This window comes from Gossypium hirsutum, chromosome A11 (assembly GCF_007990345.1).
Source record: "Gossypium hirsutum isolate 1008001.06 chromosome A11, Gossypium_hirsutum_v2.1, whole genome shotgun sequence".
In the NCBI taxonomy this organism is placed as follows: Eukaryota; Viridiplantae; Streptophyta; class Magnoliopsida; order Malvales; family Malvaceae; genus Gossypium; species Gossypium hirsutum.
This window is the reverse complement of record NC_053434.1, coordinates 106423244-106495332: the sequence shown is the minus strand read 5'-3', so window position 1 is coordinate 106495332 and position 72089 is coordinate 106423244. Positions and strand designations below refer to the sequence as shown.

At 34.8% G+C, this 72089-nt stretch overlaps 6 protein-coding genes and 1 non-coding gene across 13 annotated transcripts in view; 1 reads left to right on the top strand and 6 right to left on the bottom strand.

Annotated features, from left to right (window-relative positions):
• The window catches only part of LOC107892607 (protein tesmin/TSO1-like CXC 3), a 3879-nt gene extending 2887 nt beyond the window's left edge, over nt 1–992 (bottom strand). For 2 of the 3 annotated variants that reach the window (XM_041081627.1, XM_041081628.1), the window contains exons 1-2: nt 197–715; nt 1–106 (exon numbers count right to left, since the gene is read on the bottom strand). The exon at nt 1–106 is cut by the window's left edge and continues 70 nt beyond it. In XM_041081627.1, the coding sequence (XP_040937561.1) occupies nt 1–106; nt 197–616 (526 nt within the window). In that variant the 5' untranslated portion in view covers nt 617–715. Of the gene's footprint in view, nt 107–196; nt 759–866 lie in introns of those variants that run through there. The other variant, XM_041081626.1, reaches the window with a different exon arrangement.
• Nucleotides 993–2625: 1633 nt separating this feature from the next.
• Nucleotides 2626–13735, bottom strand: LOC107892598 (receptor-like protein kinase FERONIA). Of its 2 annotated transcripts, XM_041081625.1 has the most exons (3): nt 13398–13735; nt 11657–13105; nt 2626–2677 (listed from the first exon to the last, which is right to left on the bottom strand). In XM_041081625.1, the coding sequence occupies exon 2, from the start codon at nt 12864–12866 to the stop codon at nt 11682–11684; it is 1185 nt and encodes a 394-aa protein (XP_040937559.1). In that variant the 5' UTR covers nt 12867–13105; nt 13398–13735; the 3' UTR covers nt 2626–2677; nt 11657–11681. The 2 variants fall into 2 exon arrangements, with proteins under 2 accessions (XP_040937559.1, XP_016673155.1); XM_016817666.2 differs by lacking the exon at nt 2626–2677 and having other exon boundaries at nt 11598–13105.
• Nucleotides 13736–30669: 16934 nt separating this feature from the next.
• On the bottom strand, nt 30670–32022 carry LOC107957832 (receptor-like protein kinase FERONIA). The gene has a single exon (XM_016893424.1). The coding sequence runs from the start codon at nt 32020–32022 to the stop codon at nt 30670–30672; it is 1353 nt and encodes a 450-aa protein (XP_016748913.1).
• A 3774-nt stretch (nt 32023–35796) lies between these two features.
• LOC107892576 (uncharacterized) lies at nt 35797–39440 on the bottom strand. 4 transcript variants are annotated; one of them, XM_016817658.2, is made up of 4 exons: nt 39134–39440; nt 37560–37658; nt 36102–37330; nt 35797–36012 (listed from the first exon to the last, which is right to left on the bottom strand). In XM_016817658.2, the coding sequence occupies exons 2-3, from the start codon at nt 37581–37583 to the stop codon at nt 36560–36562; spliced, it is 795 nt and encodes a 264-aa protein (XP_016673147.1). In that variant the 5' UTR covers nt 37584–37658; nt 39134–39440; the 3' UTR covers nt 35797–36012; nt 36102–36559. The 4 variants fall into 4 exon arrangements, with proteins under 4 accessions (XP_016673147.1, XP_040937558.1, XP_016673140.1 ...); XM_041081624.1 differs by having other exon boundaries at nt 37883–39429; XM_016817651.2 differs by having other exon boundaries at nt 39125–39429.
• Nucleotides 39441–49348: 9908 nt separating this feature from the next.
• On the bottom strand, nt 49349–49455 carry LOC121210463 (small nucleolar RNA R71). Its single transcript, XR_005905579.1, has one exon. It is a non-coding gene; the product is annotated as a small nucleolar RNA R71 (small nucleolar RNA).
• A 9895-nt stretch (nt 49456–59350) lies between these two features.
• LOC107905061 (plasmodesmata-located protein 2) lies at nt 59351–60736 on the bottom strand. The gene is made up of 3 exons (XM_016831628.2): nt 59893–60736; nt 59695–59817; nt 59351–59582 (listed from the first exon to the last, which is right to left on the bottom strand). Exons 1-3 carry the CDS (start codon nt 60650–60652, stop codon nt 59575–59577), a joined length of 891 nt encoding a protein of 296 aa, XP_016687117.1. The 5' UTR covers nt 60653–60736; the 3' UTR covers nt 59351–59574.
• A 3974-nt stretch (nt 60737–64710) lies between these two features.
• LOC107957819 (uncharacterized) lies at nt 64711–65820 on the top strand. Its single transcript, XM_016893404.1, has one exon. It carries the CDS (start codon nt 64711–64713, stop codon nt 65818–65820), a length of 1110 nt encoding a protein of 369 aa, XP_016748893.1.
• Nucleotides 65821–72089: the final 6269 nt, after the last annotated feature.

Sequence of the window (72089 nt, the reverse complement as noted above, 5' to 3'; positions counted from 1 at the left end):
TCGATGTAAAACTGAACTCAGAAAGCCTTTGATTACGCAGTGATGCTCTCGCTCTGGATGGCATTATAGGAGAGAGACGATTGAGAAATTCGGAAACCGGAGATTTCTACAATAAAAACAAAGGTTTTACCAATTATGTGTTTATTCATTTCTATACTTTTAGGTATATATGTTTGGTACAAGGCAAATTGTTTACTTTTTCAGAAGTCGTTACTTTTTCCAAAGGAGAGGTAGCAGGAGTCGTTTCTTTTGCCGGAGGAGAGGTAGCAGGAGTCGTTTCTTTTGCCGGAGGAGAGGTGGCAGTAGCAGGAGTCGTTACTTTTTCCGGAGGAGAGGTAGCAGTAGCAGGAGTTGTTACTTTTTCCAGAGGAGAGGTCGAAGAAGTCGTTACCTTTTCCGGAGGAAAGGTAACAGGAGTCGTTTCTTTTTCCGGAGGAGAGGTAGCAGGAGTCGTTTCATTTTCCGGAGGAGAGGTAGCAGGAGTCGTTCCTTTTTCCGGAGGAGAGGTAGCAGCAGTCGTTACCTTTTCCGGAGGAGAGGTAGCAGGTGTCGTTTCTTTTTCCAGAGGAGAGGTAGCAGGGGATGATGCCTCAATGGCATTTCTGGAAGACTCCATCGATATTTCAAGAACCTTTTGCTTTTGAAGATTTTCTCGAGAAAGTGATAAAGGATGATAATAAACAACCCAGTTGCTGTTTCTTCTCCTTCAGGGAATCGACATTTGACGGTGATTGGCTTTCAAGTTTTGCTAAATCAACCTGAAACACTCAAAGGAGAATCAAGGAAGGTAAAATGATTATTAGAAAATGAGAGAAAATATAGAATTCATTCATAATTTGCTCAATACATCAGGTCTGCATTTATACACTGAGATAACAGAAGCAACAGAGGCTCAAGAAACTGTAACTAATTGTAACAGAATACTAATTGCAACAGAATCATAACCGGTTAAGCTAACTACTTCAACAATTTGCAATTGTGCTGTACTTGCTAATCATGTTAAACTGAAGAGATGAATTGTGAATAATATAGAAAGAGCCAAGAATAAATAAATAAATAAATTTTAACTGTTTTAATTTAAGAATAAAATATTATTTATTATTTCATAAAATTTTAAAAAATATAGTCATGATTATCTGAAGACAATACAAATGATAAAATTCGGGATACAAATGGATTTACGTAGACAATTAATTTCACTTGCGATAAGAGCAAAAAAAAAAACAAAAACAAAAACACTAAATTTAAATGATATGATTAACGAAAGAATAATGAATTATGAATGATACAAATGAGAAAATTCCGGATACAGATGGATTTACATAGCAATTAATTTCACTTGCGGTAAGAGCCAAAAAGAGAACTGAACTTTAAGTATCCTTCCATAAAATTTTAATTGTTTAAATATTAAGGATAAATAATATTTTGAATATTTTGAATGCTTTAAATTTAAGGATAAATATTATTTATCCTTTCATAAATTTTTTTAAAATATATATTTTTATCCAAGGAAGCTAAAATACTTACTTACTAGCTAATGAGTAAAAGAAGGATGAAATGTAGATAATACATATGAGAAATTCTGGATACGAATAGATTTATATAAGCCACTAATTTCACTTGCGATGTGAGAAAAATAAATAAATTTTAAGGATAAATAATATTTTAAATATTTTAATTGTTTAAATTTAAAAATCAAATATTATTTATCCTTTCATAAAATTTTTAAAAAATATTATTTATTCTTTCATAAAATTTTAATTGCTTAACTATTAAGGATAAATAATATTTTAAATATTTTGACTCTTATAAATTTAAGGATAAATGTTATTTATTCTAACACCCTGCACCCGGCCTAGAAGTTTAAACCGGATCCGGGATGTTATATTCATCACCGAAGTGATAGTTGTTTTTTACAAAACAAGTTATCACGTCGAACCGAAACATTTAGTTGTTTAAAATTCATTCAATAAAATTACAGTTAAATTTAATATATATATATATAACTGGAATCGAATGAGTGAATAAAAATTTAAAACGGAGCTTATACAACAGTTTTATAAAACCTTATAATTCAAAAACCGAATAACAAACAGAACTAAAAAATAAAAGCTGAAAGTCTACTTTTCACCGAGACTGTTCGAGACCTCCGCATACCGAGTCCAGCGACAGAGTTTCAGTAACAAACCTGCAAGGGGAAACACTAAGGGGGTGAGCTACACAAGCTCAATATGAGTTCGAAACAAGGTAAGAGACAGAACTACGAAATTCAAACCAGTAGCGCTATAATACCCCTACCCGTATTCATTGCCGGAATAGGGTACGATGTATTACCGGAGTTTACGAATTAAAATTTTTTTAACTCAATATAACCCATTTATAGATATCTAATCTTCCCTGAAATTTTAAACCAGAAACAATCCATATCAACCAATCCAATTCAACATATTTTCAAGATAAATTCATGCATATTTATAAAATAACGTCATCACATACCCAAAAACCAAGATTTGTTAGCTATACCAATGACTAACTCTACATTCATTTCACAGAATCATTTACTTTATTAGCTTATACATGCCATTGATTTCCAAAATAAAGTTTCTTTATATACCGAAATCCTGAGGTTGATAGCGTGATGTGTCTCCGACCAAATCCGACCTCCGAGCTCTTAACACTACAAAATAGGGAAAAAGGAAACGGGGTAAGCACTTTGTGCTTAATAAGCTCATGTAACAAGAATTATACTTACCTAATATTTTCAATACAATACAATAAACATTCATATATCCATTCAATGCATCATTACCTTAATATGCACAAACTCAACATTCAAGTTGGTACAATAATTTCCATGTACCAGTAATATATACCATGATTGATGAGCTCATCAATATCATAATTTCCATTTCCTTGTTATTTTTTCATATTTATCCCGTTGAATTTATTGGAATTTCGATGGATTTTTCAGAGATACACTTTTAGTGTACAATTCCGGGTCCGTTAAATCATATTCATGTGCGCACATTTCCATTTCAGAGAGCACATTCCCGCGAACCTCAACCTTGCAGCGGGATTACCAGTCCAGGCTAAATCCCCTGCAATATAAACTCATAGAGTATTGTCGGGATTACCAGTCCAGGCTAAATCCCCTGCAACGGCAATTACTCTAATGAGCTTGGATCTGAATTACCAGTCTAGGCTAAATTCAGACCCTAATTCGGATTACCCGTCCGGGCTAAATCCATTTTACACATATTCTTCGGGAGGGCTATCACCCGTCCGGGCTAGATCCTTTTTACCGTCAATTCCTTTTCAGAGATCCATCGAATTTTCCTTTCATTCAACCGGGATTTCTTCCCATTTTATCAAATATATCAATGTTTCATAAATTTTCATACAATGAACATTCAAATAATATTCACATCAATAACATACAATCTCAAGCATTTAAGAATATAATTCAAGTTACACGAACTTATCTTGATACTTGTTTGTAAAAAAAAATCTACTAATCTCGAACTTTTTCCTTTCCTCGATCTAGCTTCTTATTTGAATCTTCTGGATCTAAATAAATAAATTTAATTATCAATTTAATACATTTCATGTTCATATGCAACATTCTCTATAATTCAACTATTATTATTTATAGTTTATTCAAAGTTATCTATTTGAGTCATAGTCACTAAATTATTTATAACTCGAGATATGGAACTCCAAATTAAGATCTGTTAATTTTCCCTGAAACTAGACTCATATATCTTCTTACCATAAAATGTTCAGAATTTTTGGTTTAGCCAATAAGTACAGTTTATTCTTTAAAGTAACCCCTGTTCTGCTGTCTGACAGTTCTGACCCTTCTTCACTAAAAATTAATTATCTCTTCATACAGGATTCAAATGATGTTCTTGTTTGTTTCTCTTAAAAATAGACTCATTCAGGATTCTATACATATAAATTTAAGCCCATAATTATTTTTCTTCAATTTTTTATGATTTTTCAAAGTCAGAACAGGGGAACCCAAATTCATTCTGACCTTTTCTCACAAAATTCATTATATCTCAAAATTTACAAATCCATTACTTACACTATTTCTCTATGAGAAACTAGACTCAATAAGATTTAATTCCATATTTTGTCCATCTTCTAATTCGATTTCTACAATTTATGGTGATTTTTCAAAGTTAGTCTACTGCTGCTGTCCAAACTGTTTTTGTGCAAGCTGTTTATTACCATTTTTCCCCTAAGCTTTTAATAAATGATAATTTCGTCCCTACTCAATTAGCCTCTCAATTGAGCTGATTTTTCTCAATTAAAATTTTATTCTATCACCTTAAACTAGTTTAAAACCTTTAGAAATCAGAATTTCAGCAATAGACTTTAAATCTAAGCATTTTCACAATTAGGTCCTAAAAATCAATTTCTATTGAAATTACTTAATAAAATCATCTAATAAAAAAATTAAAGCTTTAATTTCATTCTATTTAATCATGAACTTACAACACTCAACCATGGTGACTTTCAATTTCATCCATGAAATCAAAAACTAATGAATTTAATAGTAGGACCTAGTAGTCTTAGAAACACAAAGATTACAAGAAAAAGGCAAGGATTAACTCACTTGGTGCAAAAATTATGAAATACCAGCTTAGAGAACCCTCCTATGGCGTTTTTAGCTGCTGGAATTGAAGAGAAATGAAGAGAAATCTAGATATTTCCTATTTAGTCCTAGTTTTATTTAGTTAATTTTTCAATATTCCAATTTTGCCCTTAATTTATCAATTTTCCTGCTGATTTCATGCCCTTGCCGTCCAGCCCAAATAAATTTTGGGTCTAATTGCCTTTTAAATCCTTTCTCATTAGACTCTTAAGCTATTTAATCATTCTAGCAACTTTTACACCTATTACAATTTAGTCCTTTTCATTTAATTGACTACCCAAACATTAAAATTTCCTAACGAAATTTTAATACCACATTACTAACATTTCATAAATATTTATAAAATTATTTTCGACTCGGTTTTACGAGATAGAGGTCCCGATACCTTGTTTTTACCCAATTTCTTCAATAATTTCTTTTTCTAACTAACCACTAAATCGGTAAAATTTTTCTATCAATATTTTCATACGATTTTCCTATCGTATCAATTTTCATGCAAAAATATTGAAATAAATTTCTCTTTAAATCGGATTTGTGGTTACGAAACCACTGTTCCGATAACTTTGAATTTAGGCTATTACAAGCGCAACAGAATTTCAAATACTCACAGAGCCAGAAAACATACTTTGAACTAAAGCCCCAACAGAATGTAACAATCAGAGCACACCAAGTTCACACAGAAAACCCAACACAAGTGTTGTTCAGACAAACCAAATATAGACAACTAATCTTACAGTTAAGACTCGTAGACAGATGCGGATGAAATGCAGTCAAGTGGTAAAACCCACCCATCCAGCCAACACACCTATCCGTCCTCCGATCACACCCTATAAGAGCTGCTTAAGGTCATCCAACCAAAACACACCACATAGGACCTCGAAGGCCCATCCAACCCTACACACCATATACGTAGACTAAGCCACACAGATATTAATACATAGTAGAGCTGGCATACGTGCTATACAATGCAATGCGGTAATTTGCTGTACAGACATGTTGTAGTTTAAACTACCAGATCAGATAATAGTACACAACAAAGCTGAAGCACATGCAGTACAGTGTGATAAATCGCTGTACGAGTAAATTACAGTAGAACTGGTAGATCAGATCAGAATCAGACTCCCTTCTCTTCGCAAACCCACCCAAAACTTTACTTTATGCAAGTGTATGTACGTGTACAATATCACAGAAAACAATGAGCTCATCCACAGACAGTTAGAAAGAAACAGATATGCACACACACACACCCAGCTAACAGGGTTCAGAGTCAGGCATCTCACACAACAAATTCAAATATCATATAAGCCGTAGCCCAAATCAAAGTCTTATCCACCCTTATTAAGGCTTAGCTAAGGGTTGAAGCACACAGACACATTTTCATATCAAAAACACACACAGAACCAAATTAAGTGCCTTAGAACCACACGTTCGTGTGCTCTGGCCATGTGAGAGGTCAAAAGCCAGTGTGAAGAGGGGCACATGGCTGTGTGGCTGAGGCACACGCCTGTGTGAAAAGAAGCACATGACCGTGTGACTGAGGTACATGCCCGTGTGGACCAAGGAAATAGCCGTGGGAATAGGCCGTGTAACTCTCTGTCCAATTGAGCTAAAATAAAAATAGGGCAAACACGACCGTGTGAGGGTCTTATATGCCCGTGTGCCCACCAAACACCACCGTATGTCCAAAACACACTCTCGTGTGGGATCTCTAAATCCCCAAATTGGCCATACGCCCGTGTGGCACCAAATCACTCAAACCTTAATTCCCAAACACACAAGCTCGTGTGCCCAGGGGACACGGCCGTGTGTAAATTGACAAAATCCCCAAATCGACCACATGACTGTGTGGCCAGGCCGTATGGCACCAAAACTTGCTGAAAAACCCTAATTCCTAAAAGCACACGGCCGTATGAATTGGCACACGCCCGTGTGGAGACCCATGTGGTCAAGAAACCACTTCAGAACCAGTCAAAAATCACCGTTTTAACCATCGAAACAACTCCCAACCTACGCAATGACAAGAGTATATCGAGATATGTTGTATTCCCCATACTTTTCAACAACTACTACCCAAAATCGACAGTTTAGAGCATACTCAAGAAATGTCGAAACAATCATTCGCAAAACAAAAATAGATAAGATTCGAATCCCACACCTGTTTTGTGATCCAAGACATCTAGAATCTGACTCACAAACCAAGAAATCGAAGTTCTCCAAATCTCCCACGTAAACCGTTCAAAAATAATGAAGAACAAAAACGAAAAAAAAAACAAAAGAAAAGGAACCCAAAAAGGAATGTCTAGAAAACAAATAAAAATAAATAAAATAGAAATAAATAAATAAAAATAAGTAGAAATTATTATTGTAACAGCCCTTTTTTAGGGTTAATCGGAACAGTAATTTTGGGGCCACCAAATCTGACAAGTAGGTTTGTAGATATTATATTTAATATTTATGAGTTAATTGTGATTTTAAAAATGTTTTTGATATTGTGATTTTTGTTTTATAAGCGATTTATTAAGTTCAAGTGGTATGACCCTAAGGTTAAGTAGGTTTAGAAAATGAGGTATCAGGACCTTGTTTCTATAAACCGAGTCGTAAATATTTTTATAAATATTTACATAGTGGCAATAAGATGGTATTAAAGTTTCATTGAAAAGTTTTATCGTTTCGATAGTTAATTAAATAAAAAGGACTAAATCGCGTAAAGTGCAAAAGTTGTGTTCTATAAGGTAAAGGTATTAAATAGCTATAGAACTTTAAAGTGGAAGTCCTTATTTGGAATTATCCCATTAAAGAGATAGTGAGATATGATGGCTTGGCATTTGGTGTAATAAATAAAGTGTATAAAGGTTAATATTGTAAATTGGTTAAAAATAATAATAAAATGAATAAAATAAAAGAATCAAGATGTCATCTTTTCATTCTCTTTTTACCAGCCGAATATGAAGGCTTGAGAAGCCATGGGAGAAGCTTCCAACTTTCAGCTAATGCATGGTAGGCATTTCTAGTCCCGTTTTTAATTATTTTTATATTTAAAGGATCGTTGTTGCTTAATTTACTAATGAGGGGGCTATTTTGCAAAACCATTGAATAGTTTGATATTTTCTATTGATGAGTATAATAGGGTTTTAAATTTTAATGGAAGAATATGAGTCCTTATTGATAGTTAAACACTTTTTATTAAGTGAATTTTTGTGAAATTGACAATTAAGGTTAAATTGATAAATGTGAAAACTTTGTGGTTAAAATGTGAAATAAATGAAATGTGTGGGATGCTAGAAACACTAGTGATATTCGTCTATAGTATAATTTTACTCAATTTCATGAATTTTCATTTTTATGATATAGGGACTAAATTGTAAATAAGTTAAAATATTAGGGGCAAAACTATAATTTTGCCATAAAGTGAATTATGGACTGTTTTGATACCATGAACATTCGACTAAGCTTAATTATGGTTAAAAATGGTTAATTTGCATGTTTTGAACTAAGGGACTAAAATGAATAAAAGTAAAACTTTAGGGGTAATTTTGTAAAATGATAAAAATGACCAAATTGTATGAAATGAAGTGTTTTACTGTCTAAATTAATATATTGAATGAAATTATTAATTTAGGTTAAGATCGGGTGGAAAATCGAGGAAAATAAGAAAATTACCAAAATGCTCCTGAACTTTGGTATCTCTACAATTTAGCCAGGTAAGTTCGTATGCAATAAGCATTGTTAAATTTATACTTCTAATGCTTTAATATCGTATAAATTGTATATATGTGAATATTTTAAAGTTTGACGACATATCGACTAAATGTGGCACTTAGTGTGCGGGGCAATCAAATATGGCACTCAGTGTGCGAGATGTTGAGAATGACACTTAGTGTGCGAAATATCGAATGATTCAAAGGGAAATTATAAATTGTGATTGAATGATTAAATCGAGCAAAGTGAACAGGTATACATGCTATATTATATGAATTGTTTATGAGACGACTTTATAATGGTGATATTCGGGCTTTGAGCCTAGCAAGCCTTGTGCTGGTGAATTAAATCGGGCTTATGCCTATCAGGCTTATTGCCGGTGTACAAAATCAGACTTTGAGTCTAGCAGCCTTATGCCAGTGTGAGATACAGGCTTAGGCCTAGCAGGCTTTATGCCGATGAATTATTATAAGTTTATGCCTAAAAGATTTATTGCTGATATGGTAGTTGAATACGTTAAACGAGCTAAAACGATCAGGTACATGATAATTGATTACCTATTTGAAAATAAGATAAGTATATGTGCAAATAATGTATTGTGATGTATGTGGAAATGAAATATGATTATGTGCCAATGAAACATAAATGAATGAATAAGATGTGATTTGTAAAGTTGCATATGTGAAATTTGTCAGATGCTATGTGAATGAAAAGTGAATTTGATTATAAATGATCATACGAGATTCATATGAGAAAGATATATAATTAAATGTGTTATTTCCCATAATGTGTTCATTTGGCTATATGAAAGTGTGAAATGGTTGATGTATGAAAATTTAATTGAATAAGTTTGTGAAAGTTAAAGTTGGTTAAATGAGTAAGTATAATATTGAATGATGATAATTTGATATGAGAACATGTTATGAAATTTAGAAAGGTTGTGTGAGATAGCATATTATGTTTACGATATTGTAATGAAAGTATTTGTTATGTTAAGTTTATTAAGATACGAGCTTACTAAGCTTAAAAGCTTACTCTGTGTTTTGTTTTTCTTATGTTTATAAATTTTCGGAGATTTGCTCGGGTTGGAAGTCGATGGAGACAACATCACACTATCATGTTATCATTTCAGTAAATAATATTTTGAGACTCGGTTATGTGGCATGTATAGGCTAGTCTTGGAGTTAATTATTTTGAATGAGTATGTATTTAAAGCCATGCGAAAATAACTTGCTTATTATGCTTAAGTTTGGTTTTACATGTTCTTAATTAAAATGTTTAATGAGTTTGGTTTTGATAGTCATTTTAATAGTTAACTCATTTTGGAAATATGAAATGTGGTATAATTAGAGTGGTGGATGATGGTATATTAACTTAACAGGTTCGGTTACTAAGTGGTAAGTAATGAATATGTTTTATGATTGTTTTGGTTGATTGTATTGGTATAGGTTCAAATGGCTAATGATGGTAATGATTAAGTATGTTTTGGGTTAGTTAATAGGATAAAAATATGAACTTTAGGTATATTAATATAGATATGAATTAGATGCATGCTAGAGTGTTATTTGTGTTCAAGTGCTAAGTATGACTTTTATTTTTAAGATGAATTGAGCACTTGTATATATATGCATCATTAGTATGTTCGGCCATGTTATAATGTATTTAAGTTTCATATGTGATTGCATAATAATTCATGTAATATGATTCAATTGGTTTTATTATGAACTTGTGCAGAAGTTATCAAATGATATGTTTGATATACGATTAATGAGATAGAAATTGGCATATATTCGAAGTATGAAGTGTAATGATATATAATGGAATATGATTTTAATTATGAAAATGGCATTAATATGATGGATATAAGGAACTAAATATTGGAAGTATTAACTATGTGAACATGTCTTTGATATATACAAGTTTGGTTCGAATTTAGTAATTATGGAACATAATCAGTTGGGTTTTGATATATGTTCGTACTGAATTAGTTGGAATTTTTGAAATGCGCTTATTTGCGATATATGTTCAGTAAGGTTTGATTATTTCTGAATTTGAATTATGACCCATGTATTCGAATTTATAATAAGTGAATTGTGGATATTTGAAATTGATAAGTTTTAAATGTTTATTAATTCTTGGTGTATGAAAGGTGAGGAATGAGTGTGCTGAACTGTGTTTTATACAGTAATGCCTCATAACCCTAATTCGGTAACGAATACGGGTTAGGGGTGTTACAATTATCTTAAAATAAAACGTAATAAAATGTTTCTCTACAAAGACTCAAACCCAAAAACTTGAGGTTCACTAAACCACCAGACCAACAGACCCATTTTGATATTTAAACATGCGATTAAACACAATAGCACACCTCTCTCTCTAATCCTAACCACAAAACCCAAAAACTTTTAACCCCAAAATTCGAGGTGTTACATTTATCGTTTCATAAAATTATTAAGGATAAATAATATTTTGACTGTTATAAATTTAAAGAAAAAATATTATTTATCCTTTCATAAGATTTTAAAAAATATTATTTATTCTTTCATAAAATTAAAAAGCCTTAATAACAAATTTGACCACTAACGTTTGCATGTTTTGTCAAAATGACCCTAATTGTATTAATTATATAAAAAAATAATTCTAACTTCTCAGTAAACAAATGTATAAAAGATTGAACCCTTTTAAAACAAAAGAAACATTGAAACCTTAAATTTATTCATTAAATTTATTAGAAAAACATATTTAAAAAATAATAAAGGTTAATGGTAAAAAAGACTCAAAAATACAATTAAGATCATTTTGATAAAACATATAAACATTAGTGGTCAAATTCATCATTAAGCCAATTAAAATTTATATATTATTTATCTAAGGAAGCTGCTTACTTATTAACTAATGATTAAAAGAAATTCTGGATATAGATGGATTTAAATAAACAACTAATTTCACTTGTGATAAGAGAATTTTTTTTAAGGGATAAATAATATTTTAACTGTCTAAATTTAAGAATAAAATGTTATTTATCCTTTCATAAAATTTTAAAAAATTAAATATTAATATTTTAAATATTTTGATTGTTATAATTTTAAGGATAAAATATTATTTATCCATTCACAAAATTTTAAATAATGTTATTTATTCTTTCATAAAATTTTTAAATTTTAATTATTTAAATATTAAGTATCAATTCATTCACTAGCCTCCTCTGTTGAATTGTCACTTGTAATTGAAGTTCCACTGAATCTAAAGGCCATTAGTTTACTAATCAAGTCCTAGGACTAGGAAGACAAATCAGACCTTACTGCCGAAACCTTGGGATTCTTCAGCGCCCGATCGGGGCTATGATCTCGGAGAACTCTACTCCTGGGGTGGGATCTGAAGCACCATGCAGAGGTACTCCATCAACGTCTACGATTACAGATAATCCATTAGCTGTTGTCCTGTCAGCTACGCCGTAGTTGCCATCATTTTGGAAACAATCACTCTCCTGCTGCTGCAGCCATGCCTGCTCCAAATTCCACAACACCTCACCCATCGTTGGCCTTTCACTGCCCTTCTCACCCAAACATTTCCTTGCTATGTCTGTGAATGTTCTCAGACTTGTTGGATCTATTTTTCCTTGTAGATACGGGTCAATGATTTGATCAACCCTCCCTGATTGGTAACAATGCATGACCCACTCAGCCAAATTTACCTTCTCCTGCTCTTCCTCCGTGTTTTCTGTCAGTTGTAGAACAGCAGGTCTGGCAGACAATACCTCAAACAACACTACCCCAAAGGAGTACACATCTGATTTCTCAGTTAATTTCTGACGCTTGTAATAATCTGGATCCAAGTACCCAAAGCTTCCCTTCACCAGTGTAGTAACATGCGTGTTCGACTGGGTTAGCATGTTGGGGCCAATTTTTGATAGTCCAAAATCTGAAATCTTGGCCACCCAATTCTGATCTAACAGGATATTAGTACTCTTCACATCACGGTGTATAATGCTATGCTTCGAACCTGTATGAAGGTAATGCAACCCTCGAGCTGCACCAATACAGATTGTGAGCCTTCGCGTCCAGGAAAGTGGAGGCTTCTTCATCTTGTATAGATGATCACGTAAGGTGCCGTTCGCCATATAATCGTAAACGAGTATCATTTCTTTTCTTTCCTTGCAGCATCCGATCAAAGAGACTACGTGGCTGTGACGGAGCTGTGATAGCAGAAAAATTTCTGTCTGGAACTCATTTAGTCCTTGGTGAGAACATGGATTGGCTCGTTTTATTGCAACAAGATTGGTGCTACCATTAATGGATCCCTTGTAAACTTTCCCATAACCTCCAGCTCCAAGAAGTAAAGCATCAGAGAAGTTGTTGGTGGCTACCTTTACCTCATCAAATGTAAAGTTCTGGCAATGGTCAGATGATTGAGACTTCATGAAAGCTTTTCTCTGCCCTTTCCAATCAATTGCAGCTACTATTTGCCAAAGAGTAGGTAGACAAAATAATAAAAGAATGCAACTCATGATTTGGACGCAAATTTTGAGAGCTTTATAACTTGTGTACAAGCCCAATTATGCCTGGCCCAAAGTAAATTACCCAAGCCCAATTTACATCAAACCCTAGCCCAAATAATAAGCCCATTTGCTTAAGATTTTTCAGCAACCCTAGCCTCCTTCAGCCTCAGCCGCCGCATGCCTCTTCTGCCGCGTGCGTCACCACCGCTCAGGGCACCAACCACCGGCCTCACATGCCTCTGACACACCTACAAAGAGAGGAACACGCGAGCAGTAAAAAAAAAACAAGAAAAAAATGACAAATAAAAGAAACAAATAGCAAAACGACAAGAAAAATGGATGTAAAATATTGTAATCCGGCTTTAAAAAGCGAAAAAGGATATCCCTTCTCTGGGGTACGCACACTGAAAATACAAGGCAGAACAGAAACTTCGAAGGTTTTCAATCTTTCATTAGATATTTTCGTTTCTTGTTTCTTTCATTTTTATTTTATTTCAAAACACAAATCTTTTAAATAAAAAGAAAGAGGAATAAACTTACCTGAGTGGTCCTACGCTCCACCGTCGCCAAGGGTGTTTCACCGGCACCAAGGGCCTCAAAACCTTTCAAGGTTTGGTCTCGGCTTTGGCGGGTGCGTCTGTTTGGTAAAAGGACCAAAGCGTCCTCTTTTATTTGTTTTTTGCCGCGAACAAGGGCTAAAAGGGCCATTTAGCACCTCTCCGACCACCGTCCATGGTGGAGGAGAGGTGGTCTGGTGGCGGCGCGATGATGGGTGCATCACCCTAGCAGAGAAGAAACGAAAACGAAAAGGGGGGAAAAGAAAAAGGTTTTGTTTTTTTTTCTCTTGGAAATTCAAAGAGGAACCAACAAAATAGAAAAAAGAGGAACTTTTTTTTGTTTTAAGTCATATGGAACGGTGCCGTTGGTGTACTGGGGGTTGTGAATTCTCCCTAAAAGGGATATTTCTGCGATTGGTCCTTCTCCTTCGCAACCACCATTCAATCAAGCCCCATTTTTTGTCTTCTTTTGTTTTTAAAATTTAGCCCTCGGATCCTGTTTGGTTTTCGTTTTGATCCCTAATTAACTTTCCAATATTTATACTTTTAAACCCCGAATTTTAATTCGTTTTTAGCCATGTCCTAAATCTATTTAATTCATCTATTAACCCTTTCTTAAATGTTTCATTTATATGTTATTTCAAATATTTTATATGTTATTTATTTACACCTATTCTAACTTATTTTAATGTACTGTTTATTCAAATTCTTATTATTTATTTTAACTTGCTTTATGTATATTTGTTACCTTAATCTATTTTATATGTATTATTTATTTTTTATTCCTTACTTATTATATATATACATATAGTTTATTTCAAGCTTTTTTTATATATTTATAATTCTTTAAAATTGTTATATATTTATTTCAAATTATTTTATATTTTAAATTATTGTATATTATGTATTTCGAATAACTCTCTTTATATTACCTTTGAACTATTAACATTATAAAACATATTTATATTGTCTATTTTTAATTTTTTTACGTATTATATATTTTAAACTTCTTATTTATTACCTTTAAATTAAATTGTATATTATTTATTTTAAAATTATTTTATATACCTTATTTTAGACCCATTCTACTTATTCCATATTTTACACTTTTATTTGTATATATTTATCTATTTTAAAATATTTCATATGATTTTTTTATTTGCTTTGTATAATATAGATTTTAAAATTCTTCTACATTATTTATTTTAAACTCGCTTTATGTATTATTCATTTGAAATTGTTTATTTATTTACTTTAAAATTTATATAAATATATATTATCAAATTTTAAATTATTATATCCATTTTTCATATATATATACATACTAGTTATTTCTTTGATGTCTCGTATATTAACTATTTTAAAAATCTCTTTTACACATACTCTATTTTTTAATTTATTTTGTACATTGTTTATAGTAAATTTCTTTTTCACGCTATTCATTTTAAATTCGTTTGTTATTATTCGTAAATTTGTTTACATTTTATGCATTTAATTTTGCCTTATATCTTTTACCATTTAATCCATTGGCTTTTTTAGTTATCGACGCTATTATTTGAATGTTGCATGATTATCGCTATTGCATGTATGTAAATTTGCTTACTCACGTTCATATTATTGCCATGCGCTTGTGGAATATTTTATGCGTGGATCATTGTTCTATGTCATACCATATTTTATTTCATATCTTTGCCTCGCGAATTAAACCTCAATGTATTTATCCAATAGATCACCTTATTTTAACCTAAATAAATAACACATGTTGCTTGAATATTGCATTCGCTACTATTCAAAAGCAAAATTTTCCAAATAAGGCAATGTCATGCATTTTGAAATATCGAGGAATTGTGCCCTAACTTACGGGGTTTCGATTTTCTCGTTGTTTCTAAATAGCAAAATATCCTTTTCAAGTTTTAAAACACATGAGATTCTCATTCAAATTAGGGGACAACTTTGTGCTCGGGAATTCATGGTATTGTGTCCTAACTTACGGGATGTGATACTCTGATATCTCGAGACAAGGAAATCTTTAAACAATCGATTCAAGCTAATTCAAGCATTTTTAAAATCGACATCAATAAAAAGGATTGTATTTTAAAATCCATTCCCGATTTTCAACCTTCGACATTAAGACATTAACTAATCAATTCGGTACCAATTTTTGGGCGTGTCGAGGGTGCTAATCCTTCCTCGCACGTAACCGACTCCCGAACCCATTCTCTCAAGTTTCGTAGACCAAAGGCACTGTTTTAGTAAACTAAAATTGATTTATTAAAACAAAGGTGATCCGATCACACCTAATAAAGATCGGTGGCGACTCCCATTTTAATTTTCGCTTTCAAACCAAGTCGATTCCCGTTTTCAAAAAAAAATGGTTTCGACAGCTTGGCGACTCCGCTGGGGATATCGAGAGTCGAGCCACAAATTGATTAATTTTTGTCCTTTGTCGAAAATTGAAAATTCATTTTTCGTTTTAAATCTACGATCCCTTCATTACATTTCATATGTTTTTCTTATAGTTTTTATCGTTTTAGCTTTATTTTCTTTATTGCCTCAGGTTTTCTTATGTATATATTCTCACACATCGCATATTGCATTAACATAACCGTTATGGTCACACCCTTTAAGTGAGAGTGAGAAACTATGCCTTCGTGAGGTTTTCACCTCCACATGGGCTAGCGGATTACTTTCGGGATACATCCGTACCTGCGTCTTCGTGAGGTTTTCATCTCCGTATAGCCGTAGGGAAATATATTCCCCTGAATCGAACTCGGTCCGTATGAGCCTATAATGGGCGAGGATCGAGGAATCTGTTGGTTCAGGTACCTTTACTTTAGAACCGAACTACATGTAATGAGCCCTAAGAGCCTACCCTAGGTAGAACTACACCGAACCCTAGTGGTTACCCTAATAGGTGTTTATTTACTCCTTATTTGTTTTGAATTTTATTCTTTGTATATAATACTAACTTGTTGTGTTTTGATTGTTTTCGCATGGCATCTCATCATAAAAGGGTGTTAATTTACGTTCGGTTACTAAATAGAAGAGTTTAGCATGGAAAAAGGATTTCTTGATAGAGTGGAGGATAATACAGCCGTCCGAGTGTGGTCTGAGAGAACGCAACAAGAGAAAGGAGATAGTTTGACCGAGGGATATGAATCGGAGTTGTGGGATTTCACTCGCATCAGTGTGACTCAAAATGACCTGCAAGAGTTAAAGGATATATGGAAAAGTTGGAATGGCGAAGTTAAGCAACTCTTTTACTGTAACTACGGCGATTTACCCTATTTGCTCGATGTAAAGGTGGACAAGTACTTGTTCCGGGCTCTCGCGCAGTTTTGGAACCCTGCTTACAGTTGCTTCACCTTCGGAGAAGTTGATTTAGTATCTACTGTGGAGGAATACATGGCGTTACTTAATTGCCCGAAGATTCAGGCTGATAGGGCCTATTCAAGACCTGTCAACATCCCTCCCTTTTTGAAGAAGTTGATGAATGTAACGGGGATGAGCGAGCAATGGGTTGCAGCCCGCATCAAGCAAAAAGGGGATAATAAGTGTATTCCTTAGAGGAATTTGAGGGACTTGATTCTTGCGCACCCAGATTCGAAGAAAAGGGTTGATGTTTTTGCCTTAAGCCTCTACGGCATCTTTCCCAAGGCGCTAGGACACATAGATGAAGCGGTCTCAGATCTATTCGATCAGCTTGATAAAGGTACTACACCTGTCCCAGTAATACTAGCAGAAACTTTCAGATCCTTGAATGCATGCCGGAGAGTGGGCGAGGGAAGATTTATTGGTTGTGCTCAGCTTCTTTTGGCTTGGTTCCATAGCCATTTCTGGAGGGTGGAGAAGGTCTCTTATCGGGTTTTCTCTAAGGATTATTCCCCATTAAGGGAATTCGTGGCCATACCGAGGCGGGACGACATCTCAGAAGAGAAATGGATAACTATTCTCCAGAATTTGCGGGCCGAAGACGTTGAATGGAGAGCTCCGTGGTTGATTCCCGACGAGATCTTATATAGGTGCGGTGATTTTGACTGGGTCCCTCTGGCCGGAATATGGGGAGCCGTTGGATACGCTCCATTGATAGTGTTAAGGCAATATCGATCAAGGCAATTTATACCAGTGACACAGGGTTTGGCACAATGTGAGTTCTCCTATAAAGACAATAATTATAAGAAGAGGGTTCGCGAGGTGTCAGATGCATGGAACCAAGCTCGAAGAATGAAAGGATTTCCCACAGGCCCGATGACCACCCCCGGGTATGAATGGTGGTGGGGTAGGAGAGTCAACGACAACATCCCTAGGCCGAATCAAGGGAATACTCAACCGATAGAGGAGCATTTACGGGTTATCTCATCCGAGTTAGAGATCATTAAACAAAACTTTGAGAAAAAGAACTCAGAGTTGGGGAAGAAGATAGAGCAGCTAGAAGAAGAGAAAATGAAATTGGGATTAGACGTCGATGTCCACAAGCTAGAGGCTGAGAAGTTAAGAAAAGGAAAGAACAAGGCCGAGGAAGGTTTGGATAGTTTGAAAACCGATTACAAGAAGCTGCGTATGTTAATAAGAACTACCGGTTTAGGTAAAACATCGGAGCAATGGCGTCAAAAGATCAAAGTGGAAAAGACTAGAGCCGACCATTGGGAGAAAAGGTTTCAAGATGCCTGAATACGAGAGGACACTCTGAAAAAGAGTTTGTTAGAAAGCCAAAACGAAAAGGAGAAATTACGTGCTCGGGTGGTTGAATTGGAAAAATCACTTCATCAACATCGTAGCTGTAATTCGGTAATTGAGCTGAAAGCTAGTCTGAGCAGGATCGAAGAGTTGAAAGGGAAAGTAGAAGAACTCGAGACTGCACTAAGAGATAGTAAAATTCGAGTGGAACTGCTTGAGGCAAACAACGACCATTGCAGGGAACAACTTCACCACTCTCAGAACCAGATTAGAGATAGAGATTATGTCATGGGCGAAGCTGTGGCTCAGGTTCGAGAGGTAGCCGATCACTTGCAAACCTTGGCAGTCCAAGCTGATGTATTAAGCTTAAAGTACGAGTCAGAATCAGATCGAGGCCGAAAACTAGCTTTGCTCCTTAGAAAAATTAAGGCTTTGGGCATTAGGGCAAAGTCGTATATGTAATCATCCGTTCTATGTAAAGAAATTTTTCTTCTAGTGAAGTTCTTCTAATGAAATTGAATTGGAATCAACGCTTCTTTTTTTTGCATTCATTCATTTGAATTACATTTCATCATGTGTATTAAATTTCGCGAAAAGACCCTGATTAAACAAAATCATTTCAGTTAATCTGGAAACCAACGAGAATCAACCAACCGAACACAGCTACTATACCCGCCGTAAAACCAAAGCAATGGATCAGAGATTAGAGAGAATAGAACAAATACAAAGGGAAATGCAAGAGCAATTACAAGCACAGATGCAAGAACAACTGGCTAAGATACAACAAGATATGAAGGAAAAAATGGAAGAATCCCAAAATAATCTGATAGGCCAGTTGGCGCAGTTGCTGGCTAGAGAACGGGAGAAAGGGAAGAGCACCATGGGGAATAATAATGAAGACCCTATCTATCCTCCAGGCTTTGCTCCGATAAACACCCAACCACAATCGGAGGTACATCTACGAATGGTATCCGTTACTATTAAGCCCCAGCAATACCAGGCCAATACCTCGACACCAATAAACATTCCTATAGGATCAGGCTCTAATCCCGGGGATAATCCAGCTAATCCATTTGTCCCGGACCTTGATGACATGGCAGAAATAGAGAAAGGAAAAGTAGATATGGCAAAACAACTCGATAACCGGTGTAAATGGCTTGAGGAAAAATTCAAAGCAATGGAAGCTGCTGATTACTATGGCGGGATCGATGCTAAGGACTTAAGCTTGGTCCCAGATCTGGTGCTCCCACCAAAATTTAAAACCCCGGAGTTCGAAAAATATAACGGGACAAGCTGTCCTGAAACTCATATTACGATGTTCTGTCGAAGGATGACAGGGTATGTTAACAATGATCAGCTGTTGATCCACTGTTTCCAGGACAGTCTGATCGGATCTGCAGCCAAGTGGTATAACCAGCTCAACCGTGCCCAATTTGGTTCGTGGAAGGACTTGGCTCAAGCTTTCATGAAACAATACAGTCACGTGACGGACATAGCACTTGACAGAATTACCTTACAAAACATGGAAAAGAAGCCGAGTGAAACCTTCAAACAGTATGCATAACGGTGGAGGGAAATAGCGATGCAAGTCCAGCCACCCCTCTTGGAGAAGGAAACGACCATGCTATTTATCAACACTCTAAAGGCCCCATTCATTAACCACATGTTAAGAAGTGCTACTAAAACCTTCTCGAACATAGTAATGTCCGGGGAGATGATAGAAAACGCAGTAAGATGTGGGAAGATTGAAGCGGGGGAAAATGCCAAGAGAATGGCTCCAAGAAGGAAAGAAAACGAGGTGAACAATGTGAGCACATATCATAAGGGTTATTCCAAGTCGGTCACAGTAAACCAGTTGAGGGCAGTGACTACTAGCCATCAGGGCTCCGCGAGTCAAGATTCCAACCCAAGGCCTAACACGGAAAGAGTCCAGTTCACGCCAATCCCAATGACGTATAGGGAGCTTTACTAGAACCTGTTCGATGCGCATGTAGTGTCTCCCTTTTACCTAAAACCCATGCAACCTCCATTCCCAAAGTGGTATGATGCAAATGCGCAATGCGAATACCATGCAGGAATTGCGGGGCACACAATTGAGAACTGCACGGCCTTCAAAAAATTAGTCGAAAGGTTCATAAAGATGGGCATTGTGAAGTTCGATGATCCCACAAAACCTAATGTGGCAGGACACCCATTACCCAGTCATTCAGACAATGGGGTAAACGCGATAAGCGAAAGTGGAGGAAGGAGAACTAAGATAGACGTATCGGAGGTAAAGACCCCGTTGGGATGGGTTTGGAAGAAAATGGTAGAAGAAGGTTTACTTATACAAGGTTATACAAGGTTTAGAGGAGAAGCCTGAAGGAGGGAAGTACTATTGTGAATTCCACGACGAGGAAGGGCATGAGATCCAAAAGTGCAATGAATTCAGGGCTCTGGTACAGAGATTGATAGAAAATAAAGAGATCGAATTCTTTGAGTACACTGAGGGCCGGAAGGGAGAAGATGTGTGCACGTCAGAACAAGGGCCGACCAACAATGTCCGAGGGGCCAATCATCCGGTCGTAATTATATCTCGACCAAGAGTCAATGAAGTCGGAGTACCAATTGCGCCAAAGGTCATAATTCAAAAGCCCGTTACTTTCCCTTATAAGGATAGCAAAAGGGTTCCTTGGAATTACAACTGCAATGTAACGATCCCGGGAAGGGAGAATCCAGTTGGCACTTCGGAGAAAGGTCAAGACGAGGGTTTCTATACACGCAGCGGAAGGCGTTATACTCCGAACACAAAGGCAGAATCAGCTAAAGGAAAATCTGTGGTCATTGAACAAGAAAAGGAAAAGACGACTAGACCTGAATCACCCGTCAATGAGCCTGTAACTGAAAAAGAGGCTAAAGAATTCTTAAAATTCTTAAAACACAGCGAGTACAGCGTTGTGGAGCAATTGTACAAACAGCCAGCTCGCATATCCGTACTAGCCTTGCTCTTGAGTTCAGAAACTCACCGAAGTGCATTGATGAAGGTTTTAAATGAAACATATGTTGCGGATGACATCTCTGCCAACAAACTCGACCGTCTGGTCAATAACATCAGCGCGGATAATTTTATTTTCTTTAATGATGATGAAATACCACCGGGAGGCATGGGATCTACAAAGGCCCTACACATTACCACTTGCTGCAAATGATACACATTGCCAGAGGTATTGATTGATAATGGATCGGCATTGAATGTCATGCCCTTGTCCACGTTAAATGGTTGCCAGTGGATAACTCTCACATGAAGACATGTCAAAACGTCGTGAGAGCATTCGACGGTACGGAAAGAAAAGTGATGGGAAGGATCGAGATACCTCTCTTGATTGACCCAAATACATACGAGGTGGACTTCTTGGTAATGGACATCAAGCCATCATACAATTGCCTGTTGGGGAGACCATGGATTCACTCGGCGGGGGCAGTGCCGTCATCCCTACACCAAAAGTTAAAGTTGGTAACTGAGGGCAGGTTGGTAACGATAAACGCGGAGGAAGATATTATTGCATCCGTCACCAATGATGCACCGTACGTAGGTGCAGACGATGGGGCGATAGAATGTTCCTTTCGATCGCTAGAATTCGTCAATGCTACATTCATTGTCGAAGGAAACAAGATCCCAATGCCCAAAATATCCAAAACTACGAGGATGGGCCTGCGATTGACAGTCGGCAAAGGAGCCCTGCCGGGAAGAGGACTTGGAAGGTGCCTCCAAGAAATGAGCGAGATACCAATGCTAAAAGAAAAACGAGATCGCTTTGGCTTAGGATTCAAGCCAGACGCGAAGCAAAAGAAGAAGGAGCTGGAAAAAAGGCAAGAGATGAGAAGAGCACGTCTGTGCGGTGAGGAGGTCAAATGGGAACCAATGACCTTCCCTCATTTATCTCGAACATTCGTGTTCGGAGGAACTATCCATCCAAAACAAGAGATGACAATGCAGAAAGTGGCAGAAGAGATGTTGGGAAGTTGGAGCATTAACGCCATATCTGAAGAAAAAGTTGAAGAATGGGATTTATCTAGAATTTGCCCTTACATTCCTGAAAGTGTTTTGAACAATTGGACCGTGGAGGAGATCCCTGTAACTTTTAGAATTAATTCAGAGTAATGTTCAAAACAAACTTATTGCTCTATACCTAGGGGCAATAAGAACCTTTTTATGAAATAGGCATATGTCCAAATATCGTCATTTCAATAAAAATGCATTCTTGCGTATCATATTGAGCAAATATTCTTTTATTTTTTGCTACTTCATTCATAATCATACCACAAATCAAATATTCTTAGTTTCTTTTGTTCTTTGGATTTCTTTCTTCATCCATAACAGGTCTCTAGATATCAATGATATGAGCAACGTTGCCAATGACCCAGAGATTCCTTTCGAGCAAGATTTGTGTATGGAGGACACTGAGAATTTTGAGGATGACCAAAATTGCAGCCTATCTCCTGATTTGTTAAGGATGGTAGATCAAGAGGAGAAACAAATCCTACCTCATAAGGAGTCAGTGGAAATTGTTAGCTTAGGAGAAGGAAAAGAGGTGAAAATTGGAGCTAGTATCGCTACAGAAACAAAGCAAAACCTCATCGAGTTACTCCGAGAATTCAAGGATGTCTTCGTATGGTCATATCAAGACATGCCCGGATTGAATACTGATATCGTGGTACATCGACTCCCCATAAAGGAAGAATGCAGGCCAGTACAACAGAAACTCCGAAGGATGAGACCTGATGTTTTGTTAAAGATAAAGAAAGAGGTCAAAAAGTAATTCGACGCCGGTTTCTTACAAGTGGTCAAGTACTCAGAATGGGTAGCCAACATAGTCCCAGTTCCTAAGAAAGATGGGAAGGTACGGATGTGCGTGGACTATCAGGACCTGAATAAAGCCAGCCCCAAAGATAATTTTCCATTGCCTCACATTGATACACTAGTGGACAACACGGCAGGTTACTCACTTTTCTCCTTCATGGACGGCTTCTCGGGATATAACCAGATAAAAATGCATCCTGAAGACATGGAAAAGACAACATTTGTAACCATGTGGGGAATGTTTTGTTATAAAGTGATGCTATTCGGATTAAAGAACGCAGGAGCGACATATCAGAGAGCCATGGTAACTTTGTTCCATGACATGATGCATAAGGAGATCGAAGTTTACGTTGACGACATGATTGCAAAATCCAAAATCGAGAAAGAGCATGTGCAAGTCCTGAGGAAACTATTCTTGAGATTAAGAAAGTTCCAACTAAAGCTCAATCCCGCAAAGTGCACCTTCGGGGCTAGGTCAGGAAAATTGTTGGGGTTTGTAGTCAGTGAGAGGGGAATCGAGATTGACCCAGATAAAGTCAAGGCTATACAAGAATTACCCCCGCCATGCACTCAAAAAGAAGTTCGAGGTTTCCTAGGAAGATTAAATTACATCGCCCGTTTCATCTCACAACTAACAGAGAAATGTGACCCTATATTTCGTCTCCTTAGGAAGCATAATCCAGGTGTTTGGGATGAGGAGTGCGAGAAAAATTTCGATAAAATCAAACATTATTTGTCTAGTGCCCCAATACTGATGCCACCTTGCCCGGATAAACCACTGATACTGTACTTGACAGTGTTTGAAAACTCCATGGGATGCGTGTTGGGCCAACATGATGAGTCAGGAAGAAAAGAGAAAGCGATATACTATCTCAGCAAGAAATTCACCGAAGGTGAGACAAGATATTCGTCGATTGAGAAGTTGTGTTGTGCTTTAATTTGGACAACTCGAAGACTGAGACAATACATGTTGCACCACACAACTTGGCTTATCTCGAAACTAGATCCTTTGAAGTATGTGATGGAGTCAAATACTTTGAACGGAAGAATGGCTCGTTGGCAAATTTTACTTTCTGAGTTTGACATAGTCTATGTGAACCAAAAGGCTATAAAAGGGAGTGCAATAGCAAATTTTCTGGCCAGTAGAGCTTTAGAAGATTATGAACCATTGAGCTTTGACTTCTCGAATGAAGACCTAATGTACGTTGCGACCATGGAAGAAGACTCTCAAGAAGGTCACCTGTGGAAACTGAATTTTGACGGAGCTTCAAATGCTGTGGGTAATGGAATCGGGGCAGTCTTGGTATCCCAAACGAAGATCATTATCCCTTCACCAACAAACTGGATTTTGATTGCACAAACAATATGGCCGAATACGAAGCATGTATCATGGGAATTCGTGCAGCAATAGAACGTAAGATTAAAGTGCTAGAGGTATATGGGGATTCTGCATTAGTGATCTATCAGCTTAAAGGGGAATGGGAGACAAGAGACTCTAAGCTAGTCAATTATCGAAGGCTGGTTCTTGAGTTAATCGAGGAGTTTGACGATATCACTTTCTGCTACCTTCCACGAGACGAAAACCAGATGGCTGATGCTTTGGCAACCTTAGCTTCTATGATCAAAGTGAATAAACAAGAGGATATGAAGCCTATCCAAATGAGTATTTATAAGGCTCCGGCTCATTGCTGCAACATTGAAGAGGAAGAAGAGAAAGATGATCATCCTTGGTACCAGGGTATTTTACGATATATGAAGAGTTGTGAATACCCAAACCAAGTGACTGAGAATGATAAAAGGACACTAAGAAGGCTGGCTAGTGACTATGTCTTGGATGGAGAGATCCTATACAAGAGAAGGAAGGATCAGGTACTCTTAAGATGTGTAGACGCTGTCGAGGCTAAGCAAATCCTGGAAGAGGCTCATGAGGGTGTCTGCGGAACACACGCTAATGGTTTCACCATGGCCAGACAGATTATGAGATTCAGATATTATTGGTCCACCATGGAAGGAGATTGCATCAACTATGCCAAGAAATGCCATAAATGCCAAATTTATGGAGATAAAATACATGTACCTCCTTCACCCCTTCATGTCATGACTTCTCCATGGCCTTTTTCCATGTGAGGCATGGATGTCATTGGGCCGATCTCACCAAAGGCATCTAATGGACACCGATTCATCTTTGTGGTCATAGATTACTTCACCAAGTGGGTAGAGGCTACTTCTTACGCCAACGTCACAAAGTCGGCAGTTAGTAAGTTCTTAAAGAAAGGGATTATATGTCGATATGGGATGCCTGAAAGAATCATATCCGATAATGCATTAAACTTGAACAACAGCACGATAGCGGAAGTTTGTAGCCATTTCAAGATCAAACATCATAACTCGTCACCGTATCGCCCAAAGATGAATGGTGCAGTCGAAGCAGCCAATAAGAACATCAAGAAGATCATAGGAAAAATGACTGAGACCTATAAAGCTTGGCACGAGAAATTACCATTTGCCCTATACGCCTACCGGACGTCAGTCAGAACCTCTACCGGGGCAACACCTTTTTCTTTAGTTTATGGAATGAAAGCGGTTCTGCCTATTGAGATCGAGATTCCCTCTCTACGCATACTTTCAGAGCTAAAATTAGATGAAGCAGAATGGATCCAGTCTCGATACGACCAGTTGAACTTGATTGAAGAAAAGAGGCTAAAGGCTATCCGTCATGGTCAAATGTATCAAAAGAGAATGATGCGGGCTTATAATAAGAAGGTTCGCCCTAGAGAATTCCATGAAGGAGACCTCGTATTGAAAAAGATCCTCCCCATACAAAAGGACTTCAGAGGGAAATGGATGCCGAATTGGGAAGGACCTTATGTGGTAAAGATGACTTTCTCTGGAGGGGCTCTGATTTTGACCGAGATGGATGGCAAGAGCCTACCTAATCCCGTTAATTCGGATTCAGTCAAGAGGTATTTTACCTAAAAAAAAAAAGGAGAGGCTAAGGTGAAAACCCGTGAAAGGGCGCTTTGAGACCAAAGGGGTTTGAATTGAAAACCCAGGAATGGGCAATTCAAATTTTGATTCGAACATGGGGCATGCGGCAGTTTTGCCTTCTCTGAATTAATAGGAGGGAGGGATGCTACATATTGGGGTATCAACAAAGTACTCTTGGTTTTTCAAACACATACCGAGTTCAAAAAGTCCTCGAGAAGTTCGTGCAACGAAGCTTATACTGCGATATCTAGGGCACCTATTCTTATCTTATTAATTTTGTTTAGCAGAATGTGCCACTTTGATTAATTCATAGGTTCTCATTTTGTATCTTAACAAATGTGCTATCTTAATTACCTTGTTCATCTTGAGTTTCGCTCTCAATAAAATTCCATCTTGCCTATTGCGATAATTTTTTTCAAGCGTCTCTCATTAAATTGATGATTAATGGACTAATAATATTCAAAAAGAGTTCTGCATATTACTCTGAAATTCTTCTAAATGATACAAGGACCTGAAATGGGACTAATTAGTTTGAATTACCCTACATTCAAAGGTTGGAAACGTTGGTGAAATAACAGCCCAAATTGTGATTATTTGTCGGGTTTTCTGCCAGAGATACCGGTTGAAGAAAAGGCAGAGTAATACGTCATTGATAAAATCTCGGTGAACGACGAGTAATATCAGATCAAGCATTAAAAAATAATGACATTTTCATTCATATATCATTCATAACACGTCTAGTTAGGAGCATTTGATTCATTTCGATCATAGCATCCTAATTATTTGGCATAAGCATGGTTACCTGGAACCGATTCTATAGATAATACCCCTGGAGGATGGTGTAGCAACATCGGCGAATTCGCAGATCTTGACCCCCTAAGCAGTAGGGAAATAGATCGAAGATGATGGGCTTTAACCCCCTAAGCAGTAGGGTAACAAGCTGAATTTACAAGCCTTAACCCCCTAAGCAGTAGGGTAACAGGCTGAAGATTTACAGATCTTAACCCCTTAAGCAGTAGGGAAACAGATCGAAGACGAAGGGTCTTAAACCCCTGAGCAGTAGGGTAACAGACCGAATTGCAGACCTTATCCCCCTAAGTAGTGGGGAAACAGATCAAAGACAAAGGGTCTTAAACCCTTAAGCAGTAGGGTAACAGATCGAATTACAGATCTTATCTCCCTAAGCATTAGTGGAGATAATCGAAGACGAAGAACCTTAAACCCCTAAGCAGTAGGGTAACAGGTTGAATTACAGATCTTATCTCCCTAAGCAGTAGGAAAACAGATCGAAGACGAAGGGCCTTAACCCCCTAAGCAGTAGGGTAACAGGCAAATTTACAGATCTTAACCCCCTAAGCAGTAGGGAAACAGATCGAAGGTGAAGGGCCTTAACCCCCTAAGCAGTAGGGTAACAGGCTAAATTTACAGATCTTAACCCCCTAAGTAGTAGGGAAACAGATCGAAGGCGAAGGGCCTTAACCCCCTAAGTAGTAGGGTAACAGGCTGAATTTACAGATCTTAACCCCCTAAGTAGTAGGGTAACAAGCTGGAAATCAAATATCTTCTCCCTGAAATGGCGTTGGAGCGGCTAAAAGCCACAACAGATCTCCTTGAAGTCTCAGTAGATTGAAAATCACAGATCTCATCTCTCTGAAGTTGCAGTAGAGCAGATCCAAACAAACCTTATCTTCCTAAAGTTACAACGGAGCGGGTTAAAATAGCAAGACTTATCTCCCCGAAGTTGCAGTAGAGCATAATAAAGCTACCTGAAGAATAATGAGCACCAAAGAAGTCAGACTCGGCGACCAGGCAAATTGGTCTTTCCTGAAAGTCTTTGCTCTATTCTCGTTACACGACAATGAGCAAAGAGGGGCAGCTGTACAAGCCCAATTATGCCTGGCCCAAACTAAATTACCCAAGCCCAATTTACATCAAACCCTAGCCCAAATAATAAGCCCATTTGCTTAAGATTTTTCAGCAACCTTAGCCTCCTTCAGCCTCAGCCGCCGCATGCCTCTTCTGCCGCGTGCGCCACCACCGCTCAGGGCACCAACCACCGGCCTCACATGCCTCTGACACACCTGCAAAGAGAGGAACACGCGAGCAGTAAAAAAAACAAGAAAAAATGACAAATAAAAGAAACAAATAGCAAAACGACAAGAAAAATGGATGTAAAATATTGTAATCCGACTTTAAAAAGTGAAAAAGGATATCCCTTCTCTGGGGTACGCACACTGAAAATACAAGGCAGAATAGAAACTTCGAAGGTTTTCAATCTTTCATTAGATATTTTCGTTTCTTGTTTATTTCATTTTTATTTTATTTCTAAACACAAATCTTTTAAATAAAAAGAAAGAAGAATAAACTTACCTGAGTGGTTCTACGCTCCACCGTCGCCAAGGGTGTTTCACCGGCACCAAGGGCCTCAAAACCTTTCAAGGTTTGGTCTCGGCTTTGGCGGGTGCGTCGGTTTGGTAAAAGGACCAAAGCGTCCTCTTTTATTTGTTTTTTGCCGCGAACAAGGGCTAAAAAGGCCATTTAGCACCTCTCCGACCACCGTCCATGGTGGAGGAGAGGTGGTCTGGTGGCGGCGCGATGATGGGTGCATCACCCTAGCAGAGAAGAAACGAAAACGAAAAGGGGGGAAAAGAAAAAGTTTTTGTTTTTTTTTCTCTTGGAAATTCAAAGAGGAACCAACAAAATAGAAAAAAGAGGAACTTTTTTTTGTTTTAAGTCATATGGAACGGTGCCGTTGGTGTATTGGGGGTTGTGAATTCTCCCTAAAAGGGATATTTATGCGATTGGTCCTTCTCCTTCGCAACCCCCATTCAATCAAGCCCCATTTTTTGTCTTCTTTTGTTTTTAAAATTTAGCCCTCGGATCCTGTTTGGTTTTCGTTTTGATCCCTAATTAACTTTCCAATATTTATACTTTTAAACCCCGAATTTTAATTCGTTTTTAGCCATGTCCTAAATCTATTTAATTCATCTATTAACCCTTTCTTAAATGTTTCATTTATATGTTATTTCAAATATTTTATATGTTATTTATTTACACCTATTCTAACTTATTTTAATGTACTGTTTATTCAAATTCTTATTATTTATTTTAACTTGCTTTATGTATATTTGTTACCCTAATCTATTTTATATGTATTATTTATTTTTATTCCTTACCTATTATATATATACATATAGTTTATTTCAAGCTTTTTTTATATATTTATAATTCTTTAAAAATTGTTATATATTTATTTCAAATTATTTTATATTTTAAATTATTGTATATTATGTATTTCGAATAACTCTCTTTATATTACCTTTGAACTATTAACATTATAAAACATATTTATATTGTCTATTTTTAATTCTTTTACGTATTATATATTTTAAACTTCTTATTTATTACCTTTAAATTAAATTGTATATTATTTATTTTAAAATTATTTTATATACCTTATTTTAGACCCATTCTACTTATTCCATATTTTACACTTTTATTTGTATATATTTATCTATTTTAAAATATTTCATATGATTTTTTTATTTGCTTTGTATAATATAGATTTTAAAATTCTTCTACATTATTTATTTTAAACTCGCTTTATGTATTATTCATTTGAAATTGTTTATTTATTTACTTTAAAATTTATATAAATATATATATTATCAAATTTTAAATTATTATATCCATTTTTCATATATATATACATACTAGTTATTTCTTTGATGTCTCGTATATTAACTATTTTAAAAATCTCTTTTACACATACTCTATTTTTTAATTTATTTTGTACATTATTTATAGTAAATTTCTTTTTCACGCTATTCATTTTAAATTCGTTTGTTATTATTCGTAAATTTGTTTACATTTTATGCATTTAAGTTTGCCTTATATCTTTTACCATTTAATCCATTGGCTTTTTTAGTTATCGACGCTATTATTTGAATGTTGCATGATTATCGCTATTGCATGTATGTAAATTTGTTTACTCACGTTCATATTATTGCCATGCGCTTGTGGAATATTTTATGCGTGGATCATTGTTCTATGTCGTACCATATTTTATTTCATATCTTTGCCTCGCGAATTAAACCTCAATGTATTTATCCAATAGATCACCTTATTTTAACCTAAATAAATAACACATGTTGCTTGAATATTGCATTCGCTACTATTCAAAAGCAAAATTTTCCAAATAAGGCAATGTCATGCATTTTGAAATATCGATGAATTGTGCCTTAACTTACGGGGTTTCGATTTTCTCGTTGTTTCTAAATAGCAAAATATCCTTTTCAAGTTTTAAAACACATGAGATTCTCATTCAAATTAGGGGACAACTTTGTGCTCGGGAATTCATGGTATTGTGTCTTAACTTACGGGATGTGATACTCTGATATCTCGAGACAAGGAAATCTTTAAACAATCGATTCAAGCTAATTCAAGCATTTTTAAAATCGACATCAATAAAAAGGATTGTATTTTAAAATCCATTCCCGATTTTCAACCTTCGACATTAAGACATTAACTAATCAATTCGGTACCAATTTTTGGGCGTGTCGAGGGTGCTAATCCTTCCTCGCACGTAACCGACTCCCGAATCCATTCTCTCAAGTTTCGTAGACCAAAGGCACTGTTTTAGTAAACTAAAATTGATTTATTAAAACAAAGGTGATCCGATCACACCTAATAAAGATCGGTGGCGACTCCCGTTTTAAGTTTCGCTTTCAAACCAAGTCGATTCCCGTTTTCAAAAAAAATGGTTTCGACAACTTGCACCTTCTTTTCTCCATGGATTTGAGTACTTTCCCATTCCAAATGAAAATGGTCCGGCAAGACTGTTGTTGGAATCGGACAACTTGAAAATTTCTAACCCGTTTAAGATCGCTGGCTTGAATGTCCTGATTGAACCATTTCCATTACGTATTAAAAGTGACAGATTTTTTCTCCTTTTGGTATGTTCTGAAAAATTTACTATGTAATCTCTATAAACCGGAATACCTGCGCCATGGCTCCAGAGAAATATATCTGCCTGATCTTCAGCAGTTTGATCCTTAATATAGACATGGAAAACTCTGTAACCAACACGCTTAGCCTCATTTGAGATCTCACAAAAATGGAGTCTAACAAGGTAATAAAAACCAGAGTCAACAGGCAGTAACCATGTAGCTCTACTTTGATTACTTCCATCAGCAAAGACTGTCCTGGCGGTAGCATAAACTTGCTTAGGACCAACATATGCTGGTATTCTGGAACTTTGCTTTATTTGAACATCTGAGATGACGATACCCGAGTTACTTCCATCAGTTGTCAAAAAACTTGCATCGGGTATCCATTCGCGAAACATGCCAGTATCTTCCAGTGCAGGAATGAACTCTCCACCTATGTTCAATCGGTGCATCATCTCAAGCGCTTTCGAATTCTTGATATAATACGAAGAAGCTTGTCCAATCAAGGGCAGCGAAACAGCTTCTTGGATGTAAAGATTTGAAGGCATCGAGATAACCTCAATCTTGTTCACAAATGCGAATGCATCAGAAACATCCGGTGATGGGGTGAATGTTACATTTAGCACCCCATCATCGACATTGATACAAAATTCCTTCACAGTGTAACTATCATGTAACTGAAGTTTAGAATATGAAGCATTGGATGTTTTAAGAAGAGTGAAGTGAGCAGCACTGACAGAGAACAATGCTTTGGACATATGAAAGCCTGAAAATGAGAATGGATTGAAATGAAGTCGAATGAACTTGGGACCTGAAGATACAAGAAAGGTATATGTGAATGGTTTTTTGTGGATGCAAAGTTGCGGTTTTTGACGATAAACAGGTGCCAAGGCATAATATTTCGAGACGACAGAGAAATTAGTTCTAGGAACGTGAAAGGAACCGATATCATCTCTTTCTATAAGGAATGGTATATCAGATGAGGAACAATCTAGGATTAAGATATCTGTGGGCTCATAAGAAGATGCTACCTCAACAGAGATAGCCACCAAACTATTATTATGTGTTATAAACAAGAAACTGCAGAAAGACAACAACATACCAAACATAGAGGGCATTCGGCTTCTGGCCATGATTTGGTTCTTCTTAGACATAGCCGAAGCTGAGGACTCTCCACTGTGTGTAGACAAGAAAGAAGCCTAGAAACTTGCACCATTAAGTAGCAAATATAACCATATGCATGTACTTTAATTCCACAGGTTGAAATTTCAAACTAATAACAGCCTAGCATTAAGAGTCTTCTCCCTGTGGAAGTGGATTACTTCTTATCTATTCGCCTTTTAATTCAGTTAGTCAAGCATGAGTAGCAAACACGTATAGAAGTCTTGTCCTTGCCCCACCATTGCTATCCCCTAAAAAGGTTTAAATTCTAGTCTATTCTTGAATTATCAATGCTGCAATTTCTTGAATTTCTAAGCAAGTTGGTAAGCATTGTAGCAAGACTAATACGGCCTTCTATCACAAATGTAAACGTTTATTTAAATGGAGTTATAGGTAAGGATAAAATTACAAATCATAATCAAAAGATAGTATGTTATATAAAGAACAAGGAGACTGCATTTTGTTCTCCTACATTCAGTTTTAGATTTCATTGAAAAACAAAAACTTACGGTAACACCAGTAATAGAATCAATGGTTAACTTCTCCATGATTTACGAGATACAAAAATAAATCTAGAAAAAGTATCCATGAATATGATATTGTATATGAAAATTATTACTCAAAAATAAATACGGATTTAAAATTTAGTGAATCTACATAATCATTTGATATAACACTGGTCTTGATTTATTTGTCAGAGACAAGATCACATGATGAAAATTGTCTACAATTTACAATTTTACAGCTTAAATTTTCATAATATAGATATCCATTGTCTAAAAAAAATTAATTTTCTTTATATAGGGGTGTCATTAATTTCATTTAGGGCAGAATATCTTCTAATATGAAAACCATTTAAAATTAAATAATAATGGAAATATGCGATTTTCATTCAAACGGCGAAATGCTATTTTTTTTCCTTATTGACATAGTATCATTTTAAACTGACAAGACAGCATGAGAATGTACTTTACCGTTGCGTCCAAAAATTGTTAGTTAAGTTGAGTAAGTATGCAGCACTCTAAATTCATTTAGTCACATTCCAAGTTTTCAATGATATCTTTTTATATCAATAATATTTTTTTTGTATTCACATATGTATCTACAATATAAAATACAATTGGTCGACTGGTAAATACAATTGAATGCAACACTAAATTGATCTTTCTTTTTTCTTGAATCTCTTCATTTCAATTAAACTGCTCTATAGATATGTCTTGTTAGATCAAATCATTCATGATCATTGGTAACATTCTAAAATAGTTTACATTGAACTAAAACTTTAGGATCAGTCAAACGTCGTAGGGGTACAAAATATAGATCCTGTTTAATTTCATGGATCTTATACAACTTTGAAGCAAAGATCAATTTTTCAATTACTCATATTGGTTGTATAATGCACATGTGGTCTGAAACACATGCTATGATGTTACTCTCCCTTTATCAAGAAATCAATACCATACAAGTGATGGTTTATATACATTTCGTATCTAACTTTAAGTCCAAAACTCTACTTTCTTAATAGATTTGACAATAGCACTTCCACCAAACATAAAATATAGGAAAAGTAAATTGTAAGATCTTTTATTCACTTTCGATCACAATTTCATCATATGACCTCATCTTAATCCATTATCAAGACGGTCTTATTTTTAAACTTGAGCTCTCATTAAAACTCTCAATAAAGCTTAAAACTAATCCCTTTATTTTTTTTCAATTGTTCATTTTCAGTTTTCTAGGTAAATAATAATTACAATTATAAATTTAATTCTCAACTTTTACAATTATTTTCCAATTTAGTCCCTATCCTTTTTGCCTTTGCTTTAGTCTCAACCTTTATTTTTTGTCAAATTGGATAAATTTTGTTATAATTCAACAAGATCATTAGAAATTACACCAAATACTAATATGACAACTTACATAATAGTTCACCTATATTTCATTTCCAGCGTAATATTATTTTATTTTATATGCCGCATCATTAAATAAATTAAAAATAAAAAATAAAAAAATAATTATCTATAATGATATAAAAATATCAATAATCGTATCATCTATAAGAGAAAAAAGACACAAAGACCTTAAAAGAATTTTTGTTTTCCTTTTTTTTTTCTGTCTTAATTAATTATAATTAGGAATATGAATTTGTTTGCAATAGCAATTTTTTTTTTAAAATTTCACATGATTTGATCATGTCTCTAATGTTGTAGGTGAATGTGTTAGGTTGAAATTATCACTTATTAGTCTATATTAGACTTGCTCATGGGTTGAGTAATCCGATCCGACTCGAAGGTTCGCCCGAAATGTGAGAGGGTTTGAGTAAAAATATATATTTGAAAAATTAGCTTGGACAAAAAATAAGGCCCGTTTTAAAAAAGGACCAGTGCTATTTTTTTGTTATTTTAATGATATTTTCTTATTATTTTCTTCCTATTTTGCTACCATTACACTATTATGTTGTTACTATTTTGTTGTTATTTTTTGGATATTATGTAACACTTGTTTTATTGTTAATTTTGTTATTATTTTAGAGACATTTTCTTGTTAAGTTGTATCCATTTTAGTATTATTTAAGCATACATAATTTTTTAAAATTTATTTTCAATTTATTCGAAAATATTTATTTTAATATTTTTGATGTATTATATATATTTAAAAAATATGTAAAAAAATAACATAATATAAAAAAATTAATATGGGCGAGCCAAGTCAGATTCGAATTTTAACATTTTACCCAGGCCAGGCTTAGGGAAATTTTTAGGCCTATTTTTCGAACTGGGCCAAGCCCAAACTTAGCAAACGAACCTAAATGTTTGTTTGGGCTCGACCAGCCCATGATCCCCTCTAGTCAATATTGAGTTCAACATATTATAATTTGGATTATACCATCTAATTTTAAATTATTTTTATAAAGAAAATTATGTAAATATTATTATTTTTTACTATTTCAATATCTCTAAGTAACAAAAAAAGAAAAAGAGGTAAAAATTTAGTCGTTATTTCAATATTTTTATTCAAAAAATTACTCATTAAAAAAAACCATTCACATTTTTTAATAAAATAATCGTTTAAAAGAAGATAAGGTTTGGAGAAGAACAAATCAGGAAAGCCAGCCCTGGGCATGGCATCCCACCTCAAAATGATGGGAAAGGGAATGAATATGAGTATGAGGAAAAAATAGTAGGGGTCAAATTTTCCAAAGTTACAAAGGTTTGAGAGGTAAGTTTATGATTATGCTTAATTCTTTTACTCAACTAACTGAAAGTGAACCATTTCAAAAGTAGAAGGACCAATTTTGAACTAATAAAAATAAAGATTAAATTTGCATAAATCGATAACTACAAGAATTATCCTTAGAATTTAATATGTATATATACATTATATTAGTTAATTTTAGTTGAAAACTGTTAACAATACTAATATATTATTGTTGAGTGTTTTTCTCTGTCTCCTTTAGATAATGATGTTTGTCTATTTATATTATATAGGTACTATTTACTGATATGACATACTAGGTGAGTTCCATGCATATAAACACGTATCCTATTCTAAATTTAACACATGTTTATAACAGGAGAATATAGGTACCCTCCTGCAAGCACTCGTTATTATGCGAGTGAGCTTGGTCCACGAACTCAGCCTGCGAGCTCGATGTAATCCTTTCCAAACCCATTTGGGATTTGGGCCGGTGATAACAAGTGTCATAACAACTATTATCTCACAAAAACAAGGACCCTTGCAAGAAATTGTTAATAAGCAAAGAGTCATGGATGAACTTTTAACTTAAAAATAGAAAGCAATATCTAGATTCCCAATTCCACATAACAAAAATAATCACCAACCTTTCAAATTAATTAGCACCAAGGCTCTTACTACTTATCAATTATAGCTGGGTTAGAATCTTCAGATCTTCCCTGCATTTCATGAAGAATAAGCAACTCTTTTCGCCCCAAAGGTCGAATTTAAAATAGTGCGTCCACTGCCTGACAACAAGCATATCATGTTAGAGATTTTCAGGAGCAAAAAGTATTTTATCTCTAGATTTAAAAGGTTATAGAAGTAATTGACTTACTCTAGCAAATACGCATTCTACATGAGCGATCACTAGACCGTTACATTCTTCACAAAAATATGCGTGATCATTTGGATTTCTATCTTCCTCACAAAATTCACAACGATGATCTCTAGAATCATCTTCAACAAAAGAACCTTTCAGAGTTAAAACATGATCATGATATGTGGATTTAACCATACCAGGAATGGGAACACATTTCACATGAAAATTGAAACGACATTGTGGACAACGATAAAAGGGTTCTCTTTTAATACGTTTTCCACATTCAACACAAAGAAAACTTGCTGCCGGTGGCGGATACTTGGCAATGAGTAACTGAAAATTTGTCCCAAAATAGTAAAGGTCATGCATGTGACCGTGGGCCTCACTTTTCAAGGGTCGCCTTAAGGAACTAGCACATGTAGGATGGAGGTTGATGGGACAATGTTCACAATTATATGCAAACATGAGTGACTTTAACGCAAAAGGGCAAGCATAACACTGTGGCTTTGAATCTTCATGGGGGAAGACGCAACTAACAAAACATGTTCCCGATGAAATGGGATTTGATGCATTTGAAATGGGACTTCATTCCACTGAAATGGGACTTCATTCCACTGAAATGGCACTTCTATCTTTTGTGGTAACCTAAGGCAAGATTCGTGAAGAATATAATCACAGTTGTACTCACGGCAAAAATAGGCTGGACCTATGATTGGCAATTCACAAATTGTGCATTTGGTTTCATCTATAGGGTCATTACAATAGCCAAGTACAAGCTTATGGTGGTGGTTGAAATGCTGTGACTCGGTTACTCTAGCCATCTCTTTTTCTTGCGAAACCGCAGTTTTATGAGTTCTTAGAGCAGCGCATTTCACATCAAGCTTGAAATCACACTGCTCGCAAAGATATATGAAGCCAAGACAAATGTCTCTACAGTCATCACATGAAATGGTTCGACCAATCTGAGGGTGATGTGAAGTATAGAGGTTAAGAGGATGGACAGAATGGGATGGGTGTTGTATCTTATTTGCCAAGTTAGCGCATCGTTTATGTAGGTAAAACTCCTTTTGTCCTGCAGATTTAAGAAGGTCAAAACATATTTCACAGCGGTAGCTAGGACCACTAAGTACCAGACGACAACCGTTGCAATATTTTTTTCCTTTTCCTTTTCCTTTTAACACTTTAGTTACCTCATACATCGGATGAACCTCATACATCCGATGATTGTGGTTGATAGGTTGAATCTGCATTTACAAAGAAACAAAAATGAATCAAAGTTATATACTATAATTTGCATAGGTAAAGCAACTTATATTCTAACATATCAATCTCATTACAAATAGCAAACGAAAGTTGAATCTAAATCAAGTTGTATACTATAATTTAATTGAGGAAGCATCTAAACTTTGGCTAGTTTGAATAAAAGTAAGTTAATATATTCAAAATATAGTTGCAAACCAAAGTGCGGATTACATTGGTCCCTTCATTCTGCTCCATTTCGTTCAAATGCCAAAGCTTTGTTTTCTATGGACAGGGGAAATAAGGATGAGACCTTTCCGGATGAATTTTATCCTATAGATCAAACAAATATTAATCATTAATACATCTAGACTGATCAAAGAAAAGAGCTTGACAAATTTTGTTGATAATTTTTCTATTTACTTTATTTATTTTTGGCAAAAATTAAAGACAGCAAAATGTTAAAAAAAAATTTAAAATAGCAAAGACATTAGTAAATCTTATAATTTGCCCTTTGATTGCAAAAATTAAATTGAAGGGTGAAAAAGAATTATTACATCAGCAAGTGCACATTCAACATGAGCCATATGCCTCCAACTTAGACAATAATACACAAGATGCTTTGGATTCCTTTCGTTCTCACAAACATTACAATGATATTCTCCAAAATTGTCTTCTTTAATCGATTCCATATAGATAAGCAGATGTTTGTGATATCTATGTTTAGCTGAAGATGGTTTAACACATTTAGGATGGAAACTAAAATCACATTGCACAGATAGCTAAACATTAGCAGCACCACAATGCTTGCCACAAGTTTCCCAACAGAAATCCTTCCCTAAACCTCAATGAGAATGTAATCGTGGCAATCATGTTTTAGAGTGGGCAAGAGTTTAGTGCAGCGTCAAAGGGAACTTGCTTCCCTTCGACAAACACAGATTTTCCACCTGAATCTAGTAAAATAGCATAAAATTCCTGTACGACCTGGAGGACTGCCGCTTGGGGATGTGTAAAAACACTTCCCAATTGCGATTCTTAATGTGTGCATTAAATCTCAGTTAACTCCATACTATTTTGCACAAATCCACGATAGGGTATCAGATTTTTCTTAAGAAGGAAATGGTCATACCATTCCTTAGTGTCTAAAACAAACTTTGAGTTGTCAAATGGTTGAGAACTCAAAGCCACCATCTTTCAACTTTTGGGTGCCATAATCTTCTACTCACAACCAACAAAATTTTCTCACAATTAAAACACACTCAAGAGACACAAGAATTATATGTTCCCCAAATATCACAAAGCAATCAACAAAGTTACTCTTGAACTACTAACCAAGAATGCACTAAATGCTCCATTTCTCACTATGCATTATATTTTTAGAATTATGAAATGAAATCTCAACCAACTCATTACTATCAGCTAATATTAGCCATATGGTCAGTATTTAATTTCTAAAATCCTAAAATTTTCTAGCACAAACAAAATCCACAATAGAGAAATTTGAGTAGGAAATCTCAAGAGTAATTTGTATGAAACTGTGATAAACAATTTAACCCACAGAAATATAATTTCAAGATTGTCTAACAGGGGTACTCATGCCATAACTCAAAATTATAACCACATCCAAATTTCATTTCCCAATTTTCTCAATGCCCACACAGTCTCTAAGTTTAACAACTCACCTATAATAAAGCATGAAAACCACAAATTTTTAGCTAAAAAATCCTACAAATTTTACCACAATTGCACACGAGCAAGAGAAAATCTAAAACAAGTAAAGAAGTAGCAACAGTTTATACAGCATTTACGAAATAGTTGTTGGAAACTTGGAAACATTGGAGAATTTGTTGAAAAGCTGAAGCTTTTTTTTTTTGTTGCAACCGTGAAAGCGCAAGAAAGGTTGGAGTTTTGGAGGGTTTGAGACGAGAGCAAAGATATGTTGGATGTTTAAAAGCAGGTCTGTGCAGGTAGAATCAGGTTATTGACCATTTAAAGCCCTTGCATATTTTAAAATTAAAAGCCAACAACGGGGGATTGGCATGGTTGGTGATGACATCTCGAGTATAAGTTTCATCATTGTAACTGTTTTTTTTTTTTTTGAAACTTTCATCATTGTAACTGTTACGTGTGGACATATAGGTGAGTTTTTATCGATTCATTCATCACGTGACACCGGCGGATCCGAAAAATTATTTTTAGACTGATTAAATTATATATTTTTAGATAGTAAAATTATAATTTCATTATTTTAGTAGTTTTATATTTTTATAATTTTTAAAGAATTAAATTAAATTTTTATTATTTTTAGAGTTAAAGTGTAATTTTATCATTACTAATTTAAAATTTTATAAATAAAAAAATTTCTATTTTAGAGAGAATCGGGACCCTACCCCTTGATCTGCCGCTGTTATGTGGTGTATTGATTAGATTTCACATTGAAATTGATCATATTAGTGTGGATTAAATTTTTAAATTTAATATATATATATATAAGAATTTAGAATAATCCAATTAAAAAATATTAATTAAATCTACAATGCATAATACATAACACTAATTGAATTTAAGCATATTTAACACAAGCTATTTCTTTGAAAGGAGAATACCCGACAATAGGCTATAACTTGAGGTTCATTTTAAGACTTATTTTGAGCAAAGAGAAAGGAATTTTTTTTTTTACTTATAAAGGAGAATTCCGAGCAATAGGCCATAACTAGAGTTTTAGTCATATTTCTAATTTCAATTTTAATTTTTTATAAATTATTCTTTGTCATGACAAACTGATTCCATACTTATATAATAAGGTTAATGCACTATTTGGGGCCTAAACTTGATAAGTGTTCTTCCCTGGGGGCTTGAACTATTTTTCGTCCAAGTTAGTCCCTGAACTTAACAATTGTTCCCAAATTGGGGCTTGGCCATTTTTTTCCAAGTTAATCCCTTATATTTTGTTAGCTTTGATATAGCAAAATTCAAACCAAAATTTATATGTATTATATTTCCTAAATCATTTGGTGAAAATATAGTTGAAAATGTTATCAAATATTTTAAAATACTTGCAAATACACAAAAACATGTTTTAATTGTGTTTTAATTTATCTAAATGTTCTTGGGACAATACCAAAGTGTTCTAAGGTGTTTAAAATGTTTTTAAAGTACCTTGGTATACAAGAAGTCTCGAGACATAGAACCATATGTTCCAAAAATAAACATGATTAGAATTTGAAAACTATCTTACAGACAATGTTAGTTCTAATTACGAGAAGGCTTTCTGAGTTATGTGATATCGACTGAAGACACACGAGTTGATCCGAATAAAATCTCATTACATGTGAACTGAAGACCATTAAAGAATATAACAGAAGTGCGAAATTCCTGAGACTAACTTGATATTATTGGTAATTTGTTAAAGGATTTTCGATGATAGCTTTCTCGTTGACAATAAGGTGAGCTTTCAATCGAATCAAATGAAAAAATTTCGAGTTAATTGAGTTGAAAAATCCTATTTTGTCATCCTAACTTGATTTGAAATTTTCTCAAATCGATTTGAGTGAGATGAAATTTGAATCAAATATATTTGTTCGAGTTGAATTAAAAAAATAAATTTGGTGTTATTTATTTTTATGTAATATTTTTTTGAAAATATTCTTCTATAAAAGTTTTTAAACATGACCATACAAAGGAAAATTGAAGTCACCAAGCGAACAAATAAAAGTAACACAACATGAATCCAAGTAAACAACAACAACAACACAACAAGATTATATAGAAAACATAAGCAAAAGTCCAAAATATAGTAGAAAATTACGCCAGTCCAAACAACACAACAAAAAATAAAACAACACAATAAAATTCCAATAAACTAGTAGCAATAACACAACAAACTGGTAACAATAACACATCAGTTCCAAAAACGTTATAAAATATCTTAAGTTTCTTCTTTTGCTTTAAACACTATCTGTAAACTTGAAACATTTAGTAAAAATGTTGAATGAGTTAGTTAAATAATAAAAAAATATTTGCAAAAATAAATTAAACAAACATTTAACTTTATAAACTAATGCTAAGTATATTAACTTCTTGATTTTCTAGTATTTTGGATAAGTCTAGTAAATTTAAAAACAAAAGTGTTAGCTAAATTATGAGAATCTTACTAATATAAATAACATAAAAGCTTATTTTATTAATCAAAATTAATATATTACCATCTTCCATGGTTTGAAGCTCATCAACATAATTTTCATTATTGATGGGATCCTTAGATTTTCAAAGCCAATCTTGTGTGCAAACCAAAACTTTGACCATGAAAAAAGTTAGAGAACTTCTATAACTATCGAGAACACGTCTAGTCGAGCTATATGCACTTTCCGAGGCAACTGTTGATATAGGAATAGCAAGAATATCTTGAGCCATTTTTGCAAGAATAGAGAATCTACAATTGTTCATTTCCCACCACAATAATAAATCAAATGAACTTGAATTGTCTACTTCGTCCTCTTCACCCAAATACTTATCCAACTCATGTTTAATTTATAGTCTACCTTGTTTCTTCTTTTTAAGGTATTTTTGCTTGGCCAAGCCTGTTTGCATTTCTAACGATCTATTTCCATTGAATTGAAAATATTTTTCAAAGAACTAGATTTGCCTTCAAACTAGTATGTTGATCTTATTTCCTTCACCCAATACTTATTATACTTATCCCTCATTTTGGAAGTCATAGAAATTATGTATAAATCTCCACAATCTTACCACCCATCAAAAAGATAAAGCACATTCGTCAATGCTTCAAAAAGTGAATAAGAGATAACATGTAAATATCCGAACACCTTTATTGTAAGATGATAAAAATGCTCCAACACTTTTATAACTCTTTGAACTATTTCTCAATTATCAAATGTAGGAACTTCATCTTCAGCAATGAGGTCAAGAAAAAAAGTTATGATCATCACGTACATATGTTTCAAATGCACGTTCATATTTTTCTGCCACCTTTAACATCATATATGTTGAGTTCCATCTTGTAAGTTATTAGGAAAGAAATAGAGAAATATAATAAGATACGCAAATATATGTTCAATATGTAAATAATATATTTAGTTATGTAAATAACATATTTAGGAGAGAAGTTAGGGATTTACATAAATTTATTGGGTGATTTATTTTCCATGATTATCATGTATATATGGCTATTTTTGGCCTGTGAATACAAAGGAAGGAAGTCATTTTTCTCTCAAAAGTTTTTACATGGTATCAAAAGCCAAAGAACAACAAAATAGTCATGAATAGCAAGGGAAAGAAACTTGTTTCCACCTACGTGTTGAGTTCGAGCGATAATCCTAGTAATATAATTACTTAAGTGCAATTGAAATGAGACAGCTATGATACATGGGCTTGAGTGATACAAACTGTGTTGAAGACCAAGAAGAGATTCAGATTTATTGATGGAATAATTAAACAACCTGATTATGATTCCTCTATATTGGAGGATTGTTGGATTGTAAATTCTCTGTTGGTTTCATGGATGCTCAACACAATGAAGCCAACCCTGCTATCTACTATAACTTATATGGAGACTGCAAAGGATTTATGGGCTGGTATCAAAGAACAATTCACTATTGCTAATGGACCTCGTGTTCAGTAGATCAAGGCAGAACTTGCCAATTGCAAACAAAGAGGTTTTCCAATAATGACTTTTTATGGGAAATTGAAACAACTATTGTAAGAACTAGCGAATTATGAAAAGATTTCCATCTATTTTTGTGGAAAATGCAATTATAATATTACAGCTGAACTCAACAAGAAACGAGAACAAAATAGCCTTTATCATTTTTTTATGGGGTTAGAAGATGCTTTATATGGAACTATTCGTTCCAATATTTTAAGTACAGATCTATTGCTAAACTTAAACAAGGCATACTCGTTGGTATGCCAAGAAGAACGCATTAAAAAAATTTCACGAGGGAATGAGGAACATGAAGAAGTTGTGAGTTTTGCAGTGCAAGCCAAGATAGGAGGCTAGAAGTATAAAACAAGAACAAGAGGCAAATCAATTGTTTCCTCACATTACAAAAGAAAGGGACATGATTTTGAAACATGTTTCCAACTCATTGGATATCCACAATGGTGGGGTGACCAATCCAAAAAGACTAGATGTGGACAAAGGGGATAGAGTACAGGGCAATGATGTAGTGATACGCCAAAGGTTAATACAGCTTATATAATTGGGCAACCATCATCATCAGTGACAATAACATGATAAAATATAACTTCTGGTGCCTTGACAGTTGAACATTGGAGACTCTTTCACAATTTGTTGAACTCGTGCAAATCGGGTACTAACGAAAAGTTAAATAGTAAAAGTAATCTAAGTTGGATCATTAATTTTAGTGCTTCCCAACATATGATAGGTACTTTATAATGTTTAAAAAATTTGAAAGAAATTGAGGCATGTCCAATTGGTTTACCTAACAGTAAGGAGGTAATGATGTTAAAGAAAGGATCATGTAACAACCTGTTTTCAGTTAAATTGAAACAGTAGTTTAGGGACCATAAATCTGACGTAAAAATATTTATTTTATTATTATTTTTAACATCTACGGCATGTTAGTAGTATCGTAACTTAATTAAGTAAAAATGACTAAATCTTAAAATGTGCAAAAGTATAGTTCCATTAGTTAAATGTGTCTATTAGCTATGAAATTAAATTGTTACAGGATTTAAGTAGTTATTAGACTATTAAATTATATAGTGGACGTTCATGGACATCAATTAAGTGATTTTAATGTTAAATAATAAGGTTATATATGTAATTTAATAAATATATATTAGTAAATTAATGACAACAAAAACATCATCTTGGTTGTTCATCTTTTCCACCAAAAATAAGGGTGAAAACCTCCATTGAAGGAGCTTGAACATTCAGCTAGACATTCTCCTTGGATGTATGTGTTGTTTTGTCTTGTTTTTAATGATTTTTATGTTTTTGGGATCGTTGTAACTTAATCTAGTTAGCCCAGGGACTAATTTGCAAAACTGTTAAAGGGTTAGGGTTTTTCCATGAATGTGTTTGTGTGATTTTTGAAGTTTAATGGAAAGCATGAGTTAAATGATGCTATGCTCATGTATTATACCTTACCATGTGATGATGTTGACGAGTTATGTGTTAAAGCCCTAACTTAGGTTGTTGATGATGCTTATGCTTGTGCCAAGCTTATGTTGGATTGATTTTATAAGGTTTTTGTATTGAAATGGTAAGCTATGTTCATGAATTACAAGCTTACTAAGCATTATATGCTTACATATTTCTTTTTCCTATATTTTATAAATTATCGGAAGCTCGATCGATTTGAAAGCTCATCGGAGACCTATCACACTATCTAGAGATTATACCGGTAGACTTTGATATTTTAGTCATGATTATAATGGCATGTATAGGTGGACTAGTGTTTATTGATCTACTTGATATGTTTGGCATGTATATATGGTATTTTTGGTTGGTTTGCTTTTGGCACTTTGGTGCTTTGATGGTTGGTGTTGATATGGCTAAGTGTATGTTTTGAATAACCAAATTGGTATGTTAGGATATGATTTGGTATATGGTCATTGTGGTAAGTTTGGTATGAAAATAGATTAGATGTGAATGGTTGATGAATGGCCAAAATATGCATATGTTTAAGTAGATTAGATGAATTATGTTTGAGGTGCCTTATTGGCATTTTGGTTGAATGAATTATTTGTATATTGAAATGATTATATTATGTATGTTTTGGCCTGTTTTGGTGCCTTAGTCATAGATGCATTTGGCTTGTAGGTACTTGGTGGAAATGGGTGAAAGAAATGGCTTGATTTTGGCTAATTTCTTGTCCACATGGCTTAAGATACGGGCGTGTCTCAGTCGTGTGTGAAATACAACCATGCGACATGACCGTGTATCCCCTGAAGGTTTAATAGGGTTGCAAGTCAAGCAGTTACACGGCTTAGCACATGGGCTGGTACACGGGTGTGTAAGGCTATTTCGAGAGTTATACGGCCTGGCACATTGGCTTCTAGCTTGGCCGTGTGACCTAACTTAAAGAGTTATATAGGCACAAAAATAGATTGAGACATGGCCGTGTGTCCCTATTTCGAATGTTACATGGCCTAAAACACGGGCGTGCGTCTCACCTTGAGAATTTTTCTAACTTTTTCCTTAAGTTTTCTTATGTTCCCAATTTAGTCCCGAATCGTCTTTAAAGTGTTTCTAAGGTCTCGAGGGCTCGAATAAGGGATGATATGCATTTGTTTAAATAAATTATGCTATGATTTATCTAATGTTTGGAAATGAATGTTTTAAGTTACGATTTTACAGTAATGCTCCGTAACTCTATTCTGGAAACGAATACGAGAATGGGGTGTTACAGATTTGTTTGCTTGGGAAAACATATCAAACTAGACAATATTCTTTATGTTTCAAATTCAAATTGCAATTTGATATCTATGTCATAATTGGTTAATGGATCTAATTGTGATGTTCAATTTACTAATAAAATTTGTGTTATACAAGCCCATACCTCAAGGATGGTGATTAGAGCGGGAGGACAACGCAAGGGGCTTTACTGTTTGAAGTTAGCACCATCAGTCCAAGCATACAAGGCTAGTCATATAGATTCTTTGAATTATGGCATAGGAGAATGAGGCGTTCGTCTACAAAAATAGTTGAATCTCTTCCTCAGTTTAAACTTTGTAACAGTTTGGTGAAGAATAAACCATGTGACATTTGTTTGAGAGCAAAGCAAACAAGCTAAGTTTTTATTTCTAGTGACGATAAAGCGAATGGAAATTTTGAATTAATTCATTGAGATTTGTGGGGACCTTATCATGTTAATGCTTCTTGTGGTGTATCGTATTTTTTACCGTTGTTGACAATTTTTCTAAGGGGGTATAGATATATTTGTTGACTGAAAAAAGAGAAGTGGACCTTCGCATGAGTAATTTCTTTGCTATGACTAAAAAAAAATTTCATAATGATGTGAAAGTAGTTAGAACTGATAATGGGACTGAACTTGCGTACTTGAAATACTATTTTTTTGAAAATAGAATTTTATATCAGACTTTATGTGTAGGAACACCTCAACAGAATGGTCATGTTGAAAGGAAGCATCACTATATATTAAATCTGGCTAGAGCTTTAAGATTTCAGGGCAACCTTCCCATTAAGTTTTGGGGAGAATGTGTTTTGATGGTTGGATATTTGATCAATTGGACACCTTTTAAGCTATTAAGAGGAAAGACTCCTTATTAGATCTTATTTGGTAAACCTTCTAGTTATAATCATATTCAAAATTTTGGATGTCTTTGTTATGCTCAAAATTTGAATAAGGAAAAGGACAAATTTGTTAGTAGAAGTCAACGTTGTGTGTTTGTAGAATATCCCTTTAGAAGAAAAGGGTGGAGAGTTTATGATCTTGATACAGGAAATTTTTTGTATCAAGAGATGTTGTGTTCTCTGAATATGAATTTTCATTTGTTGGTGTTAGTAAGGAGGGTGCACGGCTAGATCTATTACAGAGTGCACCTTTCAGTATCACTAATCATGCTGATGGTAACTTGAATTAGGACGAAGAAATTGAAGTGCTTGAGAAGTTAACTGTAACTCAATGTGATAACGATGATAGGGGATGTCAGTAAAGTCTCGGGTGAATTTGTTCAAGAACAACTTGGGCGGAGTCATAGAACAAAAGAAGTTTCTACTCGACAATGAGATTTTGTGACTTATACTATACAACAAATAAGCCCCTCTGCACGTTCATCCAAATCAATCCTATAGCACATTATGTAAATTGAGATATTTTTTCTCTAAAACATCGTTATTTCTTAGCAGCTATAAAATTTCTCCAAAACATCATTCTTTCTTAGCAGCTATGACATTCAAAATAGAGCCTATCCGTATGTTCAAGCCATAAAAGATATTCGATGGAAGGAAGCTATGATGAAAGAAATTGAGGCTCTTGAGGCTAATGGGACATGGACTTTGAAAGATTTATGATAAACAAAAAAGTAACACATTTTAATCCCATACTTAGCATATTTTTGGATGATTTATCATATAATTTAGTGAATTAGATGCTCTTAATCCTTTAATTCCATGTTTTATACTTTGGAGAGCACAGGGGAACAAAAGCAGCAGAAAACGAGCCAAAAACAGATAAAAAGGGCCGATTGAAAGATCCACACGGCCAAGACGAATTCCACAAGGGCTGAGCACACGCCCGTGTGATCCACACAGTCTGGCCATACGCCCATGTGGCAGCCTGTGTCAGTATCGCTCCAGGTTTCTCAAATACACGGAAAAAACCAATTTTAGGGTTTCTGAGTAGTCTAAAGTCTATAAATACATACTAGAAGAAGACCTAAAGGGGGACACAAAGCAGATAGCAGAAAATACTCAAAGAGACGCCATCGAAGTCATCTCGAAAGCAAGATCTCCTCTAAGACTGAAGATCTCCTTTCAATTTCTTCCAAAGTTTTTGGGTTTTCTTAATGTTTTGTGGTTTTTCTATTTTTGAGATGTTTTCTCCCGTTAATATGAACTAAACTCCCTAAATACCTAGGGAGGATGAAACCTATGATGGATCTTATTATTTAATTATCCGAATTACACGATAAATACTTGTTCTTGTTCTTAATTATGTGTTTTTAATTATTGCTTTATATTTTCAGAATATTAATCCAAGTTTGATTTGCTTATTCAGTGGAGTAAAAGTCTCTGTTTAAGAGAAGATCTAGCATAATTAAGCAGAGTTGCATGCAATCCTAGAAATAGGATGACATAAATCTGCCGGATTAGAGTCAAATCTAATAGGGGAATCCATAAATTGAGTAATGTTACAGTAGGGGTTTTAATTAGAAAGAGGTTTTAATCAATCAACCTAGAGTCAGTTGTTCTTAGTCTCGAAAGAGATATTAACATAATTTAGGGATTCCTACAGATCAAGACAAGTGAATAAATCGTTTGATTCAAAGTCAGAATAAAAAGTGAAGTCTAGATGGATTCTTCCTTAGGTATTGTCTTTATCATTGGTTTATTCGTTTATTTTCTTCACTCTCTGTCGCGTTTTAATTAGTTAAGTTAATTTTCAGATTAAAACAAATCCCTTATATTTTAGGCTAAATAATAGAAAGATAGTTAATACTAGTACTTTTAGTCCTTGTGGATACGATATTCTAGACTCACCATAAATATATTAGCATTCGATAGGTGCGCTTGCTTTAGTCATGATCGTAGTCTAGTTTAGTGATTCATAAAATGATCATTAAGTTTTTAGCACCGTTGCCGGGGACTAAGATATTAGGAACGCTTAATTTTTATTACTTTAGCCATTTTTTTTTATTTTTACTGCAATTTATTTTTTTATTATAATTTACTAACTTATCTTTTATTTTCATCTGGCAAGTTTCTTTAGTTTATGACTAGAAAAAATCCGTAAGGACCTCTACTTTTTTACAACGAAATTGAAAGCACAGCTAGCAGAAATCATAGAGAAATAAGGTGAAGTCTACAGAATATAGAGGAAGAGCACGAAGATGATACTAATACTACAGAGGAGATGGCTGAAAATCAAAATAATCTGCTACCTCATGTGGTTGCCGCAAATCGTGTAAATCAGAATCATGCACTTCGTACTATGTACAACTATGCTAAGCCTAATTTAATGGGGGCTTAAACGAGTATTGTCAGACCTGCAATTACTGCAAATAATTTTGAACTGAAGCCTAACACTATACAAATGATTCAACAGTTTGTTCAGTTTGATAGTTTGCAGGATGAAGACCCAAATACTTATTTGGCCAACTTCTTAGAGTTCTGTGATACTTTCAAAATAAATGGCGTCTCTGATGATGCCATTCGTCTTTGGTTATTTCCTTTTTCATTGAGGAGCAAAGCTAAACAGTGGTTGAACTCGTTACCACGAGGATCTATCACTACTTAGGAACAAATGACCGAAAAGTTTCTACTAAAGTATTTTCCGCCGGCTAAAACAAAAAAGTTGAGGAATGATATCTCTTCTTTTGTGCAGATGGATTTAGAGACTCTTTACAATGCATGGGAGAGGTATAAAGACTTATTAAGAAGGTGCCCTCACCATGGGTTACCTTTATGGCTACAATTTCAAACTTTTTACAACGATTTGAACCCCTCAACTAGACAGTTAATCGATGTAGCCGCCAGTGGAATCCTAAATAACAAAACACATGAGGAGGTTTATGAATTTATTGAAGAGATGTCACTGAATAACTATCAGTGGCAAGTCGTGAGGACAAAGCCTAATAAAGTAGCCGGTGTTTTCAACCTCGACACGGTCACTATGTTATTAAATCAGGTAGAGTTTTTAAATAAAAAGATTGATAGTTTATGTGTCTCTACGCAGGTATATCCAGTGATGCAGTGAAATACAAGTGGAGGAGGAATGAATAATACAGAATGCCTAACCTACGACCCTAGCACTACGAACGAACAAGTCAACTATATGCGTAACAATTCTAGACCTCAGAATAACCCCTATATTAATACTTACAATGTAGAGTGGAGGAACTATCCCAACTTCTCTTGGGGTGGTCAAGGCAATCAAAGACCACAACCCTCTCCAGGCTTTCAACCACCTTACCCGTAGGAAAAGAAGCCGAACCTTGAGGAGATGATAAAAAAATTCATATCGATGTCAAAAACACATTTTCAAAACACCGAAACAATGCTTAAAAATCAACAAATGTCGATTCAAGGTCTCAAGACTCAAATAGGTCAGCTTGCTAAGCTGATCTCAGAAAGACCAAAAGGCAGCTTGCATACCAACACTGAGACTAACCCAAGAGAGCAGCTTCATACGACTATTGTTCAATATGAAGGGTTTGTTGAGTTCAAAGCAGAACCAAGGCAAGAAACTGTGGTAAGTCAAGATAAAGTGGATGAAAGCCAGAACAAACAAAAATCGGTAACCAAAAAATGCACACCTCGCGTACCATACCTTAAAGCGACAAAGAAAAATCGCACAGACGAACAATTCGGTAAATTTCTTAACATTTTAAAAAATTTATACATTAACTTACCGTTTATTGAAGCTCTTTCGCAGATGCTCAACTCAGTTAAATTTTTAAAGGAGCTTCTGGCAAACAAATGAAAGTTAGATGATTCGTCGCATATGGAGTTGAATGCAGTTTGTTCAGCTATTTTACAGAATAAACTACCCAGTAAATTGAAAGATTCAGTCAGTTTTACTATTTCTTGTCTAATTGGTAGTTTAGCTATTAATAATGCTTTGGCTGACTTAGGGGCAAGTATTAACGTCATGCCCTACAAATGTTTAAACAACTAGGTCTTGGGAAGCCCAAACAAACTAGGATGTGTATTTAACTAACAGATAAAACGATTAGATTTCCTAGGGGTATCATTGAAGATGTACTAGTAAAAATTCATAAATTCATATACCCAGTAGACTTTGTTGTTTTAGCATGGAAGAGGACAGTGACGTTCCTTTAATCTTAGGGCGACCCTTTTTAGTGACTGCCAGGACTATTATTAATGTTGGTACAGGTGAACTCACGCTTCATGTAGGTGACAAAACAATCACTCTTCAGGCTCGTGATTCGATTAAGACATCGAGTGATGAAGGTAATCTTCTAAATCCTGATAATAAGACTAATCATGTGGTTCAACCCTCTTTGCAGGAAAAATCTTTGAGTCACGCAAATGAGCCACGTTCTGGTTCATTTGAAAACATTAGAACAATCTGTGAAGAACGAAGGCTTCAAATCGATGAATTAGACGAATGGCGGACACATGTCAAGGAGGAACCAAAAAGACGCAATGTTGAATCAAAACAAAACCATGACAAGTATAAAGACGAGACGAACCAATTCAAGGTAGGTGACCAGGTGTTATTAGATGAAACTGACCCTCAAATTATCACTACAGAGCTCAATGCAAACGGAGCAACGCCTTTTACGGTACTCAAAGTCTTTTCATACGGTACAGTCAAGGTAACCCATTCGCATTTCAGCACTTTTAAGGTAAACAGTACTCGACTTAAACCTTATTTAAGTAAAGGAATTGACAGCAAGAAAGAGGAGTTTCGACCCCGTGATCCACTGTGACCATGTGAATACGAGGTAAGTCAAGCTTAGACTCTAAATAAGTGCTTCTCAGAAGGCAACCCGAGCACTAACACCACTGACTAGTTTATTTTTATCTAATTTTCATGTTTAAAATGCAAATTTTGACCCACACGGCCTGGACACATAGGCGTGTTCTAGGCCTTGTGACTCTACATGGGGACAATGATGAAGTACACGGTCGTGCGATGTGGCCGTGTGGTCACCGGGTGTGTCATTGGCTGTGTTGACCCTGGAGCTAAATTTTCCCAAATATCGACAGAGACACGGGCTTAAAGTATACCACACGAGGGTGTGACACAATCGTGTAGACCACACGGCCTGGACACACGGGCGTGTCCTAGGCCGTATTAAAACTAGAGCTAAGTTTTCAAATTTTAAACAAGTCAGAGAGCAACACGAACGATCCACACGGTCGTATGTCCGGATACACGGACGTGTGGAAGGCCACACGGGCGTGGGAGAAGCAAACAATGTAGTACACGGCCGTGGGATATAGCCATGTGGACCACACGGCTTGTACACATGGGCGTGTTCAAGGCCATGTGATGAGTGGACTATTATTTTTCTCGGTAAACACGGGCTAGAAGTCGAGCCACACGGGTGTGTGACACGGCCGTGTGGCCAACACGGACCGTTACACGACCGTGTCCAATTTAGACTCTCCAAACCCTAAATCCCTTTTTCATTTTTATCTTTTTCCCCCTCTTCTTCAACTACACCACTCCTTCCTCCCTCCACTATCCGTCGACCGGCCACCACATCTCTCTCCCCTTTTTTCTTTTTCCTCCCCCTTTCTCTTTCTCCTCTTCTTTCTTCTATTTTCCCCTTCTTTCCCCCTACCCGCACGGCCACCAGCCCATTCCCCTCACCACCACAGCCCCCTCGTCGCTTTACCCCCACCGACGATCGCTGGCCCAAACCGCCCCAAGCCTACCCGATCCACTATCGTTCGTTTCCACTCCGGTCACTCCCATCGATTTTCAATTCTTTTCGCTCTTCTTTTATTTATTAATTATTACTCTTATTATCTCTTTATCAACCTTTTTTCTTGTTTCATTTTACTTTGTTTATTTTTCTTAGCTTTATTACTGTCTATTGTTTATTATCATTACTTTCTTAATTAGTTCATCCTTGGTTAGTTCATTTTTTTCACAACTAATCCTATGCTTATTACTAAATTTTTCCTGGTCGCTGATTTTAGACTGATTCTTGCTTTAGTTATTGGACTAATTTCGTTGATTCTCACTGCTAGTTTTTATGTTGACTTTTCTTGTTACTATACTTCTCTCTAAATCTTGTTGCTCATTATTAGTTATCTTTAGTTTTTAGCATATTGTCTCTTGGATTGATTAATTGGCCAATTTCATTTATCTATTTAGCCCATATGATAAGTTCAACTTGGATTCTTATTTCCTATTAGCTTACATTTATTTTGTTGATATTTATCTATTTAGATTTTCTCACTTTTATATTTAGTTACTTATTATTTTTCTTCGTAATTGTTATGACTTATTTTTGTTCTATGTTAGTCTTATTACATGAATTATGCATGCTCAGGTATTCGTACGTACTGATGGTTATTTGGATTACTTGGAGTTTATTATTTGACGATTTAATTTGCCTATTGGATGATGATTCTTTTCATTAATCAATTCTGTTTTTTTTCAGGAACATTATGACGAACACACGAGGCAAATCTAAAGTAGTCATCCCCGTTTCAAAAAAGCGGAAGGGTCTTGGCGCGACCTCCTCGAGCACATTTGTCGAGATTCATCATCCTTACTTCCAATTCTCTACGGACCAACCAGAGGACTTATTCCAGCTCTTGCGCGTGTGACCACTAGGTTTGGGCCGATGCATTGACTGGGCCGCGTTGGAGCAGGTAAGACTAGCTGATAAGGTTCGCTCTTTTATAACTATAATACCATGGGACCGTTTCTTTAATATCGTCAAGCCCACATATATGGAGCTTACTTTGGAGTTTTGCTCGATGTTTTACCTTCAGTGTGTGATGTCGATGCATGACGAGCACGGTACCATTACATTCCGACTTGGTGGCTTGGTGCGACATATGAGCGTCCCTGAGTTTGGTGCAGCTTTGGGCATCTATACCAATGAGTTTATAGGTGCTGATAACTTTCTTCACCTCCACTATCATATCCATTACTAATCTTCGTACTGTTGGACCGATCTCACAGCCAGTCAGATACCTTATGACACGAGTCACTCGAAGGTGACATCTCTTTCTCCAGCTTTATGATACATCCACTCCTTATTAGCTTACACTTTGACTGGCAAGAGAGAGAGAGCACAGGAGTTGTAAGCACTACTGGCGCGTACTATCTTTGGAGCATGGCGACCGGCCACATATTCGACTTAGCTTATTTCATTGCTCTTGCCTTCCGCCATCAGACAGATTGCCACAGGAAGGGTCCCATCTGTCTAGGCCCTTACATGACTCGTCTCGCTCGACACTTCGGTCTTCTAGACACACCGGAGCAGTCCTTGACTCTTACCTTAGTCAGTTAAATATCCCTTCAGGGCACCTCGAACGTGATCCACATGAGGATGATCTAACGGCGACGTGGACTGGACCCCCTCAATCTAGACTAGTCCAGTCTGACATTCAGCATAACCCAGAAAACTTCATTGATGATGTTCCTCCGTATCATGAGGACCCATCACAGCCTCCACCATCGAGTCACCAACATGCTCTTTTTGCTGCTAGCTCCTAGAAGTATCCTCCGAGGAGTTTACTAGTTTCCGTCAGTACTGTGCTCAGAGGTTCAACAATATTGATGTGACTTTATAGCAGATCTGTCAGTGTCTTCATATCGCTCCTCCAGCGCTACCGACTCATGACACTGATCAGTCTGATGATGAGGACCATTGAGTTCGATTATTTTTATGTTTATGTTTATTTTTATTTTTATCTTTTATTTTTATTTTTGTAACGAGTAACACTGTAATCTTCTTCAGCATTGTGTTTATTTTCGTATCAGTTGCTCAGAATTTTGCACTACTCCTACATTTATCTACAATTCTACTTTTCACTATTCTGAGAGATTCATCCACCATTCAGGGCAGTTTCAATTATCTCCCTGTCTTATGATATTTTGTTTGTATTATGATTTATATTTTTTTGTACATTGAGGACAATGTACATCTTAAATGTGTGGAGGTTATTTATATGATTATTTGAAAATCCCTAAATTATGCCTTGTGTTTAAGTAATTTTCTCATATTACTTTTAGAATGAACTCGTATTAATTTGTGATTTTCATTGATATGTTTTAGATTAAATTCATGGTTGATGGTTTAAACTTTAAGATACAAGAGAATCAAGCATGACAACTCTATTTTTCAGAATTAAAATTTTTTTAGGATGTTTCCCTAAATTGAGGTATTACCTTGAAGTTTGAAATTTGCAAGATTGACATCAACAACCATAATTTTTGTGAGATTTTGAGCCTTTAGAGCATACATTTTTTTTCGTGCTCACTTTATTATTGGTTATGAGTGTGAAAATATTAAATTGCTATTCTAGAACTTGCTTTGATTATATATGTCAAGACCACACCTTTGATTTGATATACTGAAATGATAAAGGCATATAGGTTTTAACCCACTTACCCCACAAAAAGCCTACCTTTATAATTAACCCTTAGTGAACCCCTTTGAGCCTAACAAACCATTTCCTAATTTACCCTAAATATTAACCCATACATCATACTTTTTGATTCGTTGAGAATTTTTCCTACTTTATTAACTCCCTTTTTGTCGAGATTTGATTTGGTTAAATGTTTAACTATGTTCTTTTATTTTAGTTGTATAAATCTTTCTTATTATTCATTCATTCAAAAAAAAAGTGAAAATATATATATATATACATTTATATGGATTCTTATTAGCTCTTTGTTATAAGCTAAATATTTAATTCCATATTCTGAGAAGAAGCTCATGTTTTACGTTAATAAATTCAATTAATGTAATTATTTAATGTTAGTTTTTCTAGTTAGGTAATTTATTAATTCGATCTCGATTCTAACCTTCTTTTTCAGCCTTTATCCACATCTTTAACGCAAACCCCATTACAACCCTTTAAAGACCTTTTGATTTGTGTATCATCTCATTTATAGTGGTGGAGATTTGATTTTCATGAAAGCTTATGGTAATAATTTTTCATGTTTGACTTTTGAGTGTTTAATTTTTGAACCTTAAACACTTTGAGTGATTTGAGTGAATCTTTAGTGAGGATGTCAATTATTGTTGATTCTTGAATTAAAGGTAATTATTTAGATAAGGGGGAATACCTATGTTTTCATGCTTTAAAAATGCTAGACTTTGATTGTTTGTGCATTTAGTGTTATTTTAGTCGAATTATCAATGTATGATTATTTGTGAAATTATGATAAAACATTATTAATGAGAATTATGAATTGAGAGAGTTTAATTTTAATTGTGAGTTAAGAATTTTGGTTGAGGACAAGCAAACGCTTAAGTGTGGAGATATTTGCTAAACCATAAAAGTAACACATTTTAATTCCATACTTAGCACATTTTTGGATGATTTATCATATAATTTAGTGAATTAGATGCTCTTAATCCTTTAATTTCATGTTTTATACTTAGAAGAGCATAGGGGAACAAAAGGAGCAGAAAACGGGCCAAAAACGGAGAAAAAGGGCTGATTAGAAGATCCACATGGCCAAGACAAATTCCACACGGGCTGAGCACATGCCCGTATGATCTACACGGGCTGGCCACACGCCCATGTGGCAGCACGTGTCGGTATCGCTCCAGGTTTCCCAAATATGCGGAAAAAGTCAATCTTTAGGGTTTCTGAGCAGTCTAAAGTCTATCAATACATACCAGAGGAAGACCTAAATGGTGACACAGAGCAGATAGCAAAAAATACTTGAAGAGACGTCGTTAGAGTCATCTCGGAAGTAGGATCTCCTCCAAGACTGAAGATCTCCCTTCAATTTTTTCCAAAGTTTTTGGGTTTTCTTTATGTTTTGTGATTTTTCTATTCTTGAGATGTTTTCTCCCGTTAATATAAACTAAACTCCCTAAATAACTAGGGAGGATGAAACCTACGATGGATCTTATTATTTAATTATCTTAATTACGCGATAAATACTTGTTCTTGTACTTAATTATTGCTTTAATATTTTCAAGATATTAATCCAAGTTTGATGTGCTTATTCAGTGGAGCAAAAGTCCCTGTTAAAGAGAAGATCTAGCATAATTAAGTGGAGTTGCATGCAATCTTAGAAATAGGACGACATAAATCTGCCGGATTAGAGTCAAATCTATTAGGGGAATCCATAAATCGAGTAATGCGACAATAGGAGTTTTAATTAAAAAGAGATTTCAATTAATCAACCTAGAGTCAGTTGTTCCTAGTCTCTAAAGAGATATTAACATAATTTAGGGATTCCTATGGATCAAGACAAGTGAATAAATCGTTTGATTCAGAGTCAGAATAATAAGTGAAGCCTAGGTGGATTCTTCCTTGGGTATTGTCTTTATCATTGGTTTATTCGATTATTTTCTTCACTCTCTGTTGCGTTCAATAGTTAATTAATTAAGTTAATTTTCAGATTAAAATAAATCCATTATATTTTAGGTTAAATAATAAAAAGATAGTTAATACTAGTACTTTTAGTCCTTGTGGATACGATATTCTAAACTCGCCATAACTATACTAGCATTCGATATGTGCGGTTGCCTTAGTCGTGATCGTGATCTAGTTTAGTGATTCATAAAATGATCATCAATTTACCACCGAAAAAATGAGCTATAGGGGGTAAATAGGTTTATAAAATCAAATAAAATTCAGATGGGTCAATTGAACGTTATAAAGCTCGATTGGTGATACTTGACAATAATCAGATTCAAATGGTGACCATTTGTACTTTTCTTTCTGTGGCAGCAACAAAGACATGGGAACTTCATTAAATGGATGTTCATAATGCATTCTTGTATGGAGATTTAGAAGTAGAGGTGTACATGAAGATACCTCCAGGTTTCGTCACTCAACAGGCTACCAAAGTCTGTAGATTACGTAAATCACTTTATGGCTTACAACAAAACCCTCGGTGTTGGTTTACGAAGTTGACAACTGCATTAAAGTGGTATGGGTTTCTTTAATCTCAGTATGACTATTCATTGTTTACTTGAAATCAGGACAAGATACAATTGAGTAAACTAGTGTATGTTGATGGTCTTGTTATTGCGAGAAATAATAGTGTTGCCATTCAAAAGTTTAAAGTTTATTTATGCCACTATTTTCACATGAAATATTTGGGGACATTGAAATATTTGTTGGGTGTAGAGGTGGCACGGAATCAAGAAAGGATTTTTCTTTGCCAAGCAAATATGCTTTAGACAATATTAGTGAAGCTAGACTGTTGGGTGTTAAACCATCTGGTTTTCCCATTGAACAAAATCATCATTTAGCCTTGGCAGAGAGTGTGTTGTTGAAAGATTCGGAGAAGTATCGAAGATTGGTGGGAAGATTGATTTACTTGACTCTCACTCGACCTGAGTTGTCTTACAATGTCCATATCTTGGTACAATTTATGTATCAACCAAAGGAAGCTCATTGGGAAGCAGCTTTACGCATGGTTTGTTATTTGAAAGGAAGTCCTGGACAAGGAATACTTCTACGAGTTGATTGTGATATATGACTATACAGTTATTGTGACTCTGATTAGGGAAGTTGTCCTTTAACGTGACAACCCCTCACTGGGTATTTTGTTATGCTCAACACCTCTCCTATTTCCTAGAATACTAAAAAGTAGCATACAATATCGAGATCTTCTGCTGAAGCAGAGTATATTGTGTGTGAATTGAAATGGTTAAAGGGTCTCTTGTTATCTCTTGGTGTTGTTCACCTTGATCATACGTTGTTGTATTGTGATAGTCAAGTAGCCTTACATATTAGTGCAAAACCCGTGTTTCATGAGTGAACAAAGTACATTAAAATTGATTGCCATTTTATTCGTGATGAGATTCAACATGGACATGTTCAAATCGCTTATGTTTGCAGCTTTAAACAACTGGCTGATATCTTCACTAAGGTGTTGGGGATAACAATTTGGGTATCTTCTATGCAAGTTGAGGGTTCGTAATCTTCACGCACCAACTTAAGGGGTATTAGGAAAGAAATCAATGAAAATATTAAGATATGTAAATATCTATTAAATATGTAAATACTATATTTAGTTATGTAAATAATATGTTTAGGAGAGAAGTTAGAGATTTACATAGATTTATTGGGTGATTTATTTTCCATGCTTATCATGTATATATATGGCACTTTCTGGCCTATTAATATAGAGGAAGGAAGTCATTTTTCCCTCAAAAGTTTTTATATAGGTACATCTAAACACAGTTAAGCCTTACTATTTATCTTTTCTTCTTTTGCCCGTTGGTTGAATTTTGTCAACCTTGATAGTGATACTCTTATATACCTTACAACACCTCTACCTCGATCCACAAGCACAGAAGCATCCTTAATACCATATTGCACAATGAGATTAATAATATGTGCAACACACCTCATATGCATAAATTTCTCATTTGCAACAGAACCATTTTGATTATTCAATTTCTTTCTCAAATATTTAATGGCAACACTATTGGCAGATGCATTATCAACTGTAATAGTGAAGACCCTCTCAATCCTCCAACCTTAAAGATATTTTTCAAGGACTTGATCTATGCTTTCACCTCTATGAACAAATATTTTTAACAAATAATGTACATAACTATGGATATTGTTGTTATAAGTGAAAAGCTATTATAGAAGATTAAAATAAAACATAAAAAATCAATTTTACAAAAAACTTGACTGTTATAATGAGTGGCTATTATAAAGAGGATTGACTATATAACTAAAATTTTATATATAATAAATTTCAAAGGTTATGAAATAATAAGGAGAAATCATAATCGATTTGCCTTTTTTTTCAATTTCCACTCTTCTTCCACCAAATTTAAACAACCAGCTGAAGAAAATTCGATCTTTCTTTCCTACCTAAAACAACAATGCTCTCACCATCTTCACAGATCAAATTTAAGGCATGTTTCTTCAAAAATCTACAAACAAATTCATTCAAGTGTTACTATAATATTCAATTAAATTATTACAAAACAATTCAGGCAAACGTGAGAGTAATCTTGCAATGTTTTTAAAAAAAATTATACATACCATCCTCTTTCTTCCCCAAGTTCCTGAGAGACAAGAATAATATGTAGCCAATGAATAAAGCTGCTGCCCCTCCCAATACAATTGCTACCAATTTCCCATTGTTATTATTCCCACCTTCTCTTTCTGTCACACAAATCCATAATTACTCAAATAAAAATCAAATAATAGAAAATTTTCTCAATTTCACATCATCATTACCATGTTTGAACTTGTCTGGCATTCCATCTGGGTAGTAACCATAGCTAATAAAGCAACTGTCCAAATAAACTTGTCCTGAAAGTGAGTTACCACACTCTTCTTCAGCAATCTGAAGTGCAGCGGTCACACATTCACCACAATCACAAGGCCCCAAATCCCCTTCACACTGTGCAATGACCTGCATCAGTCCATAATTTTCTTTACAATATCCATCTCCATCAATCACCCCACTTTCCACACCTGCAAATGCTGCATCCCTCACCTCTTCGAACTCCACAACCACCGCCTTTTTCTCGTCGCAAACCTTGTGAAGCAACTCGAATTTAGACCTTTCCTCAATGAACTCATCAGCTTCATAGTGAACATTGCAGCCATGGAGCTGAATCCGAGCCGAAACAGCTTTATTACACAAAGTGTTCAACATTTCAGGAAGAGATGTTATGCATTTGTAGCAGTCATTGTTGTTTAGATCACCCCTGCATTGAAAGAAGCCTGAAATGCCATTGTTATCATCTCCCGTGGTAGTTTTGTAGAACTTTTCTTGGGAAGATTTGGATACAAGTTCTTCGAAAAAGGTTGAAAGGGATTCGGAATGGAACTTGGTCGAATCTGCAAATGTGTTGGTGGTGCAGTTTTTGAATATAAAGGTACTATAATCTGAAGTGGATTCTGCATTTGATAGGATTATTACTATATGTGAAAAGGCTAAAAGGGTTAGTGTTTGAGGAAGAAGAGACATTGGTTTCAAGGTTGAACCCATGATTCCATATGGAATTTTGGATGTTGAAGCTGGTTTTTCAAAATACAAAAAGGATTAAAGAATGAATCGGCAGTTTGAATATGATTCGATTGGATAGTTGAGTGGTTAAAATAGTTCAGAAAGTGACAATAGGGAGTTGGGATTTTGGTTTGGTTCTGTATTTCCTTCCTACCTTTATCTAACATTGGGAAACTTGTTGATTATAATTTCCTTCTCATTGTAACTTTTCTTGTTTTTATGAACCTCTAGAAATTATGCTAAAATTTAAGATTTAATCTTATACTTAAAAAGTTATAAAATTAAATTCCTTATATTTTCAATTTAAAAGTCTTACCAATAATTAAAATTGCTAGTTTTTTTTTCAAAATTTTTCAATTTTGTATGTCTATTTTTTTGCCGACTCATATGAATAGTCTTTAATCAGCATGTCAAATTAATAAATTTTGATAAAAATACTAACAAAATTAATAAATAGTATTTTAAAATCATAAATTTAAGAAAACTTAAATTTTATAAACTAAATTTTAAATTGTATCAAAATATAAAAAAAATTGACTTTCTTTTCGGTTTACTCCAAACTGTTGTATGAAATAAATTGAGTATTTAGAGGGAAAGTAACATATTCTCATCTTTCCTCACTTTCCCTTAAAAAAGTGTACTTAAAACAAGAAAAAGGTTTTATGGTTTCTCTTGCTTCCTTTACCGTAATTAGATGAAAATGTAATTATTGTTGTAGTAATTACAGTTTTTTGTAATTATAAGAAATTTTAAATTTTTGTCAATTGAGTTTTATCTTGGCTAATGTAAGAGGACGTGGGTTCGAGTATATTGAAGCGCATTATCTTTTTATTTATGGGTTGAGGAGAGTCTATAAGTAATTATAGGTATTATGTCAAAAAAAGTAAATATAATTAGAACCTATAATGAGATTGTTCAAAAAAAATTTCTAAATTCTTAAGGGTCTGTTTGGACAAGACAAAGTAATTACACTTTCTTGTAATTACAAAGAATAGAAATTCCCAAGAGCCAAGACATATTTGACTGACAGAGTGAAATTACGTCGTAATTCCCAATGTCATGTTTGGTTGTACAAATTGTAATTAAAGAGTTGCATAATTCATATTTAAAAAAAAGATTAATTACTATAAAAACCAGTGTGATAAAATAATTTCTAAACAAATAACAAAAATTAAAATCAAATCATAAAAAAGTAGTTGATAATACGATTACTATTAAAAATAATAAGAAAAATAAACATCATATGTAATTTTATCTAATTGTTCTAGTACATATTTATCGGTTATTTTCTCTTTAATATTTAACATATGTTTCTTATCATCATCATTTATTGGTCTTTGACCAAGTTAATCATCATTTGAATTTGAATATGCATCATTAGGATTATTAAAATCATATTCTTCCATATACTCTTCGAATTATGAATCATTTTAATTCCACCTATGATTGAAGTTACAAAATATGCAACATGCTAATACAATCCAACCTTGTTTTTTAAAATATTATACCAAGGTGGTGGTGATAATATGAGAAATATTTTTTTTAAAACAACAAACATATTCTCAATCACATTTCAAAATCTTGAATATCTCAAAATAAAGAGTCTGTGAGCAATCTATAGTGCTTGTGTTTGGCATCATTCTCTCAAATGGTATCATATCTTATGATAAGGTGTAAAATAATATTTTCTATTTACATAATTAGCATCGACCTTATAATATTTGGGTTCATAGTCTAAATAGTTAATAACTTTAATTATAAAAATTTATATAAACATAATTTGGAGAAAGACTTATGCTAGATTATATCTCTTTTATAATATAGAAATTAAATAAAAAATAATATTTTATAAAGTTTCCCAACCTTTCATAACCTTCCCATAGATAATATACTTTTTGTTATAATTTTAGAAAGTTATATTTTATAAATAAGTTATGATAAAAAAAACTACAACATTTTTTTATGAATAAATATATTATTTTTATAATATATAGCATAGACACATAAATAATTTATGTCCATACTTTTTTACCATAACTTTTTATAGATAAATATATTATAACACTTCCATAACAGGTAAATTATTTTTTATAATAAATTTTTTACCATAAATTTAAATTTTTAGGATTTATATAATATATCTTTGTTATAAAATACACAAATTATTTTTATAATAATTTTTTGTGATTTATAATATAAGAAATTTTTGTCATAATTATCTCAAAATCTCATATGTGTTTGTAAATATAATATAATGTTTATAACTCGTATAAAAATAATCATTTTTAAATTGAATCTAGATGTAATTACTCCAATTCTCAAACTCCCCTTAAAAAATGGAAAATGTAATTAGGGTGCTTCAGTTACATCCAATTCAATGGCACCTACAAATTATAATGGTTACTAAAACATGACAGTCTTGTATAATTACAAACAATTACACCCAAATTTAATTATTGGGTGACTTTCCAAACACTACCTAAACATTTTTTGCTCACAAAGTATAATTACATTGTAATTCTCTATACTATGTTTTGTAGCATTATTTGTAATTACACAACCACATAATTTTTAATTTTAAAAAATACTAATTATCATAAAAGTTATCAATAATACATGAAAAAAAAATCCTCTATACAAATAACAAAACTTAAAAATCAAATATATGTATATAATACGTAGTCAAATAAAGTATTTTGATAATACGATCATTAATAAAATTAATAAGAAAATAAACATCTTATGTAATTTTATTTAATTACTCTAACATTTCATTTTTGTTAGGTTATTCTTTAGCTAACATTAAGTATATACCCTTCTTATCAATAAAATTTTTAGATTATTTATATAAAATTAATAAAATAACATATAATTATATTTTTAAAATAATATATATATCCTAAATTTAAAATACTATTATTGTATAAAAATATTTTTTTAAACTTAAATCAGGCATGTTTGAAAATCTATATAATGTAATTAAATTTGACATTATTTGTAATTATTTCAATTCTCATCTTTCTTTAAAAATTGCTCAATTCAATAGAACCTATTAATTATAATAATTATTGTATATGTGTAATTATAAGTAATTACATCCAAATACAATTTATTATTAATTTAGAGATGCTCATGGGCCGGATCGGGCTGAATTCGGGTTGAGTATAAACATGATATTAACAAACTTTATGCGTGCCCAAGCCCAGCTCAGCTTGAAATATGGGCCTAAAATTTTATCTAAATCCTTTTTAATTTTTTAAAAGATATTTATATTATATTATTTTAATATTTAATAAAATTTTATATATTTTTTATTTATTGAAAGTTTTTATATAGTCATTTTAACATTATTTTAATGTTTATATTAGAGTATAGGTTTATTTTTTTAATATATTCTAAATTACATAATATATAAAAATAATGTAATATAAAGTATTATAAACTTAAAAAGGATCGGGCCGAGCTCGGGCCTTGAATGTTCAAGTCCTAACCCGATTCATATTTTAAACGGGTCTAATTTTTTGTCTAAACCCATTTTTCAAATCTAATATTTCTATTGAAACCGTCCCAAATTTTGAAGGCTCCACTCCTGGACAAATAACTTGATTATTAATCTCAATCTTTACTAACCTTTTCATGGATAAAGCTTCATCCAATTCCGCAATTCCTTCTTAATTGGACTACTCAGATTTGAGCCTTTCCTAATAATAATAATAACAATACCAAGAAAATTTAGCAAATATACAGCCAAGTCATATAAACCTTGGGCAAAAGTCCTACTTAAAAAAACTCACTTCAATCCTGTTTTTAGATTGCTTAATCAAAATTCAGAATCCAAAAATTGGCATTCTACTGAACAAAATAAATAGCCCTTGTTTAAAAAAAGTGGTGGCCTAAATTCGATGGCAGCTAACAAATTTCCCTACCATTTCGCCCCAAAAGTCGTCTCCATATTTATTCCCCCCAGCCTCCAATCCCACTATTTTTCATGCATCTTTCGTATAGAGATTATAGTGGGTGACTCTCGGCAGCCAACTACGATGGCTCATTCCAGGATCCTCGAGGTCACACTCCTTTCCGCCGAAGATCTTCTCGAGGTCTACAAAACCATGAAGACCTACGCTATTGTTTGGGTCCAACCCGACCGGAAACTCGCAACCGGTATTGACCAAACCGGCGGAACCCATCCTGCTTGGAATGAAAAGTTCTCATTCCGTGTCGATGACAAGTTTCTTAGCTCCGAGGATGACGCTAAGATTTTTGTTGAGATTTACGAGGCTGCTTGGGTTAAAGATGCCCTGGTCGGATGCGTTAACGCTAACATCAACGATATTTTCCATTTATGCTCCGTCACCGACTCTAAGATCAACAACAACTCCATCGCTAGAACCGTCACGCTTCAAGTCCGTCGTCCCTCGGGCCGCCCTCAAGGGATTCTCAACATGGAAGTTGCCCTCGTTGATAGTACCATGCGTAGCTTGCCTTTGTTAGAAGAACCTATACCAAAACCAGCTGAAAATGATCACCACGAGGACGATGAATCGCAAAACGACAAGCTAAATGTAAACGTTAATGCGAAAATGACCCGTTCACAAAGCGACAGAACCGAGTTAAAAATGGAAGATAACTCAATGGAAAGGCCTGTAAAGGGTTCGACTATCAATGATGGTTTCGATGCCAGTGAGTTGGACGATAAATGCAATGGCAGCATGGTGAATGGTGGTAGCATGGTGAACGGTGGCTCTGTATGTAGCACCGACGTGGGGCCATCAGCTTCCGTGGTAGCCGCTGCCATTGCACATGGGTTGTACAAACCACCGGTAAACAACCAAGTTCAGACGAAAGAAAATTTAAGAATAAAGGAATGGACAAGGAAAGAGAGAGAAGAAGAAGAGCTAGAAATGAAGATAGAGAGGTGGGAAACGAAAATCCCACCGGCGGCAACCGTATCCCGGAAATCGATCAGAGGGAAAAAAGGAAAGGGAGGGAGTACCAAGTTGTTCTCATGTTTTAGTAAATCATTCGGGATTGAGATTTCCATTACTTGTGGAGGAAATGAAGCACAAGGAGGCATTAATGGCAATGGTAACAATTATAAAGTTTATCATCTAAGCGATGCGGATGATGATTATAGCCAATCTATTGTTTGAATCTTATTCAATTCACATGTGGAACAGCAAGAATTTGAAGCCTTAATTTTATTTTTCTGGAAAATGAGTTATATAGTTGGCTTTTTGGGGTTGGATACACTGTTGTCAATATAAATATTGAGAGTTGAGAAAAAAAATAAAGAATATAAAAAATACTATGAAAAAAAATGAATTAAGCCCATTTTTTTATTCTTTTATTAATTATTTTTTTCCTTTTTATATGTTTTTTTAATGTTTAAATGCAATTACTTCATTTATTCATTTGATTTTTTCTCTATTTTTTATCAATAAAGTTAACTCGATAAAATCTGATTTTTTTGTTATAGAACACAGTGTTCTATATTTTATAGTAACAATATTCTATAGTAACAAAGCAACAAGAAATACAAATAACAAATTTATTTAAAAAAATTTAGTTGCGAGGTTTTTAAAGTTGTTACATAAGTTTTATTGTTTTTTATTTTTCAATTTTTACTTTTAAAACACAACAACAAAATAGGCCTACGGTGACACTTTTTTTTTTACTTAGGACGATGCAAAAAAAAGTTGACATAGGCTATTCTGACGATTCTCCTGACGCTTCCGGAAACGTTGTTGTTAGCACCGTTAGCATAGGTACCACGAAGCTTTGGAAAAAGCGTCGGCATAATTGAACATAGGCTGACCTTTATTAAATGGTTAGCAAAGACCTAGTCAAGTCCAACCTTTAAAAAAGATTGGGATAGGAGGAAATAGACTACCAAAAAAAGATCAGAATAAAGTATTCATATACCAACTTTAAAAGAGTTAAGATAGACCATTCTACGTCAACCTTAAAAAGGTTGCGATAGACCTTGTCTGCGCCAACACCTTACATAGCTGGCTTTGGTCCCAAGTTTTTTACAACTTTTTTTCTCAACTTTTGAAAAGCTTATTTTGGAGAAATATGAGCAAATTTGTATGTGTTGGGTTTGGACAAGTTTGATACAATATTAATTCAACAATTAATTAACATAAATTGATCATATTTATACAAAATTACCATTGAATAATGCACTTATTGGTTTATATACAAAATCCTAATAAAAGCAGTCAACATGTTGATGACATTTTGTTAGCTTATTGTCCATTGCATCACTTGGTAACTACATTCAGTGAATTGGTTGCCAATATCTTGTCAACCTATTTCCCATTACATCAAAAAATTATTGGACAATTGCATTCATCAACTCGTTGAGGAGAGCATTATACTTTTTCACGAGCATCCATCATATCCATGAATTTTGCCTCTTGAATTTCAGTTAATTTCATAAACCTTTCTTTTATCTCAACTATCAAAAGAGCTTCTCGCCTTGTGACCTCCGCACGGAATCGAGATTCTGCTTCCTACAGATATGCATAATTACAATGAACAACCTTGTATAATAACAAAAAAGTAGAGTTTACTTAAACTTGAGAGTTTGTACTCCAAATACGAGTTTTGAATTTTGTTTTCGCATAAAAAGCAGAACACTTACGGAAGGAGCACAGAATTGGCCTTTTTTTTAATATTGATAATTGTTCCAGTCTTGGCTGCCTCAACTAGAGATCCGTCTGTCAAACAAACAATGACAAAATATTGTCAACCATAGACCAAGGTCAATCATAACTTCTTTTTTCATGAACATGGAATGTTGTTAATAATAAATATCAGGTTAACCTGACAACATAAGAATGATGGAATCTGAATAACAACGACTCTTCTAATTGCTTCACACTAAAAGCAAACATGTATTTAATAGTTATCCAAACAATAGAATAACTTGAAGGAATATAAGAAATAATTTTTGTCCAGCAAAAGGTGTGCAGGCTCATGTTATGCTTACTTCATTTGATATGTTAGATTTTTGTTCATGGTTAGACTAACAATATGAAAACCATAAAAAAGTCTAGAAATGAACTTGATTAAATAACTAGTTCAAAAACATCTACTGCTGAAAATTTTTGATATGTTAGAGAACAAAATTGATGGCCTGAGCAAATCATATATTAACCATCACTCTATTCAATCACAATGTAGTATAAAAAGCTTCTCAAAGATAAAGCAGATATACCTAACCAAAAACTACAGAAAATAATTTAGAAAGTGGTTCGAGTCATCCAAGAAATTTGTAATTTCATGAGCAAGCTCATATCTTAGTTGGATTCTCCAAACTAGTAGTGGTTTTCTTCCTAATAATCCTTGGATTTCTTAGTTTAGGAGCCAGTTCACCAAACAAACTAAGAATGATAAATGCAAAAAACTCTGAGTAACTTCCTTAAAGTTACAGGTAACTTGAACCATAATATTGTTCATTAAGTCTAAAGTTATCGTTTCCTATTAAGACAATATGATTCAAATCCTTAACTAAAAGAAAAGCATAGAAAACAAATTAACAACAAAAAGCTAAAGACAACATAAACACAAAACAGGTGGCTACAACTAACGAATACCAACTTATCAATTTGAACTAAACAATTCCTAAATAAAAAGAAGTAATAAAATATCAAAATTATAACACAATATCTACTTCTAGGATATTGAAGCAATGGTTAGCATGTAGCAATCACATGTTTTATTATTATTATTATTATTATTATTATTATTATTATTATTATTATTATTTGGATGTAATGATGTAACTTAGTTGTATTCCAACTAAGTTTGTTAGTGTAGTAGGTGGTGATTTATTTTAAGTGGATGTAATGATGTAACTTAGTTGTATTCCAACTAAGTTTGTTAGTGTAGTAGGTGGTGATTTATTTTAAGTGGATGTAATGATGTAACTTAGTTGTATTCCAACTAAGTTTGTTAGTGTAGTAGGTGGTGATTTATTTTAAGTGGATGTAATGATGAAACTTAGTTGTATTCCAACTAAGTTGTCAAGTTGTAAGCTTGTATAAATAGGCTTTATGCCATTTTAAAAAAATATGAATGAATTCAATCAAGATTTCATCCATATACTCTCTATTTTAGCTTTGCTTAAAATTTATTTCATTTTTCTTCTTTGTTTCTGCCGCAAGTCTCGATTCTTGCTCGGCAAGATTTTTGTTGAACCTTGCTATTTGTTGCACTTAGCTCCAACAATTGGTATCAAGAGCCTATTTCTTAAGGGATCTGTTATACAAATTCATGGCTTCATCAAGCTTTTCACCAGCTGCACCTCAAGTCTTCAATGGAGAAGGCTACCACATATGGGTGGTTAAAATGAAGACCTACCTACAAGCTTTCGATCTGTGGGAGGTAGTCAACTCAGATGTTGAACCAGAGCCACTTAGAGGCAATCCAACAGTAGCTCAAATCAGGCAGCATGCTGATGAGAGGACCAAGAGGCACAAAGCCATGTCTTGCATCCAGAACTCAGTGTCAGATGTGATTTTCACAAGGATTATGGCCTGTGAATCACCAAAACAAGCCTGGGACAAGTTGCAAGAGGAGTTTCAAGGGACAGAGAGGACAAGGCAGCAACAGTTGCTGAACTTAAGGAGAGATTTCGAGAATTTGAAGATGAAGGAAGAAGAAACTATCAAGCAGTACTCTGACAGGATTATGGCTGTGGTTAACAGCATTAGGCTCCTTGGAGAGCAGCTCAAGGAAGCTAGGATAGTGGAGAAGGTTATTGCAACTCTGCCCGAGAGGTATGAGGCAAAAATCTCATCTCTCGAGGACTCAAGGGACCTGTACACCATCTCCCTGACAGAGTTGATCAATGCTTTATATGCTCAAGAGCAAAGAAGAGCAAGCAGACTGGAGGAGCATCAAGAAGGTGCCTTTCAGGCAAGAACAAACACTGCCTACAAAGGCAAGAAGGCCTGGAGAGACAAGCCAAGGACTGATGTTGCAAGAAAAGAGGGTCAGACTTGCAAGCACTGCAGAAGGGCTGGTCATCCAAAAGAAAAATGCTGGTTCAATCCAGATGCTGTATGTCAGCATTGTAAAAAGAAGGGTCATGTTGAGAGAGTCTGCAAGAGCAAGGCCAAATCAAGGCAGAGTCAGTTTCAACAGATGAAAGCTGAGGCTCGAGTAGCTAAGGAGGACAGTGACCAAGAGGAGCAAGTCTTTGCTGTGTTATGCTCAGCTGCTCAAGAAAAGTTCTCATCTGGTTGGCTTCTAGACAGTGGCTGCACCAACCACATGACACCTGATGCTGCAATCTTCAAGTCTTTAGACAGAAGCTGCAGAACTAAAGTCAAGATAGGAAATGGACATTTTATTCAAGCTGAAGGCAAGGGTGATGTGCTGATATGCACCCCCACAGGTGCCAAAGTGATTTCAAATGTGCTTTTGGTGCCTGAAATTGACAGAAACCTGCTCAGCATAGCTCAGTTGCTGGAGAAAGGTTATTCTGTTGTGTTCAAAGACAACCAATGCCAAATTAATGATCCAAGTGGATCCAAGCTGATGGCAGTTCCTATGGCTAATAAGAGCTTTGTAGTTGACTGGACCAGGGAGTCAAACATTGCCTACACAGTTACATCAGATGAATCCAAGCTTTGGCATCAAAGACTGGGACATGCCAACTTCAGATCGATGGCTCGAATGGTCAGAGAGGACTTGGCTGAAAACTTCATCAACTCAGTGGATCATGATGATGTGTGTGAAGTGTGTCAGCTAGGAAAGCAGGCCAGACTCCCATTTCCCTCGAATCAAGCCTGGAGAGCCTCTGAAAAACTCCAACTGGTGCACACTGATGTGTGTGGCCCTATGAGGACTGAGTCATTAAGTGGAAACAGGTACTTCATACTGTTCATTGATGATTTTTCAAGATATTGCTGGCTTTACTTCCTAAAACAGAAATCAGAGGCGGCCTCAGTGTTTTGGAAGTTCAAGACTGCTGCTGAGACTGAAACAGGTTGCAAGCTGAAGTCCATAAGGTCTGATAATGGGACTGAGTACACCTCAGCTCAGTTCCAAGCCTTCTGTGATAAGGCAGGCATCAAACATCAACTTACCAACACATATACACCTCAGCAAAATGGTGTAAGTGAAAGGAAGAATAGGAGTTTGATGGATATGGCCAGGTGCTTGATGATTCAGAAGAATCTGCCTAAAGCACTATGGGCAGAGGCAGTTAACACTGCAAACTACATTCAAAATAGGCTTCCAACCAAGGCCTTGGATCAAAAGACTCCATTCGAAGCCTGGTTTGGATTCAAGCCATCACTGGCTCATCTGAAGGTCTTTGGATGCATCTGTTATGCTCATGTACCTGTTGTCAAAAGGGACAAATTGTCTGAAAGGGCTCGACCTGGTATTTTGGTGGGCTACAGCACTGTTAAGAAGGGCTATAGGATCTTGGATCCTTCAACAAAGAAAGTGTCAGTCAGTAGGGATGTGGTATTTGATGAAAAGTCATGTTGGAACTGGGAAAAACATGAACCTGAGGAAGTTTCAGAAGGACTTGCAGTAGATCAAGCTGAGCCAGATCAAAATGTTCCTGAAATGGACATTGATGATGAACCAGTTAGAGGAACAAGACCATTGACTGAGATTTATGAAAGAGCTCATGTAGCCATAGCTGAACCAAGCAATTTTGAAGAGGCTGAAGCTCAGCAAGAGTGGAAGCAGGCAATGGCTGAGGAGATTAGCATGATTGAGAAGAACCAGACCTGGGAATTAGTTGAAAGGCCAGTCAAAAGGAAGATAATTGGGGTGAAATGGGTGTACAAAGCCAAGCAAAATGCTGATGGTACCTTGAACAAACTGAAAGCAAGGCTAGTTGTCAAGGGGTTCAGTCAGAGGTATGGCCTGGACTACCTGGAGACCTTTGCACCAGTGGCCAGGCTAGACACCATCAGATTACTGATTGCCTTAGCAGCACAGCTCGAGTGGAAGATCCATCAACTCGATGTGAAATCAGCCTTTCTGAATGGTTTCTTAGATGAAGAGATCTATGTTGAACAACCACAAGGGTTTGAGATAGCTGGCAGAGAGCATATGGTCTACAAACTGAAGAAGGCCTTATATGGCTTAAAACAGGCTCCAAGGGCCTGGTACAGCAGAATCGATGGCTACTTGACTAATTTGGGATTCGATCGAAGCAAGAGTGAGCCAACACTGTATGTCAAGAAGCAAGGGACACAAACACAGCTCATTGTATCCCTATATGTTGATGACCTGCTGGTGACAGGAGGAGATCGAGCAGTGCTGGTCGATTTCAAGACCAAGATGCAAGAAGTATTTGAAATGTCTGATCTGGGGGAAATGTCTTATTTCCTTGGAATGGAGGTGACTCAAGCACAAAATGGGATATTTCTAAGTCAGAGAAACT

Coding starts and splice junctions, on each gene's coding strand:
- LOC107892598 (XM_041081625.1), bottom strand. CDS start 12,866: ATGAGTTGCATTCTTTTATTATTTTGTCTACCTACTCTTTGGCAAATA.
- LOC107957832 (XM_016893424.1), bottom strand. CDS start 32,022: ATGTCTAAGAAGAACCAAATCATGGCCAGAAGCCGAATGCCCTCTATG.
- LOC107892576 (XM_016817658.2), bottom strand. CDS start 37,583: ATGGAGCAGAATGAAGGGACCAAT. Junction 37,331..37,559: donor AGCAGAATGAAGGGACCAAT/GTAATCCGCACT, acceptor TTGTAAATGCAG/ATTCAACCTATCAACCACAA.
- LOC107905061 (XM_016831628.2), bottom strand. CDS start 60,652: ATGGGTTCAACCTTGAAACCAATGTCTCTTCTTCCTCAAACACTAACC. Junction 59,818..59,892: donor GCCAGACAAGTTCAAACATG/GTAATGATGATG, acceptor TTTGTGTGACAG/AAAGAGAAGGTGGGAATAAT.
- LOC107957819 (XM_016893404.1), top strand. CDS start 64,711: ATGGCTCATTCCAGGATCCTCGAGGTCACACTCCTTTCCGCCGAAGAT.